This window comes from Humulus lupulus, chromosome 8, assembly GCF_963169125.1.
Source record: "Humulus lupulus chromosome 8, drHumLupu1.1, whole genome shotgun sequence".
Lineage (NCBI taxonomy): Eukaryota > Viridiplantae > Streptophyta > Magnoliopsida > Rosales > Cannabaceae > Humulus > Humulus lupulus.
In genome coordinates, this window is record NC_084800.1 from 27,427,842 (window position 1) to 27,499,930 (window position 72,089).

At 38.3% G+C, this 72,089-nt stretch overlaps 1 protein-coding gene and 1 long non-coding RNA gene across 2 annotated transcripts in view; one reads left to right on the plus strand and one right to left on the minus strand.

The window, feature by feature from the left end:
- Positions 1-8,841: 8,841 nt before the first annotated feature.
- Positions 8,842-54,114, plus strand: LOC133796514 (uncharacterized). Its single transcript, XR_009875469.1, has 3 exons — positions 8,842-9,372; positions 9,464-9,528; positions 53,630-54,114. It is a non-coding gene; the product is annotated as an uncharacterized LOC133796514 (long non-coding RNA).
- An 11,535-nt stretch (positions 54,115-65,649) lies between these two features.
- LOC133796516 (uncharacterized) overlaps positions 65,650-72,089 on the minus strand; it is a 6,520-nt gene continuing 80 nt past the window's right edge. Inside the window, exons 1-2 of the mRNA XM_062234067.1 lie at positions 72,036-72,089; positions 65,650-70,914 (exon numbers count right to left, since the gene is read on the minus strand). The exon at positions 72,036-72,089 is cut by the window's right edge and continues 80 nt beyond it. Of these exons, the coding sequence (XP_062090051.1) occupies positions 67,696-68,709 (1,014 nt within the window). The 5' untranslated portion in view covers positions 68,710-70,914; positions 72,036-72,089 and the 3' untranslated portion in view covers positions 65,650-67,695. The remainder of the gene's footprint in view (positions 70,915-72,035) is intronic.

Below are 72,089 nucleotides of genomic sequence, written 5' to 3' on the forward strand. Positions count from 1 at the left end.
CATCTTAACAATGTATATATATCTCTTCTATATAATAAGTATGTAGATAAATAATTAAACAAATTAAAATATAATATTTTTTTTAGATATTTTATAATGATAATTATTTAAAATAATAAAATCATACATTTTATAACTTAAATAAAATTTAATTAAACTTAAACTTACTTATTATAATAATATCATATTAAACATATAATATAATCTATTGTGAATTAGCAACTTGATTTTTTTTTAAAAACTAGCAAGAAACTTAAATTTAAAATCAACGTATAATATTTAATATTACGTTAAACATATAATATATATAATCTCTTGTTGTTACTCTCAAATTCAAAAACTGAACAAATATAAACTTAAACAAAAATAAATAAATTATTTAATTAAAATATGATATTTATTTGAAATTTATATGACATTAATATAAATTTAATAAAAATAATTAATAAATTCTATAAATAAAACTAAGCAAATGAGTATATATATATTTTTTTGGTGAATAAGAATCATTGTATTGCTCAAAAACAAATCATGTACACTTATAATTTCCTTCTACCCCTATGTCACTTACATTCCACATCTAACTTTACAATTTATGATACCATTCCTTATCCCTATTTTGTTTCCCTTTATACATTACAGTAAGTCTCAGTTTTAGCTCTCTCTTAATAACCTCCATTGTATGATTGACATGCCAAATCTTAGAGGACCACAATACATCATTTCTGACTCTCCAGATATGGTAAACTAGAGCTGATACAGCAGCTATGTAAAAACTTCTCCTGAGCTTGGTAAGATGTTTTGCTTTGGAAATCCAACGCAATAAGGTGTGATAATTTCCTGTTTGAGCTCTGCAACCAATCCACTCCTTCAACTTCACAAGACATAAGTTGCTGTAATCACATTGAAAAAATAGATGTGATATCTCTTCTGTATGATTTCCACACAACAAGCACATTTTGTCCACTACCTAACCGTGTTTATTGAGGTAGCCTCTGGTTTTCAGCTTCTGGTGTAACGTTAGCCAGAGTATGTATCTGTGTTTCGGTATATTGCATCTCTCCCAAACATATTTACTCCATTGGACCTTGGTTTGTTGATCATATAGTATTGCATGCCCCGATTGAATACCATATTTCACTGCCATGAAAGCTGCTTCATCCATTTTAGCTCTAAAAAGTTACTTAATTTCAACTATTTTCTTCCAGTACCAGCTGCAACTTTGCTGTACTGAGTAAGTCCACCAGTCCCTTGTTTGCAAATAAATGCTATGTATCCACTTAACCCATAGGTTGTCCTTTTTAGAGGCAATTGCCCATACATATTTCCCTAAGGCAGCTATATTCCATTCTAATATTTTCCTGAATCCTAACCCTCCTGCAGATTTTGGAGTACAAACAGTGGACCAAGCAACTGCCCCTGGACCGTGAGCTTCTGCAACTCCCTTCCACAAAAAAGCCCTGCAAATTACATCTATATCCTTCAATAGCTTCTTTGGCAACACCATTATTTGAGCCCAATAAGAGTGTATGGACAGTAAGACCGCATTGATCAAGGTTGCTCTGGCACTATATGATAAATTCCTGGAGCTCCATTGTTTAATCCTGGCCACCATTTTGTCTAGAATGATCCCACACTCAGCATTAGAAATCCTTTTAGAACAGATAGGAATGCCCAGGTACCTGAAGGGTAATGAAGATCTTGTGAATCCTGAAGCAGATACTACTCTCTCAATCTCAGACTCACACATGCCACTGCAATATATTGCAGACTTAGCCTCATTTGGAAAGAGTCCTGAAGTCTTGGAAAATAACTTGAGTCCCCTAAGCATCAAAAGGATAGAAATAAAGTCTCCATGGCTGAATAACAATATGTCATCAGCAAAACATAGATGATTCAACTTCAAATTAGCACACCGATCATGAAACTTATAACTAGGATAAGAGCCAACTTTAAGCATGATCCTAGATAAGTATTCCATACCAAGTACAAATAACAATGGGGACATAGGGTCTCCTTGCCTCAATCCTCGTTTAGCCTCAAAGTATCCATTTAATGAACCATTAATCATCAATGAAAACCTGGTAGTTCGAACACATACCATGATGAGCTGAATAAAATTCTGTGGAAATTGAAAACCAGTGAGCATTTCTTCAATAAAATCCCATTCTATGGTGTCATATGCTTTCCTCAAATCCAACTTGATCATGCAACTTGGCTTATAATTTTTCCTCCCATAATGCCGAACTAAATCTTGACATATCATGATATTGTAAGCTATATATCTACCATGAACAAATCCCCCTTGATTTTATGCAATTATTTCAGGTAGCACTTTCCGGATCCTTGAGCAAATCAATTTGGAGGCAGCTTTATATATGACATTACAACAGGAAATAGGTCTGAAATCACACACAGAATCTGGGAAAATATGCTTGGGAATGAGTGTAATGGTTGTGTTATTAATTTCTCTAAGTAGTTTACCTGAAGTAAGGAAGGATAGCACAACTGTAGTAACCTCCGAACCCACCAAATCCCAATTATCCTGGTAAAAGTAACTACTATATCCATCTGGGCCTGGGGCTTTCAAACCTGGAATTGCAAATATCACGTTCTTAACCTCCTGAGCTGAGAAATCTGTTGAAAGAGTCTGAATGAGAGCTGCATTTAGAACTGGTCCGAGCTTCATGATTGAACAACACACCTTCTTCCTGTGCACCATTACTGTCCCCAACAGGCCTTTATAATAATCCAAAAAGGCCCTTGTTATATCTGTAGGAGCGTCTACCCAAATCCCTGCCTCATTCCTGATGGACAATATTCTGTTCTGTATTCTCCTTGCCTTAAGGGAAGCATGACAGATGTGAGTGTTTTCATCACCATTAGCCATCCAAGAAGCTTTAGCTTTTTGAGCTAAGAAGCTCATGTAAGCTTTATGGTAATGCATATACTGTTCTCTAATCACTTGCTCCTGAGAAATCAACCTGTCATTTAAGGGATCTTTCTGCAATTGCTCCTGAAGCTCCTTCAATACAATTCCTGCCTTAAATTCTGTCTGTTGAATATCAGAAAAACCCTCTCTATTTATGGTCACTAGCACCTGTTTCAGCCTTTTTAGTTTTGATACTATTTGGAACATTGGTGTACCATTAACTAATAAGTTCCAACTGGTCTGGAGTTTATTTTCATAACAGGGTGCTTCTTTCCACATTCGAAAATATCGAAATGGCTCATTTTCCAAGTGCATTTCCAAAGTGACATGAACAAGAATTGGACTATGATCAAATATCCCTTCTGGCAAGAACACAGCCTCTGAGTAGGGAAATGATCAGTCCATTTTGAGTTAACTAAAGCTCTATCAATCTTGGAATAAACCTTCTCATCTGCTCTCTGCTTATTATTCCAAGTATAGAAGCAGCCAGAAAATTTCAAATCTTCCAAATGGCAAGCTGTCAAACAGTCTGAAAATTTGCTTGAGATCTTTATGGAGCTTTTTTTGCCAATTCTATCATGCAATGAAAGAATCTCATTGAAGTCTCCTACCACCATCCAAGGGACAGATATATTCACAGCCAATCCTTGTAAGTCATTCCATAGGATCTCCCTAGAGGCTGCACCATTATAACCATATACAAAGGTAATCAAGAATCTTCCTGTTCGATTAGGGACCTGTACTTGACAGTGAATTAATTGTGTAGTACATAACTTGATATCCAAAGAGAAGGCTCTCGGATTCCAAGCAATTATTATCCTACCCTTATTAATCCAAGGGTTATTATTAGTGAAACACCACCCAGAAAACAGATTCGTGTAAATAGACCCCATATTTTTATTCTTCACTTTTGTCTCGAGTAGACTAACCAAGCCAACCTTCTTTGATAGAATTAAATGTTTAATCTCCTTGTGCTTATGTTGACTGTTAATCCCTCGTACATTCCAAGTTAGGATTCTATCCATCTAGTACAGAGGATCCTCCCCCCTCTCTTACTGTATTCCTCCTCTGTAAAAGCTCCATCTCAGGGTCCCCCTCTAGCAGGCAAAATTTATTCTTCACACTCGTTTGGATGGCATTAGGTTCCTGTATCTTGATTCCCTTAGTAACTGATTGAAAACCATCTGCATCTACATTAACTTTGCTTACAATAGGTGATGAGACCTTCTGTTTAGGGACCCATTCTTGCTTAACAGTCTTACTCTTCCTGCAAACTTGAGCTTCGTGTCCTAGGCCAGAGCAATTCGTACATACAATGGGCTTCCATTCATATTCCACGAAGATGTCTACTTCTTGATCAAATTCATTCAAGAAACTGATTCAAGATGGAAAGTTCTGTGTCATGGTCACTTCGATGAGAATTCTGGGATAAGCTAAGCGATCTCTGTTTTTAGTAATGGAATCCACTTGAATTGGCTTCCCAATCTGTCCCACTATCTTGAACAGAGACCTATCACCCCAGTATTTAATATCCAATCCTCCCAAATGAACCCAAGTTGGAACTGAATCAATGTCTTCCTTAGAAAAATCATCAACCGGATTCTAGGCCTTCATTATGAGAGGTTTATTCCCAAAAAACAGATAGCCTCCATCCAAAATTCTATCTCTCACTTCCATGGATAAAAAGCGAATGATGAAAATACCTGATGAGAGAATCCCAACCTTATCAACTTATCCTTCCATAATCTCCTCACAAAGTCCTCCAGGATTCGGATTGGTGGATTTGCACCAAGCACATAGCAGACTAAAGAGGATTGCCAAAAATTCACCTCCTCAGCTATATCCTCTACATCAATTTTGACTCCAGAGGTCCTCTTCTGATCGATAACACCTTTCCCTGTAACAACCTTCTCTTTGGCTCCATTGGAAGTGACATTAGTATAGTTAGGCTGCAAAATCGGAGATGGAACAGCCTTACCCATATTGACGTCTTGCATAGCTTGCTTGGAAGCCGATGTCCAGTCTTCTACATTCGTACATATTCCAGTTCGAGGCGCTGGAGTAGATTCACGACAGGTTCGCTCTTCCCCTGCTCCTTGCTCGTCCTCTGACATCTCCAATTCCTGGATCCCAAGAATGGCATCCATAGATTGAGTTTTAATGACCCTATCAACAGAAGTTGGACCTGTTCTCTTGCCTTTGCTCTTCGATTTGCCCTTCCCCCCGACCTTAGATCCCTTTGCCATGGCGCCGATGCAGAAACACAGAGAGAAAAAAGCGCGGGAAATTTTTTCAAAAAAGAGCTAACTTTTCATATTCAATGCCTACTTTGGAGTTCATTATTGGGATGCAAATAAGTATATTGCACGTTGTTTGTATCTAGTATATATAAAAAATCAGAGTGTAAATAATCAATTCATGATAATTATATATTGTATTTGATTTGATTTCTAATAATTAATATTAAATAGAAATTTGGGGAAATTGTAGTAGAGATATAATATATAAGTTAAGTACTAGTGTAATTAATATTTTTAAAAGAATAATATATATATATATATATATAGATATAGATATAGACATAAATACATATAGTGTGATATAGTGTGATACGTACATAGCAGGGAAAAGGAAAGGATATATTAGCTAGGGAAAGCTTAATTGGAACGTGATGGCAGCTACACATATGTCGTGAATCCCATGTCTTCTTATCACTTTGATCACATGAAAACCCAAATAAAGACCATATCATCTATATAATATATATATATATTTATATTCTGAATAAAATATTGTCTTTATATAATATTGGGGGTATTAAAATATTTATTTTTATGTCCACCCTCATCAATATATCATTAATTTCAATAAATATTAAGTTAGCACAACTTTTTCAAATCAAAAGTTAGTCCTACAGAGTACAGATGAAGAATATATATACAATATATATATATATATTAATTCTTGATGATAATCAGTCTCATTACCTAGCACAAGTAATTACATTCATTATTAAATTAGTTTATTATAAATAATATCATACAAACGATACAATTAGAGTGTCACACGTTAAATAGATATAGGGAAAATTACATTCCCTATGGTAATTGAAAAAAAAAATTGATTTATACGGTAATGTAAATTAATTACTAAAATACGGTGATTACTATATCTTCCCTAGACTAAAATACCATCATAATAAGACTGAGGTCATGGTATACGCTCATTTGACAAAAAAATCTGCTGACACACATCCATTAGTCTAACTAATCCATTGACGTGGGTAAGAGGAACTATCTTCTCTCAGCGCAGGAGAGGTTGAGGTTTTCTCTAATATCAACTATTTTCTACTTTTTTATTTTATTGTCTTAGTATCGTACATAAAATTTCTAATTAAATATGTCATTTTTCACTTTTTTTTTTCACTCCATTAATATTACTTTTTATATTTAATTTGTTTACAGTCCTATTTTTATTTAAATTGATATAAATGATCTTTCAATTTTATTATATATATATTCATTAATTTTTGTAACATATATTAATAGTAGTAGAAGAGATAGTGATAAAAAATATTATATTGTTTTGAAAATCATAGCTAGTCAAATCTACACTCAATGTTAAACTAAAATCTTAATCTAGTCAAAATTTAAGCTTTGTTGTAAAAATATATTTTAAAGTTAAAAAAATAATTTTATAAATTTTTGTAACAATCATGTTAAATAAATTTATAAATATTTATGTAAATATTAGTTACAAAAATAAACTTTTTGATTGTGAAATTAGTTTTGCAAACTGTTGTTACAAAAATGTAAAACTTATATATAAAATTATTGTAATTCACTACTCTCTAACTGTATTTTTTATATAAATATATATATAATAAAGTGTTTTATAAGTAATGAATATCTTAAATTTATATTTTTAAGTTGTATAATATAAATTTGATGTGAACTGTAATTTTTTGGTACAATATTGTAAAATATGGAAAATTATAATATTTTTATGTAAATTTTGGTTACGATTTCTTAACTATAAATTATTTTCGTAAATGTTAGTTACAAAAATATATTTCCTAGTTATGAAACTAGATTTGTAAACTATTGTTTCAAAAATAAAAAATTAGTTACGATTTTGTTCGTAAGTTTTATGTACAAAATAATTCTAAAACTAATTTTTGTAAATATTATTTACAAACACGTAAAAGATATTTACAATTTTGTAACAGATATTTACAAGTTTGTAAACGTTGATCACAAACATTATATTTTACTGCTTTTATTTAAGATTTAAAAGTCACTCCGTATTTACACTTTTGCCACTCCGTGTTTTTAGCCAAAAATTCCGTATTTTTGTAATATACCGTATTTTTCATATTTTTTTTTAACTTTTAGTGCATTTTTGTAGATTTCCCATAGATATAAGGATATGAATCAATTTATAAGACCCAAGGCCGACCTATTAGCATTAGGGCCCAAAGAAAATTTTAGTATTTTTACAATATTTATATATAAAATGGTATTTTTGTAAAGTTTTGAGGCTTTTTTGTATATAAAAAATATCATTCTAAAAAAATAGAGCCTTTTTATTTGGGAGCCCTAGGCATATGCCTGACCCGCCTATGCCTAGGACTGGCCTGATAAGGTCATAAGTTATTTCACTAGTTAAAATTGAATCTCATGTATCTTATCAAACCCCCTACTATATTTTAAAAACAATTAAGTTAATCTTGTTAATTTTTTCCCATAAAATTCTTAGTTTTACAAAATGGGATTTTAGTTTTTTAAATAGAAAAATACCAATTTTGTTAATAAAAATATTTAGAATTTTGTTAAAACTTTAACAATAAAAATTTAGTTATTACTGTTTTATAAAAAATAATTAAGAAATTGATTGCCAAGTCTTTAAGTTTTAAAAACAATAACAATTAAGTCAATCTAGTTAAAAAAAATTTCCACAAAATTCTTAGTTTTACGCAATGAGATTTAAATTTTGTAAGGATGTATAATATATAGAAAAATACCAATTTTGTTAATAAAATATTTAGAATTTTGTTAAAACTAACAAAAAAAAAATTAGTTGTTACTTTTTTAAAAATTTTAATGAAGTTGATTGCCAATTTTTTTTTGAAGGGTTAAGATTACAAAAAAACAGCGAAAAACATGAATGATATGCTAAAGTTCCTAAAAAAATACAACCTTGTGAGTTTTTCTTTTGATATATAATAATTATATATATTGGAGATTTCGACTTCACAAGAATCATACGTTAATAGTTTGTAGGTTATTTATTTATTTTGTTTCTTTAAAATTATAGGAATCTATAGTTTGTAATTAATTGTGTCTAGTTAAGCTTTGAACTTAATCCTATGTAGGCTTTGGAAAAGGGAAATCAATAAATGATAAAATATTTTTCATTTAGTTATTAATTATGATAACCAATAAATAAATAAAAGTTATAATTAGTCAATTTATTAGGTTGCATGCCAAATTTATTTTAAGAGCATTTCATTTAGCTAGTGAAGTCTTGTAACACACGCAAGAAGTAGGCTAGTAAAGATCTTATATATAAACTAAGACTTTATTTAAGTATATTAGAAAATTATAAAGTTTGTTGTTTATATATATATAAAAAAAAAAAAAGTCTTAAAGAAAGTAAGTTGAGTTAAAATTTGGTTTTGGATAAGGAAAGCCAATTGTAGTGATTACTAATAGCAATATCTAGTCAAGCAGAATAAATAATGATAGCCTTAGCCAATCATATTTTGACATTTGGCAATGAAATTGAATTAATGATGTATATAGTGATCTATATATATGTGATATTTCATTATTAAGTAATATAAGGGCAAGGTGACTCCACGTAAGAAGAAATAAATAAATGTAGCTAGCTACCACATTATAATTACATGCATACATTTTATATGGTTAGGATATGAACTGAGCAACTGGGTGCATTGAATGTTTGATAAACATTCAAAACAAATCAATTTCACAATTGTAAAAAATATACTTCTACAAAAAAAATAATTTTTTTAATTTTTCTTTTAATTTCAAGATATGATTTCTGAATTTGATATTAAATACTTTAAAAAAACTGTAAAATAAAAAAAGAACTCTTACAAAAATAATAAATGTATATATTTATTTAAAAATTATAATCAATATAAATTTATCTAATGAAAGAAGTTTTGTTTTTTGTTCCACTGCATACATTTTGTCAAATTTTTTTAAATTCATTACCTAAAGTTTAATCTAATACTAGACAATAGACATGGAATTGAGGAATGTAAAACATCACGAGAATAGAAAAACCAAAAATACTTTTTTCTTGACAGTAATTGTCAAAAACCCAATTGTTTATAGGTCATCTTCACATATCTATATTTGCCATATTACAACACAATATTGGATCCCAAATAAAAGAAATCAAAGGAGACGGTACGATTAAATCAATTTAAATGACCCAAAGAAAAAGAAAATTTAGAAATTGTTGAATTGAATGTGAGTTTTTTCTTTCTGGGTTTTGCAGGGGAGCTCCAAGTCCGTCTCTTTTGTCTGGGGCTATAGGTAATCTCACCCATCTTCGATAATAAGGTAAGGAACCTACTATTTCTCACAACACATATGAGTCTTCTCTCTTTCGTGTTTTGTTTCATTTCTAATTTTAATTGGTTTATTTATAATTATTATTTTTGCTGTGAATTTCAAGTTTTGTGCAATAAAAGTGTTATCGTAATTTTCTGGGTTTACATTAATTCTACAATATTAATAATTTTTTTAACTTTTCTTTTTAATTTCAAAGATGTGATTTGTGAATTTTATATTTTAATACATATAAAAATTATATTTATCAAATACGATAAAAAAAATTATTGAATTTAATTTGAACAATGATTTGAATATATTTTAATGATTAAATCTATATTTTTGGGTTTTGAATTTGGATTTTATCGGCTGAAGAACATGTTTTAGAATTAGATTTTTTCTTCATAAAATTTAGTTGATTTATGTTATATTAATTAAAATATTTATTATTCCCAATTTTTTTTAATTTTAATTTTAATTATTTATTGTTTTTTAAGAATAATTTTGAATTTTTTAAACTTCAAATCATTTTCATTTATATTTAAATCATTAAAATAACATGTACCAATAAAATTGTGTCACGTGTGCACTTGTGTTAGACGTTAAGGTTGGGTACCAACAATTGCACCATTTTCTTGACGGAATGTGTTATTGAGGCAAAAAAAATGAGTATTAAAGTGTCACATTATATAATTTTTTTTATTGTTGTCGCCAATACCATTTTCTATAAATATGAACAAAAAAATAATGTCACAAAAATATGGATTGTTGACCAAAAATAAAGTTTAAAATATGAAATATTCATATATAAAAAAAATATCATTTTTCACCCTCACCCTCATGTCTTCCTTAAACTTTCTTTCTTCATTTTCTCTCACAACAATGACTGCTACTAAAATTGATTGTTCGAGTTCTATGCCCTTATACAACAATTTCTCTTATGTAATATTTTTTATTATCAATAAAGGTAAAACTTATTTTTGTTTTGTTTATCAATTGCATTGCTTACGTTTTTATTACAGAATTATTGGTTAATACAAACATAAATAAAACACGAATATATGTATGTATAGTTACACTTATAATAACTATAGGTCACAATAGATTATAATTGTAATCATATGTTCAAAAGAATTAGTCCTAAGATTAAATCAGTGCTAGGATTTTCACTGATTTAGTAATATACGATATGATATACTTACACAATGGTATGGTGTCTTGTCCAAGACATTGACTAAGTAGATAAGATCAGATGTAGTTTGTTACATCAGACTAGGACCGACACTGATTATAGATAGATAATCAAGTGTAACGCCTTGGTTACCCCAGAACAGTTACGGTGAACAGTGAACCGGAAATTTGACCCGCTACCCGAGTCCTTTGGTTAAAAACGTGATCTAAGTGTTAATATCAGGTTAAGGTGAAAAACCAGCAAAAAGGAAAGGGTACATTTCATTAAGTAAATAAACTGCTCATGAGCCTTTCAAAATGTTTACAAGTAGTTCGTAATACAAAAGAGTCGCTACAGTTCCAAAGTTACAATCCCCGCCGGCCTAAGCGGCAAAAATAGGGTAAACCCCTAGTCCCTCTGAGAACTCCTTGACCGTGGCGGTCAAGCGGCCCTGTATGTACACAACATCGCCCAAGCTCTCCTCTCAGGGCTGACCAAGTTTTTCCTTCCCTTTACCTGCACCACATAGCACCCATGAGCCAAGGCCCAGCAAGAAAACATAATAAAACATGATATAATATCAACAACGATCATATTAACCATTTAGGACTATCAGTCCAACAAATAGGTGACAATAGCCAAAAGTCACAATAATGAGCATCGCTCCCTCTAGCCGTGTGACGATAGGGTCACCAGGGCTTAACTGATAGGTGATTCTTTCATAAGCTTGATCAGGACAGGTGCATGGTGATTGGTCACCAACATAACCTTCCTCACGACTCTAGGGTCGAAACGATGGACAACGACCCTTAGCCACGTGACAAACGGTCACCGGGGTCATATACCTTGGCTATAGACATTTGGTCGTAGACCAGGCAAGCGCTTATAAGTTCATCGACCTTAGGGCCGTCCCGCATTAATGCCATAGAGCCATTCAATGCGTGATCATCAACTTTAGAGTCGGTCCCTGACTAGTCAGTGTCTTAAACGGGTAATCAGCATTCACTAGCATTTAATATGCAATCCACGTTCACATATATCAACCAACATGCTTCAGTATCAAACCATGCATGTCATATACCTGTACAGGGTGCAACTATATCCATACACTGTTTTCTTACCTCAAGTTCGAGCGAGAAGTATGATAAAGACGACCCTTGAGAACGATCGATCCTTTAGTTCCTTAGCGGTTACCTAATCACAACCAATTATAACCTCCATTAATGAGAATCCACAATAATAGGGTCTTAACCTAAGCACCACCCTCGAGACCTTGAAACATGCCCACACGGTGAGTAGATTCGATCCCGGGCCTTAAGGATTGAAACCCCAAGTCAAAAACCCTTAAAAACACTCAAAACGGGGTTTGGAAGGAATAGGGTAGCGCTACAGCGCTCAACCCCTAGCGCCACAGCGCTCTACTCAGAACCTCCCAAGCGCCAGAAAGCCTCCTGAGGAGCGCTATAGCGCCCTAGGGTGGGCGCTGTAGCGCTACCTCCAGGCCCAAACTCCCCTGAACCGACCTTCTTCAACTCCTTCGATTCTAACTCGATTTCCAAGCTTCCAAAGCCTATTCTTGATGCCAAATTAACCCAAAAACCATCCTAACACACCCCAAACATTACAAGCATGGGAACCCTAGCCAAAACTCCCAACAAAACCATGAATTCACCCTAGAAATCTCAGCTGCAAAAGAAAACCAAAACAGAGCGAACCAGAGAAAACCATGGTTAGAAACTTACCCAAAGCTTGGCCTAGGATGCTCTTCAATGGTGGAACACACTCTCAAACTCTCAAGGCTTGCTTCCCAAGCTCAAATCCTCAAAATTGGTTCAAAAACCACAAAGAACAGTGAGGAGAAGAAGGTACGGGAGAACTCTAAAGTATACTCTGTTTTTCCATCATTTTCTTCAGCCATTAAGAGTTATATCTATCCTAGGGGTGAAATGACCATTTTACCCCTAGGTCAATTAATACTTCCTAAAGGCTCCCAAGGGCATATTTGGTACTTCCCTCCTAACTCGTTAATCATAATTAACGCTCTCCGATTCCCGCTATTCTCAATAATCATAAACACCAATAATTCACATCCCGTTACCCTTTATCCCCCGGTAACGCTCTAAACATCAGAATCACCCCGAGACTCAACCCAAGTCCCGACACTTAATCCTGTTGTGACTAAACCGCTAATCAATATTCTACGATCGTCTCATGTCGAATATCTCGAACAAACCCACATCATAATGTGGTCTCAACATATATCACCGACATGCATACAATTAACATTATATTATAATATAATTCTCATAAACATGCATAAACACATTAAATGGCATAATTAAATAATTATGGCCCTCCCGGCCTACTAATCCAGCCATTAACCATAATAGGGAATCCGGGGCATTACATCAAGTATCGTTATTATCGAATCTAATCAGTATTACAAAGTTGATCATAGGTCAAGTTGATTTAAATTCTGAGTGATAATATTTCTATTAATTATACTATTTGAGTCTTTTGACTTGTTCGTTAAAAGCTTGTCCCTACGACATAACTTATTATTACATCTTGGAGAATTCAATAGTATAATTGAATAAGATTATTTATCCTAGATATGAAATCTATAAGCTTCTATGTAAAAAGTGAAAATATGATTTCCTTAATAGCTTAGTCCAAATGGCTAAATGATTGAGCACTCGTGTCTATGATTAAGTTCACAGATTTATCATTTATAAGGGACTTAGTGTGAGTTAAGGATAAAATACAAATGAGGGATAAACTAGTAAAATTCACTTGACTCATTAGTAAGTCATCGATAGAGGATTGACAAACAATATTGATTATAACAATGAATATTGTATTTACATTATGGAAAATTTGTTCTATGAATCAAGAGTTCAATTCCGAGTCTATAGTGGAGTCATTTGGAATTACTAAGTTGTGAGATGATTTAATTAATAAATAGACTCGTGGGAACTTATTGTAGCTTGTATTCACGGATTCATGGTCCCCACATTGTCTTTGATTAAATCAAGTCTAATAGTCTTAAACAATTTATTTAATTATCAATTATGAATTTCAAGTTGACTAACTCAATTTATTGATATTTTCTTGAATTAGGAATTTGGAGTAAAAGATAAATTTTTTAATATTACGGGTAGATTTATTGATATTAACAAATTGATGTTAATATTAATAAATAATATTAAATTAAGGTTGAAATTATAAATAGTTAGTTTGAATAATGATTTAATTATTTATTATAATTATAGAACAAATAAATTAAAGTTTGAATTCAAATTCAATAGATAATTTTTTTTAAATTAATTTAATTAAATAATTGATAATCAAAGTTAAATAACTGATAACTACGGTTAAGTGTATCAGTTAGTGCCCTAGGGTGTTGCCTATATATAGAGTGTTATAGCTAGGGTTAGGGTTAATAAAGTGAATGATTTAATTGGTAAGAAAATAAGAGAAATCAAAACCCTAGACACTCTAGCCCTTCTTGGCTGCCCATATCACCTCTATCTTCCCTCTTGTAATTCTATCTCATGTGTTGAGAGCAAGCCAACACTAGTTCATATGACAAAATGTTAGAGAACATAAAGGATAAAGTTCATTGTTCTGCAGTAGATCTCGTAAGTAATTTATTTATTCACTATATTCATAGTTGTTTCCTATTTTATGTTTTTTGAGTATTATAGAAGGCGAATTCTTCAATCCCTCACAGGACTCAGTCCTTCAGTGTGGGGTCCATTTTTTTGACAATTGTCCAAATTTTATAAGAGTAAGTCTTTTTTTCACATTTGCTTTTGACTTGCAATGACCGGTTGTGTGAACCGGTTGGAAAGTTGCTGGTGATGTGGGTATAAAAAGTAGGGGCAAAAAAGTAATTCCCTGCCCAAAAATATGTACAGTTGAGGACTTGATCGTAAACTTAATATGAATTTGAGAGATATTTACGATTTTGGTAACGTAAGCATTGTGCTTCCGCCAAGTGATTTATATGTTATGTTGAGTGAGACGCAACAATAACCACGTAAGTAAAACTGATATATATTTTGTAGTTGTTTTATAAGATTTTTTAAACTTTTTTCCCTGGAGAAGTTTCATTTATTCAATATTGGGATGAATGAATCACTAACTCAATTAGGTATGGAAAAATGTTATTTAGATGGTTGATTAATTAGGAGAGTCAGTACTTGCTTGCTTGCTTGATTGTTGGGGAATAAATGAAACATCTTGATGGACTGTAGGTCAGACTTAAGGAGAGTGTTCTGGATGTTGGATGCATTGTATCTCCTCTCCCATTTGTTCCGCTCGGTGGCCAGCCTGACGTTGTCATGCACAATTCAGTTAATGTGTTGCATTTGCTCAAGATGATTGTCATCAAACGACGGGAAGTTAACGATGTTATTCATTGGGAAAGGTGTGGAGTTCATTTTAGAGAGAAAAATAGGATAGACAAGTATACATGTAGGGTGGTGGAGATTGAATTGAGGTCAACACGATCCCTACACACATATATATACATATAGAAAACACAAGCATGGAGGAGTGGATCAAGTAAGTGTAAGGTGAGGTATTCCTATAAATGGTAGAGTTGTTAATGCACTGTCACTTATCAAAAATAGGGCTGCACATCAGTCAAAATTACATAAAGTATGCTATTATTAGAAACATAAGGAAGCAGTCACGTATTACGTGGGAAGAATTAGAATTTGCGTTTCAGCACGTCATGGTCACGTGAGTTGTGAGTGGTATTACGTGGGAGGACCTTTCGGAGCACAGTACCTGAGAAAAATAAGAATGGAGACGGAATTGACTTCCATTTTGACATTTTTTTTTCATGTATTTTAACTTCCAGTTTGACGGAATTGATATTATAATTTCTCTCAAACAAAAATTCAAATATGAGGTGGTCACCATTATATATGATCAGGCACTGAATACTCGAGTGCACCATTACAAAAAAAATGAAGCAAAACAAAATTTGTTGCCTAAATAGCTAATGCCCAAAACATATTGAGTAAATGTGTTATAAGAACTTACCCGAAGAACTCGACACAAAGATGCAGGGATTTATGCTTTACATCAGAAAAGTGGGCACTCGGTCCTTCAAACTCACGGCAAACAACATCGCATGTAGAATCAAACACCTCCAAACCACACCGGAAAAAATTACCAAGCTCAATCGAAATCCCCACTACTCCAAACAAAAAAATCTACCCCGAATTCGTCAGGGAGAAGAATGGACAAAATGGGAGGGAATTTTCCTTCCAAACAGTTATTGTTTGGGTTCGGAGGGACTTTTCCTTTTGAAAGGAGAAGAATGGCCTAAACGGGCGAAAACACGAATTAAAAAAAAAAGGTGACCGGTTACTAAGGGGTGACTAAGGGCATAACGGTACTTTGACACCCAATAAACTCAGCAACTAAATCTGACCATCCATTTTCTAAAACAATAAATCCAAAGGCTCAAAATCAACACAGGACTAAGACCTTCAAAACAAACCGAGGGATGGAATAATTCCCCATTATAGAAATCATGCATCTAGATTATAATATGTAGATCCCACACGGACGTAGTACCTTCGATCATCCCCGATATCTGGTTCTTCATTGTCGTTTTTTTTCTTCTTGGTTGTTTTTAGATCTATATGATTTTTTTTATCTGGTTTTGCTTTTTTAGAATTGATTTTTTTACTTTTTATTTTTCAAATTTGGCTAAGTAACTAGTTACCACCATGGTCGTTTATTTTCTTCTTCCATATTTGACCAAGTAACCAGTTACTATCAAAATTGTTATATTTTTTCCCAGATTTCGCTAAGTAACTAGTTACTATTAAGTTACAATCAAGATTGATTTTGACCATCTCCAATGGGAGATACAAATATTGTGATATATTTGGTACAAAAAGTTAACAAGTGATATATTAAAAGTCACTAAGTGATATATTTGGCACAACTTTTATAATTGTGCATTGGATCGTGCTACAATGCATAATTATAAATTTGATGCAAATATGAATATTTCATTAATGATTATTTAATATTTATTGAAAATATAAAAAAGTAACAAGTCTTAATTTACTTTTAATGTTATACTAAAAGTAATAATAAAATATTATAATTACATAAAAATAAATTTAAAAAGTAATTAATTAATGCTGCTCCAAATATACATCATGTTATATTCTATGCCAAATTTGACACAAGTTTTGGCACACCATTAGAGTAACTTTTTTGTAGAATGTACTATATTTTAACATTGCATCACCAATTTGATACTCTATTGAAAATGCTCTTAGGTTAAGTAACATGTTTTTAGTTTAAGTTTTCGATCTGATTGTTATAAGCATAACCAATTATTTTGATAGTGATTACTAGTTACTACCACATCACTAAAAAAATAAAAATTATTTTAATTGGTTACCACTTGATCAGTAAAAAGAATTGGTTACTGTCTTTTAAAAAATTACTTTTATAGTGGTAACCGGTTTTTTTTTTTTTTTTTTGTAATCGTAAATACATAGTTTTTTTTTCTAAACAGAGTTTATAAATTTGTAACAATACAGTTTTTTTGTAACAAAAGTTTATAAGTTTGTAATCATATGTTACAATTTTATAAACAACATTTACAAACTAAATAGAAAGTTGTAACAGATGATTACAAAACTGTTATTCGTATTTTTGTAATTTTTGTAAAATTTCGTATTTTTAATTTTTTTTTAAATTTACAGTGCTATTTGTAATTTTTTTTAAAAAAAATATATGGTGAAACAAAATAATATTACCAAAATATGGAAGAAAAAAAAACCCATAAACATATAAAAAAAATACCCATAAAAAATGTACAAAGTTAAAAATCCCATACTTATCAAACTTCTTTTTAAAAAATCCAAAATTTTTAATTTACAAAAGGAAAAGAAGTGCAAATACAATACAAGTATAAAATCCAACCATTTTATTTCTCAAAATAGAGCGATACAGGTTTAAAAGAAACGACCCAAAATGAAAAAATGACACAACTAATGAATAACTACATTTATTAAATAAAGCAACACCAACTATAGAACGACGACATATATTAGTGTTAATGATATAAAAGATAAAAAGCCCGTTTCATAAAAAAAGAAAAATGATAAAAAGCCACACCAAATGGAAAACTACATAAATAATAAAAACTGACACCAATCACATGGAGAAAATGACAAAATAATTAATGGCCTGATTGGCAGCGAATTCAAATTAATTTTATGATTTTTAAAACTAAAAAAGGGTAGGACCCACATGAATACGTGATTGGTTGCTTATTTTCAAATTCTCAATCCAAATACTGTGTAATGACCCACTACTCTAGCTTTTGGACCATTAACGAAACTATACATAAAACTTACATTTTTGTGAAAATACCATACTTTATTGGAAACTTGTAGAAATAGAGTTACTTTCATAAAATAAGTAGGATATGGGATCCCATCGTCTTAAAAACAAAACATAATTTAAAATAAAAAGACATTACATAAATAGTGCGGAAAATACATGTAAAAAGACATAAAATAAAACTACATCCTCGAATCGAATAACGCTCGACTCCTTGACTCCATTCACCATCGATACACATTCTCTAAGCGTCCACGAATCTTACCGCCTCTAAAGCTATTTTACTACACATAAAACAAAAAGGAATGAGCCTAATGCCCAGCAAGGAAAATCTAACACATAGTCATAAACATGAATTTCATAATAATCATAAAGACATATCATAACACTTATTATATACACTTATTATAATGGCCATTATTACTTGGGGTCCCATAGACTAAACAAGTCATATGCCCATGAGATTAGTGGGGTCCTACTAGCTAAGTAGGTCATATGCCCATAATCTTTTTGGGGTCTTGTTAGTCATATGGGTCATATCCCCAAGCCTACAAACATACACATTTCATAACATATTTATAACATATTTCATAACATATCACATAAGATAACACAAGCATAAAACATATAGATGTTGTGTAAATTCAATACGCAAGTGCACGTAATCTTAACAAGTAATAAAGAGTAAGTGAGATCGTTCCCATGAGGACTGTATACTAAATACCCAAACTTAATTCCTATTTCTATTTGGCTAACAATAATTGAGTCACAATAATTAACTAAAACTGTAAAACAAAAATCTAAAATTAACTTCAATAACTGAAAATAAATAACGTGACGGAAATTCAATGGATTAAAAACTAGGGCAATTAATTTCATCAACCATCCTCTTTAATTTTCCTTAACACAAATCTTACTATTCAATTCTTCTCTTGTGATAGCAGGTCAACAATAATAACTTATATTCGTACTAGGATATATAAGTCTCAATCTTATGCAAATTTTCTACATCTCTGTGATAAATAAACATAAGATAGGCATTAAGATTAACAACCCTAAAACTACACAGATCACACAGGTACTCTCGTCCTAATATGAAATTTATGTTTATTCAATTACAGCATATTCAATTCTCACTTTTCAGATTTCAAATCAAAATCATATATTTCATGTTAATGGTGATCAATCATTCACAAACATTAGAATCAAATTGAATAAATCACAAGATAAAATTGAAATCATAAAACTTGCATAAATTTAAAAAAAAGGTTCAGGAGAATCCATTAAAACCCTAGGCTAATAGTTTAGTTCATGATTAAATCCATAATAACCATAGAAGAAATTAAAAGCATCCAAAATACAGAAATTCAAAGTAGAAAAGAAGAAAACTGTGATGAATTCTTCAAATCTGCTCGCAATCCTCTATCATGTGCCTTCAGCCGTCTCCTTAGGTCAATTCCCTCTCAGTCGCACACTATGCTTCTTTAAAAACCCCTCTCAATTCTCCAGTGGAAAAGACCCAATTGCCCATCTAGAAGTGATTAAATTGGTGAAAAATCGCAACCCAGCGCTGTAGTGCTGTCATTGTAGCGCTATAGTCAGAAACTGAAATGGGGAAAATCTGGGCACCAGCGCTGTAGCGCTCTTATGGTAGCGCTGTAGCGCTAAAGTCAGAAACCACCTCCTGAAAACTGCGTCCAAGCGCTGTAGCGCTCATGTTGCAGCGCTGAAGTCAGAACCGAGCTTCTTCAAAGTTTCTTCCTAGCGCTATGGCGCTCCCTTAGTGGCGCTGTAGCACTACTTACAGAACCATCAAAATTCACAATTTTGTCCCAAATTTATTCCACTTTTGCTCATTTTCATTATTTGTATCACTTAACATTAATCACCCTGAAACAAGAACAAACGAGCATAATTCCGAAATAACATAATCCTAACTAATGAAAAATAGCCTAAAAACTAGGACCATAAACGAGCCTAAAACTCGTTTATCAATAGATTCTATCCTATTTTCCTTACCAAAGTTACCGGGATAAGAGGACAGCATTGGGACTTTTTGGAACACTCCTAAAACCATATATAACAGGGTGAGTCTAATGAAGAAAAGAGATGAAATGAAAGGAATGGAAAGACAAACCATTGAAAGTCACACTTACCAAAACTTATGTGCTCAAGAACTTAGATTCCCTAACCAAAATAAGAATGAGGTTAGAAGACTGAGTAGAGGACTAAGAGAAGGGAAACATAACATAAAACCAATGAACTAGAGTGTGTTGAATACCTTGAGGACTGGTAGATCAATCTAACCCTCGAACCGAAATACTATGAAATCTTACTTCCCAAAGTGTTTGATAAGCTTAAGATGATTAAGCTTATGATTTCCCCACCCAAGTGTTTAACTCTCACACTCTCCTAGCACTTGCAGCTTCTGAACTTAGAGTAAAAGGTGAATAATGGCTGGGTACTAGGTCCTATTTATAGAGTTTAGGAATGAAGAAATCTTGATTTTACTTGAATAAAAATAATAGCTTTTTAGGTGAAAATAATTTGAATAATCGTTCAGCAGAGGCTGAAGACTCGTTCAAAAGATGCTGGACTTATGAAGAAGTTGAATGGCTGAAAGGAAAAAAGAATTCAAAAGTGTTTGAATTATGCTGAAGGAGGCGATATATCGCCTGGGCCAGTATGCCCAAGGCGACCGTGCATCGTTTCGTGTTTTCCGTATCTACGTGCTGCGATATATCGCCCCCTATAGCTGCGATGTATCGGCACACGCTGAATATTTAAACACGAAATTACACATTTTTAGCTAAGTTTGAATGGAGTAAACAGCCTTGACTAAGCCCTCAACGTATTCAAAGCTGCTGACTGACCCTATTGCATTCAAACTTTACTCCTTATTAAATTAAATCCTCAAAATACTTAATCCTTAATCACCCATTCATAACATGTGCTTAAAATCCTATTGGTCCTCATCTAAACCTTATAGTATAACAAATATTATCCTTAATATCAGTCATATAATCAAACCTTAGGCTATACTTAATATTCTTAAACTATAGGTTAAACTTAGAAAATCTATAAGTACTACTATGAGTGTCCAAATAATTCCCGGTCTGAACCAAAAATCCACAGTTACAAAGATAATACTATACATACTATAATACTACTATCTAATTAGCTAAGTAAAGTTCTTGGACTCTACATACTGATTCTAATTTAAGCTACAAAATAGAAAATAATATTTTCATGTTTTCTCCTAATCCAAATCATTATATCCTAAAATCCTACAAATCTATCACTTTTTTATATTTTTAAATTCTCTACTAATCACATATTCAGCTTTTTAAAATTAAAAAACAGTTTACAGATTTCGAACGAATCACAATTTCAAAAACATGTTTTAAGACTATAAATCTAGATTTTCATTTTAGAAACATGCCTTTTGAAAATGCAGTTTCCAATCACGAACCAATAAAGTGTAGGATAAACTCATTGTAGGATCTTTATTTATTTTCATGCAATTTACATATTATCAAACAAACATGCAAATTCCTAGAACATGCTCCTATGAAATTGATACAAATACAGAGTAAAGTAAAAACTTACATTACGCAGCGGAACTGGAACAACTTCATCCTTCAATCTCTCTAACCCTTTGTTGGGGAAACAATTTGTCTTTCTATATCTGGAGGTTTAATCCGACGGTCGACGATGCTTTGTCACTATTCTGATGAAGAAGTTTGCCTTTGACTCGTCGGGGATACTTGCAAGAAAGACACTCCGATGCTTAAGTCAGTCAAAAATTCGATCCCTTTGCTTTTCTATGAATCTCATATTTATAGGACAAAATATGTAAAGTGGTTAGTTAGTTCAAGCGAATCCTGGATTGGTGGGGACAAAATAACTGAATTTCCCTCCAAAACATGCTGATCTTGAATTACGCGTTCAGAGGTCAGAGGCGCAGACCGCCTTTGACCCGTGGCTTCTGCCTTCGGAGCTTCTGCAGATCAAAACGATCCGTTTTGAATGTTCTGTAACTAAGGAAAGGATTTTGGGCCGAACATTTTGGGCCCAACAGATGCCCCCTGGCCCAAGCTTCGAACGGACGAGGCATGCTAAGCTGCTCGAATCTTGGGCCGACTCTTCAATGCCAAAAATTTCGCCCTAAGCCGTCATTCCTCACAGATCGAGACGATTCGTAGGTACACGATCATTTGATCTCCTGACAAGTTACACTTAATGTAAACACAATTACCAAGTGAAATACTTAATTCAAAATTTTACCTCTCATCTAAATAGTTCTATTTCAAAATAATTTTCATTCAAATTTTCAAACTTTATTCTAAACCTTTCAGAAACAAGCTATGAGGAAAAAACCCTAAAGATACCCATTCGTTTAATTCTACAACGATCATCCCAGTCTTCACAATCATGTCTTCTCGCTCATCCCCCGAACCTTTGGATCGTGAAGGATACAAGAATGCATATGAATGTATACGCAAATCGTTCGATATTCCTGAAAATGTCACGATGAGGATGCTTTCGGATGTTGAGCTTCGGGAATGGCGATTCAAGGATGTAGTCGAGCCCACCGAGATCGTCATGAGTCTGAGACATATCGAATGGCTCTGCTTCCCTCTCCCTGCTCTGCTGGTTCAAGTAATTTCAAACTCTAGGGCTCACATTTCTCAATTTCTCCCAAATGCTATTCAATCAATAGTCAGAGCTCAGATGATAGGGAGTCTCAGGAATGTCGACATTCAGTCAGACGACATTTACGCATGCTTTACCAAGTCGACAAACAAAGCGATAGAGGGAAAACCCTGGAAAACCTTCTACCTTTCTCCCAAAAAGGATCGGACAATTTTTACCGATTTTGACAGCTCCCATCGAAATTGGGATAAATACTTTTTTGCTGTTGGAGGGGCATGGTATCCTGAATTCCTGCCTCAAGAAATTTTTCCGTTAGCCAGGGTGTTCATAAAAGGCAATTTACATTTTCATTCTGTGCCTTATTGTTTTTAATGTGAGTTAACCACATCTGGATGATCGCCTCTTAATCTGACTTTGCGTATTATTGTTTTACTCTTTTGTATCAGATTTTTTTGGCCTCAGGTTAACATGAGTCCCGAATGGCAGAGCATGTTGACAGAGAAGGGGCTTCTGCACGAGTCTAAGGAGAATGCCATTAGTATCAGGGGTGTGCTGAACCCCTACTGTATGCAAATTATGACTTGACTTTGCTTTATGGATCGAGTTGATCCTGGTGCCATGCAGGTCAGATCGCAGAAGGGTGACATGACCCTTGGCAAAATTACAGCAACGTGTGCGAAGCAGCTGGGAGCTTTTTTGAAGAAGTCTCCTCCTGCTTCTTTAACTCTGTTACTGTCGAAGACCGAGTGTGAAAGAGCATGTTCTGAGACCTACGTCGATGTGCCAAACGCCAAGGGGTCCCAGAAAGTAAAAAGAAAGAGGGCTCTTGTCCCGCTTCTGCTGCAGAATCGTCACCTGATAAGTCTGCTCTGTCACGCAGATCTTCCTGTATTCAGGGGCGATCCTCCACGCCTTCTAGTGCTCTCAAAATTCAGCCTCTTCAATAGGTGCCTCTGCCTATGGACGCCTTAGGGAAAAGAAAGGAGCGCGAGGAATCCTCTGGTGAAGACTCGGACGATGGGAAGTGTATTTCGTCCAAGCTTCGGATCCCAAAGGGTTCTATTTCTGCTGCTCAGGGATCTCCCCTTGCAATCCCTAAGCTTACTCCGGGGAAGCTACCAGCAGGCCAGGCTCTGACGTTGTGCAAGAAGCCTCGAGGGTCTGCCCCCGTTGGATCCTTACCTGGAGCGTCTTCTACCTCACATGTAATTGGGCCTTCCTTGAAGGCAGGTTCAGAAGGAGCGGCTCATGCTGCAGTTGTATCTCCTACTCCAGCTTAATCATCAGAAGCGGCGACTGAAGATGGTGTACAAGGTGGCCTACCAGTCGAGGCAAAGTCTCCTGACGTCTGTATGAAGTCGTCAGAGGCGTTATCCTCTGCTCCTGCTTTGGCTGGGGGTTCTGATGCCAGTCGTAAGCATGGCTCAGAGGGGAGATGTAACGCCCTACTGCCTTAGAGCCGTTACCAAGTGAGTTTTACAAAAAAAAAAATTGTGCAATTAACTCGCTAACCGAGGTTTTTAAAACAAAAGTGTGACTAAGCAAAAGTTAAGGTTGTAATCTTTTTTAAAATACTTTACTTTATTGAAAACTTCAAGTATCTATTATTTGGGATCCCAAAATAAGGTTTGCAAAAATGTTTACAACTTAAAATAAGTTTACAGTTGATTGACTATCAAATTACAGGTTAATACATCCATTTAGAAAATGCCCCCAACCAAAGCAGTCGGGCAGGCCAAACATGTACGCGTCGCTTCATGCTCTCCATACTCATGGCTGGTTGACTTTATCTTTGCCCTTACCTGCAACACAGAGCACCCGTGAGCTGAAGCCCAGCAAGAAAACTCAAACAACACATATCATATGCATATTATATAATCAACCTATCAGATAATCCACAGATAACCAAGTAGTCCATTAGACTAAACAAACATTCCACGTGCTAAGTGTTACTTCCGGCCCCGCTGCCGTTCTCGGCTCCCTTGCCATTCTCGGCTCATTTGCCGTTCTCGGTACCTTTGCCGTTCTCGGTACCTTTGTCGTTCTCAGCACCTTTGCCGTTCTCTCTACTATAATCACATATAGTACAATTCAAATAACATTCAAACATATAACAATTCAATCAAAACTATACCATAACATGTAATACAATTTAGGGCCGTGCCCTGCATTAACACTATGGGTCCATGCCCTATCCTATGGGTGCTACAGTTTTCTTACCTGTATCCCGAGCTTCACAGTGCACCAAAGTCATGAGCACTGTAACGACCAAAATTTGCTAATAAGGCTTAAGGGCCTTGATTAGCGTGCCTGGAGGGCATAATGGGAAGTATGCGTGAATTTAATGATTAAGATGCATGATTATGATTTTAAGCATGTTATATGACTATTTGAGTATTTGAGATGCATGACTATGTGTATTATGATATGTGATAATTTCAGCCCGTTGAGGGCATAAGTGTGATATTTATGTGATGTGATTTGTACCACGTGGGTGTGGTAATATCAATGCGATGCACGTGCCGAGACGGTCCTAGAGAGCTAGATAACTCAGAAGTCACAACGGGGATTTTATACCCGGCTCGGGAGGAGTCTAGGGGTATTTTGGGGATTTTGTAAGTTAGCTCTTGTGAGATAATGGTAACTGGTAATTTGGTAACTTGTATATCTGCTAGTAACCATAGAGAGTAACAAGATTGGTTAAAGAAGTGGTAGAAATGTAAGGAGGTAGGAATGACAAGAAGGGCCTTGAGGTTTAGTTGGAATGGGAGTTAGATGGAAGGGTAAAATGGTCATTAGGCAAGGATTAGGATTACTTCAGCTGTAGGAAAAGGGAATACGTATTATACTTTGTGATATTTTGGTTTATGCTGAAATTGAAAGAAAGGGCTAGAAAGAAAAGGGAAATGAAGAAGGGGCTAAACTTGGGACCTAGGAGGAGACTCAAAGGGAGTTTGAGGCAATCAAAACCAGGTTTAAGCTAGGACTTCTCAAAGGTAAGAATTGTGCTCTGTTTAAGTTGAATTTAAGTTTGAATTTTCAGAGATTAAGTGAGAAAACTTAAAGGGAATATGGCTGGTTTTACTTTGAAACTCAATTAGGGTAATCAAGAGCAAAGAGGTTGGGAGCTGGGAATTGGGAGGAGTTCAAGCTGAGTTTGATTGAGGTAAGAATCTTTAGCATGTTTAATTTCGTAATTGGTGTGGCTTAAGACTTTTGAAGCATGATTTGTAGTTTTGGAAGACATGGTTAAAGTTTTAGGAATTTGAAACTCAAGATAGGATTTTGGGGTGTGTTTGTGTGATTGGGGTTGTTCGTGATGTTTATAGGTTGTTAAAGGGGTCATTTGGGGTTCTGAATTGATTTTGAGGCTTAGGTATAAGTTTGGGGTGATTTGGAGTGTTTTGGGTTCGGGAAAACGCAGGGGAAAAACCCAGAATTCTGGGCTCGCGAAGGAGCGCCGTGGCGCTGTTCTAGCGCGCCGCGGCGCTGTTCTAGCGCGCCGCGGCGCAAGGCTGTTTCAGGGAAGGGGCGAGCTCTCTGACTTGCTGGGCGCCGCGGCCCTATAGGGCAGCGCCGCGGCGCTAGGCCATTTTCAGAATGTGATATTTTGCAATTTTGAGCCTTTGCTCCGGGGATTCGGGGGATGTCTTCGGTGCATTGTTTTAGGGATTTGGAGCATTCCGAGAGTGTGGGATTGGTTCCGGGAAGTAGATTTGGATTGGTTAGTGATAAAGGATGTTTCGTTTGTGTTGTGACTAGGTCTTTGGTGAGGCTCGGGATAGAGGACCGTGCTCGCGGCTTTGGGGCATCGGAAGCTCGGGATACAGGTAAGAAAGCTGCACCTGAGTATGTGGTTAGGTTGGGACTAAGTGTTCCCTATGCTTGTATGCATTGTTTTGTGAATGTGATTAACCATGTGGTCACGATGGGACTAAGAGTTCCCAATATTTGTATATCATGTCATGAGATGGTGTTATTACACCATGAGACATGCGATTACCGGCCTAAGGGTGTCGGAATCATTATTTGCGCACTGGGGCGCGGCTCAGCCACTGGGAGCTGAGGCAGCTTATTTATCACTGAGCTCGGTTAAGCTGGCCGGAGTCAGTGAGTATTACACTGGGGGCGGCCCTATTGAGCCGAAGACAGTGTGTTAAATAGAGGGTGCGACTAAGGGCGCCAACCCTGAATGTTATTTGATGGATATGACAATCTATTAGTTATGAACGTGAATATTGTGCTATGAATATAGTTGATTGACTGTCTGGATGACAAATGTTATCATTACGTGGATAGGTGTTATGAACTGATGAATTTCTGATTATGCACTGTGGAATATTTGATTATTGATGTTAATCTTGCTATGTTATTATGCTTTCTTGCTGGGCCCTGGCTCACGGGTGCTACGTGGTGCAGGTAAAGGCAAGGGTAGGCTGAATCAACCATGAGTTGGAGAGCTCTGGGGGCGAGGTGTACATTGTCAGCTGCTCGGCCGCCACGGTCGACACATTGTACAGGACGGAAACCTAAAATGTATATTTTGCCATTAGAGTGGCTTGAACTATTTGTAACTTCTAGACTTTGTTGTAACAAAGACATCTTAACCCTGTTTTGAGTCTCCATGTATTAAACCGTCATTTTTAATGAAAATAGCCTGTTTGTGACCAAAATCTTTTTATTCTTACTCTGATAATGGTATAGAGTTTACACTTTGTCTGAATGACTTGATTAGCAAGTCTTGCACTATTTTAAACACACAGTGTAACGGTCTTGGTTATCCAGGGCGTTACAACTTGGTATCAGAGCCGTCTGGGTTTATGGGTTCCTGAAGATTAGCTGGACATGTACACTCGCCGCTAAAGACAAGCTCGACTCAAGGGTTTGTTGTGGAATACATGAAATTGTATGTTTAAGTGTTTGAATAAAATATGAGTGTATTAGTTGGTATGATTAATAGGGAGCATGAGATACTGATAGGGCCTGGCCCTTGACTGCTGTGTGATGATATTAAGGCATGCTGATTAGCATTGCCCTTGCATGTGGATGAGTGCATGGATGATGATGATATATGGATTGTGGGTTATTATATGTTTAAATTGAACGTATATGCTATACCTGTTTATTGGCATGGAGGGCATAATAGGTATGAATGCATTTGGTGATAAAGAAATTTGATAATTTATGTATAATATGGGTGCTTGATATGCTTTATGTGTGTTTGATTGTTATGATTATTTGGATCTGCCATTGAGATGGTTTTGGGTATAAATGTCAGGGCTAAGAAGTTTAGTCGGTGAAGACAGATTAATTTAGGGTGTATGTATTGAGAATGGTCAATCAGATTCAGTTTTGGTTTTGGTAAGGATAGAAGATGATAGTTGGGGTTGGAATCCTCCACCTGCCCTTGGGATTCACAGCGGATGGTTGCTGATGTATGAGTCAGGCTGTGAGGTCTGATGGAATGGGTTGGATGGATGAAAAAGGTAAGTTACTGAGAAGGAACAGACGAGAATTATTGTAAGGAAGTATTATCCTCTATTTTTGAGGAAGGTTTGGGTTTGTTTAGGAATCGATTAATGAATGGGTGTGGCTAATTCCGTTCTTGGTGATATGAAAAGGATAAATTGGGACAAAGTAGTCGTATTAAGCATTTGTGGTAAGAGGATGTCGAAAGTGGTAAGATAGCGGCGCTTCAGTCTGGGTTATGGTACAAATGGATGAAGCCGGAGATGATAGGTCATTTGTGAGTTAAAATCTGAGATGGTTGTCTGTGCTTGGGCAGTAGGGAAAGGGCCTCATTATCTAAGATGGAAGAAATATAGGTGATGATATCTTCGTTTGTGGAAATGTAGTCAGTATGGCTACTCAGTGATCGGAAGAATGAGAACCTTTGGTGGTTTTATGGCTCTTGGTTTGGACAGGAAGGGGGTTCAGTTTTACAAGTTGGCCATCAAGATGGGGAAGACTAGGATATTTTACTCATCTAAGGCCCAAGGTTAGTTTCTCAGAGGTGACCAGTGGATTGGATATCCTTTGCTTAGGTTGGGAAAAGAGCTGAAAGGATTTGGTGCTGTGCGTCTGTTAGGGAGGATTCAGATGAGTATTTGTTGAGGAAAGTTAGCATGTTATATAAGGGACAACCCTGGACAGTCATGAGTAACCCTTGATTGGACAACCCTAATCAGATGAGTGTCCCAACACTTGAGGTTCCGATAAACCATGCTGAGTGACCGACAAGCGAGTCACTAATTCAAGTGGAAGGGTGGATGTTGGGTAAGCCTCTAACCTTCAACAGGTTCTGGTAAACCATGCTGAGTGACTGACAAGCAAGTCACTAATTCAAATGGAAGGTTGGCTGTTGGGTAAGCCTCTAACCTTCAACAGGTTCTGGTAAACCATTCTGAGTGACCAACAAGCAAGTCACTGGGGCCTCAGTGCCCAAAGCCATGCATATGATGATCAAAATGATCATACAGAGCTCATAGCTCTGATCAGATGAGTGAATATCACTTTGAGGTCCTGATAAACCATACTGAGTGACTGACAACCAAGTCACTAGGGGCCCAGTGCCCATAGCCGTGTAACAACACCGTTACCTAGGCTTTCCTGCAATGGCTCTAAATGACTAGCCCTTGGCTAGATAAATGCTTGTTTATATTCATCGAACTTGAGGTCGGTCCTGCATTAATGCTCTTTGAGTCATTCAATGCAGAGGGTCGATTAGGTCCAATCGACATAGATTGCACTGAACACACTAGGGTTGTCATGACTAGTGAGTTAGCACAATGTAACCAGTGCCCAGTACCACTGCCGAACCTGACTAATGAGTCACAGCATCACAGGTTATACTAACACCTTTTCCAATTCTGGCTAATGAGTCAGCCCTGTGTGACCAGTGCCCAGTACCATTACCGAACCTGACTAATGAGCCACAGCTTCACAGTTGATACTAGCACCTTTGCCAAACCTGACTAATTAGTCAGTACCATGCACAAGTAAGCAATGCTATCAATGTGTATCATATGCCAATTATCCAAGAACAAGGCATTCAACATGCTTACTAAACAGTTGCTAGCATAATTATGATCATGCACAAACTCAGAGACTCAAGCTCTGACCAATCTCATATTCATCATTCATGGCATGCCCTAATCACATGTTTCTCGTGCATCACATGCATCACACTTAATCATCCAGCATGCCTCGACAATAATCATATGCAAATGGGCAAGATTGCCAATCATTCATTATGCTATCAATGTTTACATTTAAACATTCAACATGCATCAATCATAGCCATGCATGTCACATATGGGGTGCAGTTTTCTTACCTCAGATTCGAGCTAGAATGATTTAAAGAACGACCCTTGAGAACGATCAACTTTTAGTCCTTTAGCGGTCACCTAGTCATAACCAATTATAATCCATTAATAAAATAAATTAATAAATGGTTCACAATCTAAAACCACACTCCCGGGATCAATCCCCCACTCTCGGGAATCTTAATATACTCAAACGGGGCAAAGGAACCAAACCCCGAGCCTTAAGGATCATTCCGAGCCCTAAAATAGGTTTGCTGAAAAATGGACTAGCGATGCAGCCCTACCAAATGGCGCTGCAGCCCTATCAAGTGGCGATGCAACCCTAATAAATGGCGCTGCAGCCCTATTTCCAAGTCAGAGAGCCCAGCTTTGAGCCCTGCCTAGCGCTGCTGTGCCCTAAATGGCGCTGCTGCGCCAATTACAGACCAGAAACTTTCTGGTTCATCTTCTTTGCGATTTCTCTTGAAACCAAACCTCCAAACCAATCCCAAACATCATCAAAACATCAAACTCAACCCCCAAACATCATCTACATCACACCTTCATCAAAACCCAAGCAACCAAACTCAAGAACTTCCATTAATTCTTAACTAACACATCAAAATTATCAACTGAAAGCTTAATAGAAAAACAGGGTATAGCTTAAGTTCTTGGATGAAACCTTACCTCAAGTTGGATTTAGACCCCCTTCAATGATTGAACCAAAGTCCTAAGCCCCCACCTTTGATCTCTTAGCATGATACCTCAAGTTGGCTCTCAACAATTGAAAGGAAGATGGAGGGAAGAACATGTACGGGAGGGAGAGAAAGAGATGAGGTTGATGCTCTGTTTTACACTTTTCCACACCCTTCCAAACTAAATGAGCTGGTATAAATCCTTAAGGTCAAAAGACCATAATGCCCCTGGGCCAAATAAATCCCTCTAAAGGCTTCCGAGGGTAAAACTATCATTTCCAACCTATACCGTTAATTATAATTAACGCTCTCCAATTCCCACTAATCTCAAACGCCAATAAATCATACCCCATTACCCTTTAATTCCCAGTAATGTTCTAATCATCAAAATGACCCCGAGACTCACCCCGAGCCTCGAACTTAATCCCGTTATGACTAGACCGAAAACTTGCATTCCCATGATCGTCTCATGTCGAATGGCTCGAACCAATCCACATATAATGTGGTAAAATTATAATTCACCCATATGCATAAAATCACACAATCACGCCCCCAACGGCCAAATTACCAAAATGCCCTTGCATTTAAAATATGAGCCCATATACATGTATTCACCATCATATAATAATATAATTCACATAAACATGCATATAATCATTAAATACCTTAATAAATCAATTATGGCCCTCCCGGCCTCCTAATCAAGGTCCTAAACCTTATTAGGAAATTTGGGGCATTACAACTATCCCCTCCTTACAGAAATTTCGTCCTCGAAATTTATCTGAACCGTTCGGAATATCAATTCCGCACAATTGATTCCAGTTCCCAGGTCGTTCTCTCGACCTCACTGTTTTTGCAACATACCCTAAATCAAGGTATACTTTGTTCCTCAGAATCCCATAACTCAACTCATGAGTTCTTTCAACCCATGTCCACTGCATGGAAATACATAACACAATGTACAACCATCAGAAACAAAACTATGGTCCAACAAAAGATAATCTGACTTGTCCTATCCAGAACTCAAACTGCCATACCAATCTAGGCTCAACTTGCCTTTACTTATCACCCCTTACCATGGTGATTCTTTAGAAAAACACAACTTCCTATCTGGAACTTCATATTCCTGCTTTTCAATTTAGTAACACTTTTCCATTTACTCTGAGAAGTGAGCATCCAAGCTCTAACCTCTAATAAAATCAATGGTCCCTTGAACCATCTCATGATCCAAACATAGCATCTCACCCATTTCACTCCAATGAAATGGTGACGAACACGTTCTGCCCTACCTAATCTCACAAGGTACCTTTTCAACTCTGGACAATTCTCCCTCCGATTACTATCAGCCTGAGAGCAATTAACTGTACTGAATCCCATCTGTATATTCATCGCCTTCCCTTCACCCTTCCATACCCTGGAAGTAACAATAAAGTCTTCATCTAATAAGATAGAACTTTAATTCTCAGGCCGAATGCAAGGAACAAAACGTAGAGTTGGGCATCGAAGCAGAGGAAAAGTGGTTAAGATCACGAGGCAGATGTCTTTCCAATGCACCCATACCGTGTGATATGTGTGAAGGCTTGTTTGGGTTGTCTTGTATCCTGACAGAGGCACCCATTGTGTAGGATATGGGTGCGACTGCGGGAAAAGTTCCTCCCAGCCTTGGATTGCCAAACCAGTTAATGTATACTGGTGACAAATCCGAAGTGTGACAGCTGATGGTTCTACTGTGGTAGTCAGGGCAGAGTAAACTGCAGGAGGTGCTCCTCTTATTCGAGTAAGAAGGCAGGGTATGTAGTACACCCTTGTTGGACGGCCAGATCGGCATAGTCAGGGCAGATTAGACTGCGAAATGGCTGGCCGTAGCTCCCTGTAAGCTTAGTCAAGTTAGATTAGAATGCGGCACAATATCGATTGAAATCGCAGAGGCAGCAGGATTGTGTACGCAGATTGTGTGTAGTGGCCTTACTGTCTCGATCCTTTGAGGTTCTGCCTTGTGCCAATGTGTGGGGTGAGATGCTGCACCTCACCGTGCATTATTTTCCATTTGTTGGAAAGCTTATTCTTTGTTCTAGGTGTGGGAAACATTTGTATTGAGACCACAGGCATATGGTGTTGTTATGGGAAACTGATAAGTACAAGCACTCAGATAGTTACTTATTTATAGTCAGAGTGGTAGGTGGTTTTTGAGTGCACGTGAATAATGTTGTTTTTAATAAGGGTAGGTGGGGATATATTTAATAAGACCTTTCGAGTGAAGTGTCAGTTGTCACATGTATTGCATAGTGTGATGTCATAGTGAGGAATCTTCATGGAAAATAATGTCAAGAAATTGAATGTACAAAAGAAATTTAAAATAATGTGAAAAAAGGGAAAGTTGTTGTATTACTTTTGAATTGAATAGTACAACTATTAACAATAATATTGTTTCAAAGACATTGAATTCCAAGTACGGGGTACGTTCTTCCCACTACGTACATTCTTAAGGGTGTAAGACCCTCTGCCTAATACTTCTAAGATTTCAAAAGGCCCTTCCCAATTTGGTTCTAGCTTCTTTTTGTTGCCGGTGACCTTGTGCAGAACCCAATCACCTTTCTGAAATGTGTTCGAGTGGACTCTTTTGTTATAGTAGCGTTCTGCAGCCTTTTGATAATTTTCTCATCGTAATTGTGCTAGCATACGTACTTCTTCCAGAAGGTCTAGGTTGTGCATTAGTTGAATGTTGTTTGTGGTTTGATCAGAGGCGATCTCTGTTCGAAGTATGGGCATGCCCACCTCTGTCGGGATGATGGCTTCTGTTCCATATACCATGGCGTAGGAAGATTCACCCGTAGAGGACCTTTTTGTTGTCCTATATGCCCATAACACCTTCGGTAGTTCCTCTGCCCATGCTCCTTTTTTATCTTCCAGGTTCTTCTTAATGTTGGCAAAAATGACATTATTGGAAGCTTCTGCTTGACCATTGCCTTGCGGGTAAGTGACAGAGGCAAAACTCAACTTGATTTTGTATGTGTCACATAATTCTTGTACTTTCGCATTTTGGAACGGGGTTCCATTGTCAACGACTATCTCCCACGGTATCCCAAATTGACAGATGATGTGCTTCCATATGAAGGTCACAGTGTCTGTTTTGCTGACAGTGACGTATGCTTCTGCCACAACCCACTTAGTGAAGTAATCAGTGGCTACCAGAGCATACCGTCTTCCTCCAGCAGCCTTAGGTAGTTCACCTACCACGTCCATAACCCATTTTGCGAAAGGCCAAGGTGCAACGACTGAGTGTAAAGTTTGAGCAGGTTGATGGATGGTGGGTGCAAATCGTTGGTACTTGTCACATTTTTTGGCATAGTCACGTGCTTCTATCATCATGTACGGCCAGTAATACCCCGCTGTAAGTGCCTTATGTGCCAGACTCCGACCCCCTGTGTGATTCTTGCATGCCCCCTCGTGTATCTCTCCCAGTAGTTTTTTAGCTTCTGATGGACGCAAACACCGTAGGTAGGGGCCATCGAAGGACTTGCGGTATAGCGTTCCATGGATTATGGAATAACGTTGTGCTTGAAGGCGCAGAAGCTTTCGTCTTTTGGATGAGGGGGGAGTTCAGAGGTGGATAAGTATCGAATGATTGGGTCCATCCTGCACTCAGGTTCTAATGAGGTTGAGTAGACTTCCATATCTTTGTTTGATCGACTTATAGATATAGAGGATTGGCGTGTGCAACCTCCTGCAGAGGCTAATTTGGCAAGGGCATCGGCCTTCTGATTTTGTTCCCTCAGTACTTGTACGAGTTCGAACTGGTGAAAATGTGATCGCAAGTCAGTTACCTTCTGTAGTAGGCTAGCCAGATGGGGTGCTTTGGTATAGAAATTCCCAGCCACCTGTTCTATCATAAGCTGTGAATCTCCTCTGACATTCAGGCGTTGGATGCCCATGTCTCGTGCTAGTTCTAAACCATAGATCAGAGCGTCATATTCTGCTTCATTATTCGTCGTGGACTGTTCTAAACGAATGGCCTCCTTGATTTTGAGGCTTGAGGGAGTTTCTAATACGATGCCAATACCAACTCCTTGGGAATTGGATGCCCCATCAGTATGCATCGTCCACACCCATTGATCTTCTGATTCTAACAATTCCGGCAGGGTGTCTGGGGTGAATGATTGAATTTCGACCAGGAAGTCAGCAAGTACTTGTCCTTTTTTTGCTTTTCGTGGCGAGAATTGGATATCATATGTTCCTAGCTCAATTTCCCATTTAGATAATCTTCCAGAGAGATCGGGTTTACTCAATACTTGCTTTAGTGGATAGTCCGTATATACAATGATGGTGTGGCTTTCAAAGTATTGTCGTAACTTCTTTTTCGCTATGATGAGTGCGAGTGCCAATTTTTCCATCATACTGTAATGAGTTTCAGTGTCCAGAAGCATCTTGTTGCAATAAAACACTGGCCTCTGACGATTGGCCTCTTCTCGGAAGAGAACGGAACTCACAGCGAAGTGTGAGACAGCCAGATACAAGAATAGATCTTCATTAGCTATGGGGGAGCTCAATATAGGAGGGGAGCTCAAATAAGCTTTCAATTATTCCAATGCTTTACTTTGTTCTGGTCCCCAGGTGGTGTGGGTGGATTTCTTTATGCATTGCAAGAAGGGTTGGCAATGGTCGGACATGCGCAATATGAATCGACTTAATGCTACGACTTTGCCCGTCAGAGCCTGTATGTCTCGGATGGTTCGGGGTTCTTTGACTTCTGAGAGGGACGCAATCTGTGTTGGGTTGGCCTCGATGCCCCTCTGACTAACGACGTATCCTAAGAACTGTCTAGAGGACACCCCAAAGGCGCATTTAGAGGGGTTCAATTTCATTTTATAAGTGTCGAGAATGTCGAAGCACTCGGTTAAATCGTCTATATGCGAAGAGCTTTGTTAGACTTGATGACCATGTCATCGATATAGACCTCCATGTTTCTCCCAAGCAATGAGGAAAATAGCTTGTGCATCAGCCTCTGGTACGGTGCGCCTGCATTCGTTAGACTTAAGGGCATAACTTTGTAGCAATATAATCCACTTTGTAGCAATATAATCCACCTTCTGTTATGAAAGCTGTGTGAATCCGATCTTCTGATTTCATTGGGATCTGATTGTACCCAGAGTAGGCATCGAGGAAGCTCATTCTCTCATACCCTGCCGTGGCGTCTATCATCTGATCGATTTTCGGTAGAGGGTAGCTATCCTTGGGACATGCTTTGTTTAAATTTGTGTAGTCTACGCATACTCTCTTTTTTCCGTTCTTCTTTAGGACTACGACCGGGTTGGCAAGCCAACTGGGATATAGGCATTCTTCGATTGCCCCTGTGCTCAGGAGCCTTTGCACCTCCTCTTGTATGACTTGATTTACTTTGGGAGCGAACCTCCTCTGCTTCTGCTTGGCGGGTGGGAAGCTGTTTGAAATATTAATGCTGTGACTAATGATGGAGGGGTCTATTCCAGGTATGTCGTATGGAGACCAGGCGAAAGTTCCCATTCTAGCTTTGAGAAATTGGACTAGGGTCTGGCTTTCATTTTCAGAGAGCTTGGTACTTACCAGCACTATCTTAGATGGGTCAGCGTTGTCTATACATATTTGTTCTAGGGTATCGAGTGTAACTGGGGGTTTTTCTTAGTCTTCTTCTAGATCGATCCCTTTGAGGCATGCTGGTAGGTCCTGCTGTAATTACTATTTGTCAGGAAAGTCGTTATGGGAGGAAGTGCCAGAACTATTTATTTGTTTCAAGGTAAGGAAGCACTTTTTGGCCTGCTTCTGACATCCCTTGATGTCGACGGTGTAGCGCCCGTTGGGTGATAGACATCGCATCACCTGATGCAAAGTTGAGATTACCCCCTACATCCTGTGGATCCAATTTCTCCCCATGATGGCGTTGTAGCTTATGGTGGAATCTATAAGGAGGAAATCTACTGGCAGGGTGCGCTCCGCGGCCACCACGGGCAATCGTACGACGCCTTTCAGATATACTCTCTGGCTGTTGAATCCCAAAATGGGTGTGGTGGAAGGCCGGATCTGATTTTCCTCTAGCCCCATTTTCTGGAAGGCTTCCCAGAAGAGGATATCAACCCCACTGCCCCCGTCGACTAGAACTCTTCCTAGCTGGCAATGGTCGACCTGTAGTGAAATGACGAGTGGGTCGTCATGGGGTAGGTGCATTCCTTTCAGGTCATCATCGGTAAAGGCAATTGTAGAGGCTGGATAACTTCTGTCCTCTAAAGTGACAAGATTGACCGTGTAGCCTAATGATTTGTATCGCCTCACCCGTTCCTCCATCCTCTTATGGATTTTGGTGACATGTTCTTGGTTCTCAGTGCGTTCCACGATCCCATGTATCATAGGGACTTTCTTAAGAGGTTCTTGAGGGCTAGCAGAGGCTGTGTGCACGGGTTCTGAAGCAGGATTATGCCGCAAGGTGCCAGGTCTGCCTGCCTCCTTAATGTACTGGGTAAGCCTCCCACTTCTCATGAGGGCTTGGATCTGATTGTTCAGGTTATGGCATTCAGTGATCGTATGACCGTGGTCTTTATGGAAGAGGCAATACCTGCTTTTATCCCTCCTGTCAGGAGGGGTGGTAATCTTATATGTCTCACGCCAGATAGGTCTTTCTTTATTTTCTTCATAAATAACTTATTGCGGGACGGTGTATTCGAAGGAAGGGTATCGTGGTGACTGTCAGTCCTGTCTTGGCATCTTCCCTTCCTTTGCGTGATCTGTCTGGTTTCTTTTCCTCTTGTCATCTCTAGCAGGAGGCGGAGGGTTATTTGTTGGTGGAGTGGAGATGAGCGCAGACTTCTTCTGTGCACGCTCTCGAAATTCCAAGACCCTGAAGACGCCCTCGGCTCGGGTCTGCACCTCTGCCATGTCATAGGGTGGTCTCATGAGATTTTCATGTAAAAGAGACCCCACCTGCAAGATTTTGACGAAGAGACTGGCTGCGGTAATTGGATTGACGTCGTGGATTTGATGCACGAGGTCAATGAAACGCTGTAAATACGCCTTCGGATGTTCATTTTCCCCTTGCTCAATCCGATAGAGGTCAGCCATTGTTCTTGGTGCCTCACGGTTCGCACTATATTGTTGTAGAAAGGTCCGTCGGAGGTCACTAAAACTGTTGAGGGATCTGGGCTTTAACTGTCTGAACCACAACAAAGCTGGCCCGGAGAAAGTCGTTGAAAAGACCTTGCATTGAATGGCTTCGTTGTTAGCTTCTAACGCCATTTTCTGCTGAAATTGGAATAGATGTTTTAGCGGATCTCCCTTTCCATTAAACACAGGCAGGGAAGGGATGATGAAGTCCTGGGGCTTAGGATCTGTAACGCCCTGGTTACCCCAGAACAGTTACGGTGAACGGTGAATCGAAAATTTGACCCTCTACCCGAGTCCTTTGGTTAAAAACGTGATCTAAGTGTTATTATCAGGTTCAGGTGAAAACCAGTAAAAATGAAAGGGTACATTTTATTAAGTAAACAAACTGCTCATGAGCCTTTCAAAATGAATAAAAGTAGTTCGTAATACAAAAGAGTCGCTACAGTTCCAAAATTTACAAACTCCGCCGGCCGAAGCGGCAAAAATAAGGTAAACCCCTAGTCCCTCTGAGAACTCCTTGACCGTGGCGGTCAAGCGGCCCTGTATGTACATCACATCGCCCAAGCTCCCCACTCAAGGCTGGCCAAGCTTTTCCTTTCCTCTACCTGCACCACATAGCACTCATGAGCCAAGGCCCAACAAGAAAACATAATAAAACATGATATAATATCAACAATGATCATAATAACCATTCAGGTCTATCAATCCAACAAATAGGTGACAATAGCCAAAAGTCACAATAATGAGCATCGCTCCCTCTAGCCGTGTGACGATAGGGTCACCAGGGCTTAACTGATAGGTGACTCTTTCATAAGCTTGCTCAGGACAGGTGCATGGTGATTGGTCACCAACATAACCTTCCTCATGACCCTAGGGTCGAAACTATGGACAACGTCCCTTAGCCACGTGACAAACAGTCACCGGGGTCATATACCTTGGCTATAGTCATCTGGTCGTAGACTAGGCAAGTGCTTATAAGTTCTTCGACCTTAGGGCCGGTCCCGCATTAATGCCATAGAGCCATTCAATGCGTGATCATCGACTTTAGAGTCGGTCCCTGACTAGTCAGTGTCTTTAACAGGTAATCAACATTCATTACCATTTAATATGCAATCCACGTTCACATATATCTACCAACATGCCTCAATATCAAACCATGCATGCCATATACCTGTACAGGGTGCAACTGTATCCATACACTGTTTTCTTACCTCAAGTTCGAGCGAGAAGTACGATAAAGACGACCCCTGAGAACGATCGATCTTTTAGTTCCTTAGCGGTTACCTAATCACAGCCAATTATAACCTCCATTAATGAGAATCCACAATAATAGGATCTTAACCTAAGCACCACTCTCGGGACCTCGAAACATGTCCACACGGTGAGTAGATTCGGGCCTGGGCCTTAATGATTGAAACCCCAAGTAAAAAACCCTTAAAAACACTCAAAACAGGGTTTGGAAGGAACAGGGTAGCGCTATAGCACTCAACCCCTAGCGCCACAGCGCTCTACACAGAACCTCCCAAGAGCCAAAAACCTCCTGAGGAGCGCTATATCGCCCTAGGGTGGGCGCTGTAGCGCTACCTCCAGGCCCAAACACCCCTGAACCGACCTTCTTCATCTCCTTCGATTCTAACTCGATTTCCAAGCTTCCAAAGCCTATTCTTGATGCCAAATAAACCCAAAAACCATCCCAACACACCCCAAACACCACAAGCATAGGAACCCTAGCCAAAACTCCCAACAAAACCATGAATTCACCCTAGTAAACTCAGCTGCAAAACAACACCAAAACAGAGCAAACCAGAGAAAACCATGGTTAGAAACTTACCCAAAGCTCGACTTATGATGGTCTTCAATGGTGGAACACACTCCTAAACTCCCAAGGCTTGCTTCCCAAGCTTGAATCCTCAAAATTGGTTCAAAAACCACAAAGAACAGTGAGGAGAAGAAGGTACGGGAGAACTCTAAAGTATACTCTGTTTTTCCATCTTTTTCTTCAGCCATCAAGGGTTATATCTATCCTAGGGGTGAAATGTCCATTTACCCCTAGGTCAATTAATACTTTCTAAAGGCTCCCAAGGGCATTTTTGGTACTTCCCTCCTATCTCGTTAATCATAATTAACGCTTTCCAATTCCTGCTATTCTCAATGATCACAAACACCAACATTCACATCCCGTTACCCTTTATCTCCCGGTAACGCTCCAATCATTAAAGACACCCCAAGACTCAACCCAAGTCCCGACACCTAAACCTGTTGTGACTAAACCGCTAATCAATATTCTACGATCGTCTCATGTCGAATATCTCGAACCAACCCACATCATAATGTGGTCTCAACATAAATCATCGACATGCATACAGTTAACATTATATTATAATATAATTCTGATAAACATGCATAAACACATTTAATGGCGTAATTAAACAATTATGGCCCTCCCGGCCTACTAATCCAGCCATTAACCATAACAGGGAATCCGGGGCATTACAACTATCCCCTCCTTACAGAAATTTTGTCCTCGAAATTTACCTGAACAACTCGGGATACTGACTCCGCATATCAGACTCCAGCCCCCAGGTCGCCTCCTCGACCTTGTTGTTCCTCCACAACACCTTAACCAAAGGTATCGTCTTGTTTCTGAGGACTTTATCCTTCTGATCAAGTATCTGAACAGGCTGCTCCTCAAAGGAGAGATCTGGCTCAAGCTCCAGATCCTCATAACTCAAAACATGACTCTCATCAGATACATACCTCCGAAGGGCGGAAACATGAAATACATTATGCACGCCCGACAACGTCGGAGGCAAAGTTAGCCTGTAAGCCACTTGACCAATCCTCTCCAGGATCTCAAATGGACCTACAAACCTGGGACTCAGCTTGCCTTTCTTCCCAAACCTTCTCACCCCTTTCCATGGCGAGACTCTAAGGAAGACATAGTCTCCTACCTGGAACTCCATGTTCCTACGTTTGGGATCTGCATAGCTCTTCTGTCTACTCTGAGAAGTAAGCATTCGAGCTCTAATCTTGTCAATAGCCTCACTGGTCCTCTGAACTGCCTCAGGACCTAAGTATCTCCTTTCACCTGTCTCATCCCAGTGAATGGGTGATCTACAGTTCCTACCATATAGCATCTCATAAGGTGCAACTCAGATGGTAGACTGATAACTGTTATTATAGGAGAACTCTATCAAAGGCAGATACTTACTCTACGATCCACCAAAGTCCAGCACACATGCTCGCATCATGTCCTCCAATATCCGGATCGTCCTCTCAGATTGCCCATCTGTCTGAGGATGATAGGCTGTACTGAACTTCAGTTGTGTACCCATGGCTGTTTGTAAACTCTTCCAAAACTTAGAAGTGAATGTAGGGTCCCGATCTGACACGATCGACCTAGGAGCTCCATGGAGGCGCACGATCTCTCTCACATAGAGATCTGCATACTGGTCAACAGTATAAGTAGTCCTCACTGGTAGAAAGTGAGCTGACTTGGTATAGCGATCCACTATCACCCAAATGGAATCATGCTGGCCAACAGTCCTGGGCAAGCCCACCACAAAGTCCATTGTGATGTCTTCCCACTTCCACTCCGGAATATCCAGAGGCTGCAGTAGCCCTGCCGGCCTCTGATGCTCAGCCTTGACCTGCTGACAAGTCAAGCACTTAGCTACATACTCTACTACATCTCTCTTCATCCCTGGCCACCAGTACAACGATCTCACATCCTGATACATCTTCGTGGTGCCTGGATGCAGAGAGTAAGGTGTAGTATGAGATTCATCCAGAATCTCCCGCCTCAACGCAGTGTCTAACGGAACACATATCCGCCCCTTGTATCTCAATAACCCCAAATCAGACACTGTATAGTCTCTGGATGCTCCAGCCAAGACATCCTCTCTAATCTTGATCAGCTGTAGATCACTCAACTGACCCTCTTTAATTCTCTCTATCAGCGTAGACTGTAGCGTAATATTGGCCAACTGGCCCACCAGCAACTCTATACCAGCTCTGGTCATGTCGTCAGCTAACTCCTTGGCTATCAGCCTAATACTATGAATCTGTCCTGGACCCTTCCGGCTTAAAGCATCAGCTACCACGTTGGCTTTCCCTGGGTGATACAGAATCTCATAATCGTAATCTTTCACTAATTCCAGACAACGCCTTTGCCTCATGTTCAAGTCTTTCTGGGTAAAGAAATACTTCAGGCTCTTGTGGTCTGTATATCCTGTCAATCTGGTCGCTCACGTCCGCTGGAGGGACGACCTGTGCGACTGGACCCGACACTCCGTTGCCTTTTGGCGGCATGGCTCCAAGGTTAGAGAGTATCTTGGTTGCAAAAATAAGGTTCTTGATTTCTTAATTCGACGATGTGGCTAAGGCCGAAATGTTTGTCAGTTTCCCACAGACGGTGCCAATTGTTGGGGCAACAATTTGTCTTTCTATATCTAGAGGTTTAATCCGACGGTCGACGATGCTTTGTCACTATTCCGATGAAGAAGTTTGCCTTTGACTCGTCGGGGATACCTGCAAGAAAGACACTCCGATGTTTAAGTCAGTCAAAAATTCGATCCCTTTGCTTTTCTATGAATCTCATATTTATAGGACAAAATATGTAAAGTGGTTAGTTAGTTCAAGCGAATCTTGGATTGGTGGGGACAAAATAACCGAATTTCCCTCCAAAACATGCTGATCTTGAATTACGTGTTCAGAGGTCAGAGGCGCAGACCGCCTCTGACCCGTGGCTTCTGCCTTCGGAGCTTCTACAAATCAAAACGATCTGTTTTGAATGTTCGGTAAATGAGGAAAGGATTTTGGGCCGAACATTTTGGGCCCAACACCCTTGATTCCTTTCTGTAGCAGAGTATTATCAAGAGATTGAACAAGATCAGCAACACAATCTTCCTCACCAAGCCTTTGATCAACCTAGAACTAGTGTGGGCTGGTTCTCAACACATGACATGAGATAGAGATCAGATAGAGATCTTGAAGAGAAGAAGAAGAGAGAGTGGACAAGAAAGGTTAGACTGTCTAGGTTTTCACTTACCAATCAACTGAAACTCACTTCCTTATGAAAACCCTAGATATCATATTCCTTATATAGGCAACTTAATGGGATTTATTTAAATTTAAATTAATTAAAAATGATAAACAAAAATAAAAGCCTTGGGCTGCCATATTTGGACTTGTGCCCAATCTCTTTATTTTGAATTTAAATCCCAACTGGACCTAAATTCAAAACCTTTTATTTTTTATTTTTTTAAGTAATTAATTAAATCCTTATTCAAATTAACTAATTATAATTTGAAACTTGATTTAATATTATTTATTTATTTATATTGATACCAATTTATCAATATTAATAAATTTACCCAAAAATTCTCTTTTATTCTCTAAATCTCATATCTTTGTAAATTTTCCAAAATTAACCTAGTCAACTTTAAAAATCCTAATTGATAATTAAATCAATTAATTGAGACATTCTAGATGATTTGCTCAAATGTGATGCGGGGACCATGGATCCATGAAATCAAGTTCCAACAAGTTACCATGAATTTATTTATGAATAATTTCACTACCTTATTAATTCCTCGTGACTCTACAATAGACTCGGAATTGAACTCTTGAATTCATAGAACATATTTTCAAAACCATAAATATGTTATCTATTGTTATAACCATTACAATCAGTCAATCCTCTATCGATGACTTACTAACGATCTGGGTGCAAATTACCGTTTTACCCCTCATCAGTATTTTATCCTTGACTCCCACTAAGTTCCTTATAAATGATATTTCCGTGAACTTAATCACAGAAATGAGATCTCGATCATTTAACCTTTTGAATAAAGCAATTAAGGAAATCATCTTTTCACTTCTCATACAGAAGTTATAGATTTCGTATCTATGAATAATACTCCCACTCAATTACACTAATAAATCTCCAAGATGTAAGTATGGGCTAGACCGTAGGGTAAGCTGGTAACGAACAAGTCAAAAGATTTAAATAATATAATTAGCAGAATATTATCACTCAGAATTAAGATCGACTTAATATATGGTCAACGTTGTGACATTGATTAGATTTGATAACAACGATACTTATTTATCAATCAATAATCAATATCGGTCCTAGTCCGATGTAACTAAATACATCCGATCTTATCTACTTGGTCGAAGCCTTGGACAAGAAATCACACCCTGAATGTGTAAGTAGATTATATCGTAGATTGCCTAATCAGTGAAAATCCAATGCACTGATCTAATCTTAGGACTCGTTGTAATGCCCCGAATTCTCCGATGAGTTTAACGGCATGAATAGTAGGCCGGGAGGGCCATACTTGCTTAATTATGTTATTAATTGATAAATGCATGTATATGTTGATTATATTATGATATGATGTGAAATGCATGCATGTGAGTCCATATCTCTTGTTACAGGGGTGTGATGATAATTTGGCCCGTTGAGGGTAATTTGTGTATTTTGGTGCATAACTTGATTTGTGAATGAGATTCCATTATTATGGAGATATATTCGAGCTATTTGTCATGAGCCGGTTATTTTTAGTGCATTAGCGGTTTTACCATAACGGGGTCAATTTTGGGGTAATAGAAATGTTCATTTGATGATAAATTGGGAATATTTGAGATCAGGGTGAAATTCTGGAGGTTTTGACTATAATGTCCCCGGGGGTGTTTTCGGGACCCCGAGCATTAGGTTTTATTTGAGGTTACTTAAGGTTGAAGTAGCTTATTAGATAGAACATACGATAAGAAAACCTTCCGTTCTCCCTTTTCAAAGTCCGTTTTACCGTTTAAGCCTTTTTGACGAAATCTTGAGTTCTAGGAGTCGGAATCGAGTGAGGATCGAGGCATAGCGATCCTAGGGAGGATTAGAAGCTTCTTAATTGAAGGATTCGATGGAAAACAACCCAATTGAAGGTAATCGAAGTTTAAGTTTTGAGTTTTTCCGAGTTTCTAAGCTCTGAATTGATTTTGTGAATTGTTGAGTTTTCGGTTCGTTCGAGCCTTGGGTTTTGAGGGTTTTGATGTATGGGGAAGCTTGGGAACTTTGCTTTGATGATTGGGGAATGTTTAGGGATGATTTTGGAGGCTTTGAAGTGTTAGAAACGCGGTTGGGAATGGCCCAGGGTGGAGCGCCGCGGCCCTTCTTTGAAGAAGCAGGTAGGGAGCTTGTGCTCGCTGGGTTCCGCGGCCCTTAATGAAGGGCGCTGCGGCCCTAGCCTCTGGGAACCCTGGGGGCCGCGGCCCAAGGTGCTAGGGCCGCAGCCCTTGCCCTGTTTTCGCCCCGTTTGCTCATTTTGATCCCGGGAACCTAGTTTTAGGCCTCGGGAGTGTCCTTGCTACTTGGATTAGTTTGGATTGATCTCTTGGAGGTTAGATAATGGTTTGAGACCCTTGATTATCTTGATTATTGATGGTATCCCATATGTGTTGTGATTAGGTAACCGCTAAAGGACTAAAAGCTAAACCGTTCTCAAAGGTCGTTCTCTTGTTCATTCTAGCTCGAATCAAAGGTAAGAAAACTGCACCCCAAGTGTGACATGCATGGATATTTGTAAGGCATGTTGATTGTGTAATATGGACATGGATTGAACATAGAATGCTTAGCATATGTTGTTCACTTGAGCGTAGCACTGACTAACTAGTCAGGTTTGGCAAAGGTGCCAGTATCAACTGTGAAGCTGTGACTGATTAGTCAGGTTCAGCAGTGGTACTGGGCACTGGTCACGTTGCACTGACTTGTCAGTTAGAATTGGCAAAGGTGTTAGTGTCAGCTGTGAAGCTGTGACTTATTAGTCAAGTTCGGCGGTGATACTGGACACTGGTCACTTAGCGCTGACTTATTAGTCAAGGATGGACTTAGCGTGGTTCACGCAAGCCAACAGAGATTAGATCTAATCGACTTCTAGCATTGAATGACTCAAGGAGAATTAATGCCTGACCGACCCTGAGGGTCGATGAATAAACAGAGCCTGGAGGCAAGTGGCTTACCTAGCAGCCACTCTCCCGCTAGAAAAGAGAGCCTGGAGGCTAGTGGCTTACCTAGCAGCCACTCTCCCACTAGATTCATGTGTTGTTCATTCGCTTGTTGAAAGCTTTATGTTCAGTATGATTATAATGATAATCATTTGATAATGTTTATGAGAAGTGTTATGTTTTCTTGCTGGGCTTTGGCTCATGGGTGCTATGTGATGCAGGTAAAGGGAAAGAAAAGCTCACCTAGCCTTGAGTGGAGAGCTGATGTGGTGGTGTGTACATATGCGGCCGCTTGACCACCATGGTCAAGGTGTTCTCAGAGGAACTAGGGGGTTTACCCTACTTTTGCCGCTTAGGTCGGCGGGATTGTAAATTTACAACTGTAATGACCATTTTGTACTGAGAACCACTTGTAAATGTTTTGTTTAGCTCTGCAGAGCAGTTTGTAGTAAAATCTCCATTTCCTTTTTATTGGTTTTATACCTTAACCCGTTAATTACACTTAGAGCACGTTTTTGACCAAAGGACTCAGGCAACGAGTCAAATTTCCGGTCCACCGTTCACCGTAACTGTTCTGGGGTAGCCAGGGCGTTACACTCGTTCTTTTGAACATATAATTACAACTATAATCCACTGTGACCTAGTCACTATAATTGTAACTATCCATGTGTTTGGGATTTTATAAATGTTTGTATTATTTCAATAATCATGTAATAAAACAAGCAAGCAACACAATTGTCAAACTAAATGATTTCTACTACTTTTATTGATAATATGAAATCGTGCTACATCTCCGACATGGTTTTATAAGGGCATAAAACCCAACATAAAGAATCGATACAAAAGTGTGAAACAACATTAATTAAAGGAAACGACACAAAATAAAAGGACAAAGTAAGAAACGACACAAGTGAGGGTATTAAATGGGGCTTAAAGAGAAATTTCATTTTTTTATGCTTAATAGTCTCTACTATTACCAAAAAAATACCACAATTATTCACTCTTTTATTATGATACTAAACATTCTCTTTCTACCAAAAATATCCCTCTCATTACATCAAGAAGACCAAAACCCACAGTGAGTGCCAAATTTCTTGCTGAATCGTTGTTAGTCATCTTCATTGTCTCTGTAAAGATCCCAATATCAAAGACAACATCCATTTCGATGGATTTTGGAGGAGAAAAACCATGGGTAATAAAATTGTTCATTTTTTTTGTGTTGGGTATTGTTCGTTTACTTTTTTTTTTTTCTATTTCGAACATATCTGAGGCTATATTAGTGTTTTTTTGTTTGTTAGAGAGATTTCGCGATTTGTGTGTTTTCTAGGTGTTCTGCATTTTCTGCAATAATTTTGCTCGATAACAGCTCGATAGGGACTCAATATTATGTAGAAGACGATTAAGTTATGAGCTCGATGCTGCTCGATAGTGGCTCGATGATAGCTCAATAGGTATAGCATTTATTTCTTGACGGTGCTCGATAGGAGTTTGATTAGACCCTTGACTATTTAGTTTAGTTGTTTATCGATATGTGCTCGATAGGGGCTTGATAATAGGAAGATGGTATGGGTTCTGTTAAGATCTCAATTATTGCTCGATTGTGGATCGATAGGGTTTCTTAATGGAGCTCGATTAGTGCTCGATAGTGGCTCGATGAAATGTTTGTTTAAAGTTATGTTCGATTTAAAAACTTGTTACTCGATGTAGGTTCGATTGAGGCTCGATATATGTTCGATTACAACTCGATAGATTTATTTTTGAAGACTGAAAAAAAAAATTACAACTTTTTTAACAATTTCTTGGTTTTTTTTCATCATAGGTTCCATTGTTTACGTTTTTGTATCTTACAATGATGTATGGGAAATAGAAGGGAGGAAGTGGATTTTCAAGGATTCTCAATGCACGGTGATACCGATGGAGAATGACGTAACATACTTGTAACTTCTTGACATATTGCACAAGGAACTTCGTGTTGATAAATAAATGTATGAGTTGAAATTGGGGGTTCCTTACACATGTGACAACCAACCATTTACACCAGTTCATGTTGAAAGTGATCTTGGTGTCCATGCATTCTTAGGAGTAACAGCGAAAGAAAATATTGCCTTGTGTGTCACTCCTGCGAAGATGTGGAATGCGGCGTATGCATTTCAGAAGTCAAAATTTCACAAGTTCTTTGACAATGTAAACCAAATGGATCCTGCCATAGGTCAATATCTTGAGGGTATTGACTTTGCTAAGTGGACTCATGCTTACTTTCCTAAGAATCGATACAATATAATGACAAGCAACTACGTCGAAAGCTTCAACAACAAAACCAAAGACGCAAGAACCTTCCCAGCCACTACTTTTGTGGAATTCATTCGTTTCACACTTTAGTCATGGTTTGTTGGGCGTCATGATGAGGTAGAGAAGTGCACATCCAAATTATCACCACTAATGGAGAAAGATTTGGTAGGTATTGTAGCTGATGCAAGGTTCTTGAAAGTCCACGCTCTTTGAAAGTTAAAATTTCATCTGGTCGGCCCAAATGGTGATGGTGAAATGAATTTGATGACCAAATCATGCTCCTATGGCATGTTTCAGATTACAGGGATACCTTGTGTTCATGCAGAGGCTGCAGCCATCGACCGCGGTACACACATTTACTCATTATGTTCCTCATTCTGCACCATTGAGATATGGAGGGAGTCGTATAAAGAAACAATTTACCCAACTGGCAACGAGGATGAGTGGACAATTCCCGAGGACATAAAGAATGTGCAAGTTGGGGCACTCGTTGAGAAACAACCAGTTGGTCGGCCGAAGAAGAAAAAGGTAGGAAGAACGAAGACAAAACGTTATCCATCAACCAGAGAAGTGTTGCGCAAAGAGTGTGAGTGTAGTATGTGTGGTGGTCTTGGCCATAATAAGACTTCATGCAAAGCTAGACAATAAACTAATTGTATCAATTTGGACGCGTTTTTATTATAAACTTTGCTTGGTTTTGTTGGGAAAACTTATTGTAATGCCCCAAAATTCCTAATAAGGTTTAGGACCTTGATTATGAGGCTGGGAGGACCATAATTGATTTATTATGTTATTAAATGATTGTATGCATGTTTATGTGAATTATATTATTATATAATGGTAAATGCGTGCATATGGGTTCATTTTTAATTATAAGGGCATTTTGGTAATTTGGCCCGTTGAGGGCGTGATTGTGTATTTTCATGCATGTGGGTGAATTACAAATAATACCACATTATATGTGGATTTGTTCGAGCCATTCGGCATGAGACGATCATGGAATGCAAGTTTTCAGTCTAGTCATAACGGGGTTAGTTTCGAGGCTCGGGGTAATTTGGTGATTAGAACGTTGCTGGGAATTAAAGGGTAATGAGATATGAATTATTAGCATTTGGAAATTTTGAGAATAAGGTTTAGGACCTCCAAAAATTGGAGGGTGTTAATTATAATTAATGAGATAGGCAGGAAAGGACGATTGTACCATTGGAAGTCTTTAGAGGGATTTAATTGACCTAAGGGCAATATGGTCAATTGGCAAAGGATATATATAAAACAAAAAGGTTGTAGAAAATGTAAGAAAAAGATAGCATCATCATCCTCATCTCTCTCTCCCGTACCTATTATTCTCTCCTTCTTCCTTTCAACTTTTGAGAGCCAATTTGAAGAAACAAGCTAGGAAATCAAGGATTTGAGTTTATAAACTTAGTTCATCCATTGAAGAGGACACAAACCCAGCTTGAGGTAAGATTTCATCCATGAATTTAAGCTATACTCTGTTTTTCTAGTGAGTTTTTCAGTTGAGAATTTGAGGTGTTAGTTGTGAGAATTCATGGAAGTTTTTGAGTTTGGTTGCTTAGGTTTTGATGAGGGTGTGTTGTAGATGAAGTTTACAGGTTGAATTGGATATTTGGGTGATGTTTGGGATTGGTTTGGAGGCTTGGTTTCAGGGGAAATCGCAAGGAGGGAAACCATAACATTTTCTGGTCTGAAGCTAGCGCCCCAGCGCTAGGCAGGGCAGGGACTTGGCCTTCTCTGTTTTAGGGTAGCACCTCAGCGCTAGTGCACTTTCCAGCAAGCCTATTTTAGGGCTTGGGGATGGGTTCCTTTACCCCATTTGGGTAGATTGGGAGTCCCGAGAGTGCGGGATTGGTCCCGGGAGTGAGGTTTTAGATTATAAACCTTTTTATGATTTATTTTATTGATGGGATTCCATATTTGGCTATGACTAGGTGACCACTGAAGGATCAAAGGATTGATCATTCTCAAGGGTCGTTCTTATACTTATTCTTGCTCGAACCCGAGGTAAGAAAACTTCACCCCATGTGTGACATGCATGGTTATTCTTGATGCATGTTGGATGTTTAAATGTGAAGCATGTGATGCATGAGAAACATGTGATTAAGGCATGCCATGAATATTGAATATGAGATTGATCAGAGCTTGAGTGTAACGCCCTGGTTACCCCAGAACAGTTATGGTGAACAGTGAACCGAAAATTTGACCCGCTACCCGAGTCCTTTGGTTAAAAACGTGATCTAAGTGTTATTAGCAGGCTAAGGTGAAAAACCAATAAAAAGGAAAGGATATATTTCATTAAGTATATAAACTGCTCATGAGCCATTCAAAACGTTTACAAGTTGTTTATAGTACAAAATGGTCACTACTGTTTCAAATTTACAATCCCCGCCGACCTAAGCGGAAAAAATAGGGTAAACCCCCTAGTCCCTCTGAGAACTCCCTGACCGTGGTGGTCAAGCGGCCAAATATGTACACAACACCACCTAAGCTCTCCACTCAAGGTTGGGTGAGCTTCTCTTTCCCTTTACCTGCACCACATAGCACCAATGAGCCAAGGTCCAGCAAGAAAACACAATAAAGCATGATATAATATCAACAATGACCATAATAATCATTCAGGACTATCAGTCCAAAACAGATAGGTGACAGTAGCAAAAGTCACAAAAGTTGGTACAACTCCCTTTAGCCATGTGACGATAGGGTCACCAGGGCTTAACTGATAAGTTATCCTTTCATAAGTTTGATCAGGATAGGTGTATGGTGAATAGTCACCAACATAACCTTCCTCATGACCATAGAGTCATAACCTTGAAACATCGTTCCCTAGCCATGTGACAACAGTCACCGGGGCCTTATGCCCTGGCTCTGAGTACTAGTCTTAGACTAGCCAAGCGCTTATAAGTTCATCGACTTTAGGGTCGGTCCAACATTAATGCCATAAAGCCATTCAATGCTGATATCGATTAGATCTAATCTTTATTCGACCTTGCGTTTAGAATGCTTATGCCGTTTCTGACCTTTAGGTCAGTGTCCCTGACTATTCAGTGCCATAAACAAGTAATCAACATTCACTAGCATTTAATATGCAATGCATGTCCACATTTATCAACCAACGTGCCTCAATAACAAATCAAGCATGTCATATACATATGCAGGGTGCAACTGTATTCATACACTGTTTTCTTACCTTTGGTTCGAGTGAAAATTAATATAAGAACGACCCTTGAGAATGATCAATCTTTTAATTCCCTGGCGGTTACCTGGTCATAACCAAAATATAGGATTCATCAATGAAAATGATAAGCAAAGGTTCCCAAACCAAAACTTAGCCTCCGAGATATCGAATCCCACTAAACCGGGTAGTAGGATCAATCCCGAGGCCTAAGGCTTGAATCTCCAAGCTAAAAACATATTTCTGGCCAAAAATACCCTAATGGGCCGCGGCTCACCAGAGCCATGCCGCGGCTCACCCCTCTGACAGAGCCATTTCCCACACAAAAACGTACGTAGGCCGCGGCCCTTTACCAAAACCAGCAAGCAGCAGCTTGCTTCCCCTGCGTTTTCCCTCGGAACCAAACCTTCAAACCAGTTCCAAACCTCCTCCAAACACTCAATCCAACCCCTAAACATCATCTATATCAAACCCTCATCAAAACCCAAGTTAAACATCAATCAAAACCTCCATAGATCTAAACTATCCTCAACAAAACCATAGGCTGAAAAACCAAAAGAAAATAGAGTAAACCAGAAAGTTAATGGCTGAAACTCACCTCAAACTTGGAATTAAATCCCCTTCAATGGATGAACCAACTCTATGAACTCAGCCCCTTGATTTCCTAGCTTGAATCCTCACTTTGAGCTCAAAAACTCCAAAGGTGAAATGAGAGGAAATGATGTACGGGAAGGAGAAGTAAAGCTCTGTTTTTGTTCTGTTTTTTCAACGGCCATCTAAAGGTTCATATACATCCAAACCAAATGACCTAAATGCCCCTAGGTCACTTAAGGTTTCTAAAGCCATCCCACGGGTAAAATTGGTACTTTCCACCTATCTCGTTAATCATAATTAACGCTTCCCAATTCCTGCTAATCTCAATAATCTTAAACAACAATAATTCATATCCCGTTATCCTATAATTCCCGGTAACGCTCTAATCATTAAAAACACCCTGAGACTCACCCCGAGCCCCGAGCTTAAGCCTGTTATGACCAAATCGATAAATTATACTTAAAGATCGTCTCATGCCGAATAACTCAAACCAATCCACATTATAATGTGGCCTCACAATATATCATTGACATGCAAACAAATATACAATTATGCCCTCAACAGCCAAATTACCAAAACACCCCTGTAAACAAATGTGGACCCACATGCATGCATTTAACATCACATTATAATATAATTCTCATAAACATGCATAAATTCATTTAATGACTTAATTAAACAGTTATGGCCCTCCCGGCCTGCTAATCCAGCCATTAAACCATATTAGGGATTCCGGGGCATTACATTGAGTCTCTGTGTTTGTGCATGATTCCAATTATGCTAGCAATTGTTAAGTAAGCATGATGAATGCCCTGTATTTGGATATTTGACATAGGATATATGTTTGGTAGCATTGCTTACTTGTGCATGTCCCTGACTATTCAAGTTTTGCATTGGACGCGTGTTGTTGACCTAAGAGCCAGAAATGGCATAAGCATCATGAACGCAGAGCCGATAAAAGATTAGATCTAATCGACATCTGCATTGGATGACTCAACATGAGCATTAATGTCGGACCGACCTCAAGTTCGGTGAAAACTAAAAGAGCTTGTCTAGCCAACGGATAGTCTTTTAGAGCCAGGGCCAGCGAGCCCAGTGACTGTTTAGTCACATGGCTATGGGTGCCGAGCCCCGTGTGACTTACCCATCAGTCATTCATCTGTTTAAGCTAGTGACTTACCCATCAGTTACTCAGTATGGTTTACCAGAACCTCTCATCTAATTAGAGCCATTGCTAGAAGGCCTAGGTGACGGTTTCGTCACACGGCTGTGGGTGCTGAACCCCATAGTGACTTGTTCGTCGGTCACTCATTATGGTTTAACAGAACCTCAAAGTGATATTCACTCATCTATTTAGGGCTATAAGCTCTGTATGATCATGATGATCATCATTGGCATGGCTGTGGGTGCTGAGCTCCGTGGTGACTTAATTGTCAGTCACTCAGTATGGTTTACCAGAACCTTAAGTGTTAAATCACTCATCTGATTAGGATTGACTTGATAGTCATCCAATTAGGAGGGCAGGATTTCTTATCCTAGATTCCCCAACATTATCTGAATTTATTTGCATGCTTGAATAAAGCTATGTTTGCTAGGCATGCCAAATATGATTTGATATCATGATATGATTGTTCATGAGCATATTAAGTTTTCTTGCTGGGCTTCGGCTCACGGGTGCTATGTGGTGCAGGTAAAGGTAAAAGAAAGTTGGACTATCCTTGAGTTGGAGAGCTTAGGCGACGATGTGTACATATGCGGTTGCTCGACCGCCAAGGTCGAGGGTTGAAAGAGGAACTAGGGTTAAACCCTGTTTTGTCGCATAGATCGGCTGGTTGTAAATATTTTTCTTGTAATAGACCTTTAAATTATATTTTTTGGATCCCAATGTATACAGTAAACGTTCTAATGAAACGTTATATCTTAACCAAGATTTTTAATCCCTAAACTGCTAATCATACTTAGTTACACGATTTTGGCCAAATGACTTGATTAGTGAGTTGAGCACTATTTATAAGGCACACCGTAACGGTCCCTGGAGTTTAGGGCGTTACACTTATATAGGATCTTGTTTATTTTCATGTAAATCATACATTAAATAAATTAATATAAGAAAAGCTAGAACATGTTTCTATAATTGAATTTAAAACAGAGATAATGATAAGAAAACTTATATTATACGTAGTGGAATAAATAAGTACTTCATTCAGTTTTTATAACCCTTGTATCACTTCTGTTGCAGAGTATTACCAAGAAACTGAACCGATCTTCAATTTTCTTCACAGTCTTCCAAAGTATCCTTAGAATCACCTAGACCAGAGTGAGGAATTCTCAACACATGAGATAGATACAAAGAGAAGAAGAGAAGAGAATATTGAGGCTCAGAAAATGAATTTTGTTGTAGAGAGAGTCTAAAACCCTAAAGCATCAAAACTAGATCTTCTGATCTTCTGTTCTACTCAAGATATTCTGATCATCTAAAAACCTCTTTTTTTTCAACTCTCACTTACCATTCATTTTATAGGTTCAATTAGGTCGCTTATTTTAATTAAAAAAATCAATAAAATAATAGATAATATCAGCCATTAGGTCGAAATTATCACGGGCTTTAGGCTCGTGAAATTTCCCATTTAATTATAATCCCCTGGACTTATAATCAATGCCCCTATTATTTTCTATTGATTGATAAATTAAATAATTATTTAAATCCTTTATCAAATTAATTATATATAATTTGAACTTTGATTTAAACTTATTTATTAATTTAGGCACCAATTTGTCTTAATTAATAAATGTGCCTTAAAACCTTTTTTCTTCTCTAAATTGCACAACTCTGTGAAACTATCCAAAATTTACTTGGTCAACTTTTATATTTCTAATTGATAATTATATCAATTAATTGAGACTATCTAGATGATTTATCCAAGGTACAATGAGGACCATGGGCCTATGAAATCAAGCTCCAATAAGTTATCATAAATTTAACAAATAAATTTACTAATTTATTAATTCCTCGTGACTCCACTAAAGACTCGAAATTACTCTCTTGAATTCATAGAACGCTTTATAAGCAATATAGATACATTATTATTATCCATTTTTACAATCATAATTATCATTCAATCCTCTATAGATGGTCTACAATGAGATGGGACTAAAATACTGTTTTACCCCTCATTGTATTTTATCCTTAAAACACTTAGTTCCTCGTAAATGATATTTCGATAAACTAGTATTAATTACTGAAATGAGATCTCTATCATTTATCACCTTGAACCAAACTAAAAGGAAACCATCGTTTTTCTTCTTCATCAGAAGCTATAAATGTTCATATTTATGATTAACACTCCCACTCAATTAGAATACCGAGTTCCCAAGATGTAAGTATGGGCTAGTCCGTAGGGTAAGCTAGTAACGAACAAGTCAAAGAACTTTAATAATACAATCAGTTAGAATACTAACCACTCTGAATTAAGATTAAATTGACCTATGGTCAACGATATGATATGACTAGAATAGATGATAGTGGTATGTTTACTTATCCTATCTACTGTCAATATCGGTCTAGTTCGATGTAAAAAATACATCAAATCTTATCTACTTTGCTAATGTTCTGGAAAGAATATAACATTACAATGTGTAAGTAGATCATATCGTAAATTGGCAACTCGATAAAGCTCGATAATACATTTACAGGAGTTATATAGTTCTATAGTTATCACAAAGAAGCCCAAAACACAAACAGAACATGTAAATAACCTGTATATATATACAATCATCATAAAAAATGAAGAGCATATCATAATTGCTCTTATAAAATATGTCCAATAAAAAAACAAAATATACAATTATCTGATGGTGTGGAAGCCAGTCAAGGTCGCACATTCTGATATCACAAGTTTGTCGTCCATTTGTTCCTGAACAACTCTATATTTTCATCGCAAATGGTGTTAGGAAAATATTGTTTTGCCTCAATGGAAATGATTATAATATTACAACTCTATGCAATAATATTACAAGTAAATATAGATTGATTAAATAAGGTTACAACTCTATTACTGAAAATACAAATAAACTAAAGAAAGGAAGAAGATGATGATGAAGAAGAGAATAGTGAGAATACAACTCTAAGCAAAAGATTACAAGTAAAATAAAGTGTTTAGACCAAATGAAAAGATTACAACTCTTAAACAAAATATACAAGTAAATAGAACAAGAGAATAAGAAGAAAAGCAATAGAATAAAAAGAAGAACAGAAACACAATCAAACTCTCACTTACACAACATAAGTGAAGAGGGTTGGGGATCACCAACTTGAACAAGGTTTAAAATCTTTGTCCAAAAGCTTATTTCCCCCTAACTCAAGCACTAAGGGATCTCTCTCAGATATTGGAAAAGCTTTCTGGAATTATCAAGCCTCAAGGTGTTTCTAGCCAAGTGCTCTAGTGGATAGAAAAGTTGCGTCTTACAAGTGAGCTATATGCTCCTATTTATAGAGTTTAGAGACACCCTTTGAATTTCAAATTCCACCAACTCTCATGGCTGTTACCAATGTTTAATTGGATTAATATGGAATTAAAAAAGAGATTTGGGAGTTATTTGGGTTTTTTGAGCCGTTCAACAAATATTGAAAAAACTGAAAATTTGGTCAATTTTGGCATTTGGCCGCGGCCAGAGACATTAGTGGCCGCGACCACTGGTCTCTGACCCACAGGCCACGGCCACTGAATGTTGGTGGCCGCGGCCACTGACCAAATTCATCACAAAAATTGTGCTGTTTTTCCAAACGGTTCCAAACCCTCCCAAATGATTTTGTAACTCCCAAAACACATTATTGGGGTTAAAATCATATCTCTAACAGCCATATCACATATGGCTTTTATGAAATTCATCTCAATATTGTGTAACAACAATTTACACAATAAAGGATAATATTTGGAAGTTACAAATTTGTAACATCAAATATGTTACATTATTTGGATATATCTCATATATTTAAATATTGTAACTCTCTATTATATGTTACAATATGTGACACACTTTGTCACATTTATTTAATCTAAAACATTATATTATAATATAATATAATTTTACATTATATTATAAAATAATATAACAAATGGTGTCCAATGGAAGGTCGGAAATGAGATGCTCAATATGCTTGATATCATATTGATAACTCTAGGAATTAGAATTATTTTAATGCTTTTGAACTTATATTTTTATCAAGAAAATAGTGGTTTAGGGTGTTTTGTAGTATTTTTATTATGGTTTTGTCAAATATTAATTATAATTAGATAATATTAACTATTAGATTAATGCTTGAAAAATATATCTTAAAATGTTGAAATTTGTCTTGACAGATGGTTGGTAGAGTTGTGGACATTTTGAGAAGGATTTGAAGTTTGAAGTGGAATCGGGATTTTGGGATGCCGCAACATCGTAGCAGCATCACGTTCTTCCATATATCTACTTGGAAGGCCCACGTGGGAAATTAAATAGCTGACTTATCCAACTAAGCTTTTGGATTTGTTTGATTTGGGTTGAGCAATAATTAAAGTGGTATTGAGCCCTTAATTGATTTTGGTCCATTGACTTTGCAAGAAAAAGAAAAGAATTTGAAGGAGGCCAACATGGGTATTGAAGGAGGCCCATTATAATAAAGACATATATGTAACGCCCTGGATAACCAAGATCGTTACACTGTGTATTTTAAAATAGTGCAAGACTTGTTAATCAAGTCGTTTGAACAATAATGTGATCCTAAGGTCAACTATCAAGTTAGGTTAAAAGATTTTGGTCATAAACGGTTAATTTTCATCAAAACAGATGTTTGATACATGGGATCCCAAAACAGGGTATAAGTGGTAATTTACAATCCCCAAAAGTTAATACAACCAAAAGCCACTCTAATGGAAAAATACAAGTTTTAGGAATTTGCCCTTGTACTTTCCCTCGACCATGGCTGGCGAGCAGCTGACTATGTACACTTCGCCCCCAGAGCTCTCCAACTCATGGTTGGTCCAACTTCCCTTTGCCTTTACATGCACCACGTAGTACCCGTGAGCCAAGACCCAACAAGAAAACCATAAACAACAAGCACATATAACAAAAAGAGGGTATTGATTATTTCGATACCAATGCGCCTGATGCAAGAACAACTTCTATAAGAATTTTGTTCGCTTTAGCTTCTATACACAACTTGTATGTTCATCAAATGGATGTCAAAACGACATTCCTTAATGGTGACCTCAATGAAGAGGTCTATATGGAACAACCCGAAGGGTTTGTCCTACCAAAATATGAACATAAAGTTTGTAGACTTGTAAAATCCTTATATGGATTGAAACAAGCTCCTAAGCAATGGCATGATAAATTTGATCAAGCCATCATGTCTAATGGGTTTAGACATAACAATGGAGATAAGTGTTTGTATTCCAAAACTTGTAAGGGATATGTGATCATTGTTTGCTTATATGTGGACGACATGCTTATTCTAAGTAATAGCATGAAAGGGATAGAAGAAACGAAGAGGTTTCTGTGAATGCCAAAAATTGACCAGAGCCATAGTCTACAGTTTCCCTCAATTAGCCTCGGGCAAGCAAAGCAGCCCAATATCTTGCCCGACATGAGACCCATGTCTCACAGGAGCCCTTAGCGAAAGTGCCCAGAAGGACCTAAGGGGCCTCGCTATGCGAGGCTGCCCTTCCCCCACGGCCTCGGCCCCATGGCCTCACGCTCATGGCCTCGGCCCCGTGGCTCCGCGCACATGGCCTCGGCCCCATGGCCTTGCGCCCATGGCCCCGTGCCCATGGCCTCGCACCCCATGGCCTCACGCCCATGGTCTCGGCCCCATGGCCTTGCGCCCATGCCCTCGGCCCCATGGCCTCACGCCCATGCCCTCGGCCCCATGGCCTCGCGCCCATGGCATCGGCCCCATGGCCTCGCCCCCATGGTCTCGGCGCCATGGCCTCGCACCCATGGCATCGGCCCCATGGCCTCGTACCCATGGCCTCGACCCCATGGTCTCGGCCCCATGGCCTCATGCCCAGGGCCTCGCGCCCATGGCCTTGCACCCATGGCCTCGGCCCCATGGGCTTGCGCCCATGGCCTCATGCTCCATGGCATCACGCCCATGGCCTCGGCCCCATGGTCCCGCTCCCACGGCTTCGGAGGTGAGAATACTTGCAAGTGGCAAGGTACACGCATGAATATGGAATGTACCTACAAACCTAAAGAAGTTAGAGTATGGATATGGTACCCCTACCAGACAAGTAGTGGGAATGCCAGGAGTGGGAATACAAGATAGGAGTTATGGGCCATACGTCTACGGCCAGGAATCAGAGTCGACACCACTACTACCTGCTCCACTACGTCTGCCACCACTCCTCTGGCATGAGTACGTACAAGTAGTGGAGACATCTGCCGGACGCCTGCCCCTGTACTGGATGCACGACCACAACCTCTGAAACCACAATCCTGACAACGTACTTATGTACGACTTGGTCTCTTGGACCACCATGTACCCAAGGCCATTAGAGCCAACTATAAAAAGAACTCTAACTCCACCTGAAGGGGGGTTGGAAAATTCATTCTATGCAAAGGCTATTAAGCAATATACATTTTTCACTCCATTGTTCATCTTTGTTTATCCTTTCATAAGTTAATTCTAAGTTCTAATCTAAACATCGCCGCATTTACCTTTGAGTTTTCCGACCTAATTTCGTTGACAAGATTTCACCGTCAACAGTTTCTATCATCAACCTTCAAGATGAAAGATCTTGGAGAAGTTGATACCATACTCGGTATCAAAGTAAAGAAACATAGTGGGGGTTTTGCGCTAGGGCAAGCCCACTACGTTGAGAAAGTATTGAACAAATTTAACCATCTCAAGGTTAAAGATGCCAATACTCCATTCGATCATAGTGTAAAACTAGAGAAGAATGAAGGAAGAGCGGTGGCTCAATTGGAGTACGCTAGTGCTATAGGGAGTCTTATGTACGCTGCCCAGTGTACTAGACCTGATATAGCATTTGCGGTAAGTAAACTTAGTAGGTTTACAAGTAATCCAAGTGTGGATCACTGGAAGGCAATTGGAAGAGTCCTAGGTTATCTCAAGAAAACCAAAGGACTAAGCCTTCACTACTCCAAATTTCCTTCGATATTAGAAGGATATACAGATGCAAGTTGGATATCCAATCTTGGGGACAACTTGTCCACAACTGGTTGGGTCTTTACACTTGGTGGAGGTGCAATTTCTTGGGGTTCCAAGAAACAAACCTGTATATCTCATTCCACTATGGAAGCAGAGTTCATAGCTCTAGCTGCTACCGGCAAAGAGGTCGAATGGTTAAGGGATCTATTGATAGAGATTCCCCTAATCAAAGATAATGTATCTTCTATATCGATACATTGTGATAGCCAAGCGACATTGGCTAGAGCATACAGCGGAGTGTATAATGGGAAGTCTAGACACATTAGTCTAAGACATGGATATGTAAGAGAAATGATTCAAAGAGGAGTCATCTCAATATCCTATGTGAGAACAAGTGAAAATCTGACAGATCCTTTCACTAAGCCACTAACGAGGGATTTAGTGGCTGCATCATCTCGAGGGATGGGACTTAAACTCCCTAAAGAGATTCACGATTGATAGTAACCTATCTTAACAGTAGTTATTCAACTAGTGTTAGGTTCAATAGGTAATAACAAGTCAATCAAGTGAATATTAGTTGTACTCAAAACAAGTCCCATATGAGATATTGAGTACTTGTGTGTTACCAAGTGGAGGGTTAAAACCGAAAGGTTTTTTAATAGAATTCAGTCTTGTAAAGACAAGTACTTTAGGTAACAAAATACTGTAAGAATTCTACCTATATGGACCTAGGGGTGGTGCCGCCTCTCATGAGAATTGGGAGTATTCTCAAGAACGTCCATGAATGGAAAGTGCACATGGACATTAACGGTTCAAAGCGAGACATGGAGGTCTCAAGTGAACATCGCAAAGGTGTGTGTGTTATCACCGATTTGTCATCATGAAAAGATGGTTCAATGCCTAGTGCAACTTAATTTTCGACAAATTTTGTGATAATTACACTATAGTAAAGTTCAAGTTGAAAAACACTTTACTTTATGCACTAATGCAATGACTCCTATAAGAGAGAGTTCTTATTTAATCAAGTGGGGGATATGTTATATTTCAAAATATAATGATTGATTAAATAATTGTTAAAATAGATAACTATTTAATCTTGTGGGGGAATGTTATATTATTTTATAATATAATGTAAAATTATATTATATTATAATATAATGTTTTAGATTAAATAAATGTGACAAAGTGTGTCACATATTGTAACATATAATAGAGAGTAACAATATTTAGATATATGAGATATATCCAAATAATGTAACATATTTGGTATTACAAATTTGTAACTTCCAAATATTACCCTTTATTGTGTAAGATTGTTGTTACACAATATTGAGATGAATTTCATAAAGCCATATGAGATATGGCTGTTAGAGATATGATTTGAACCCCAATAATGTGTTTTGGGAGTTACAAAATCATTTGCGAGGGTTTGGAACCGTTTGGAAAAACAGCACAATCTTTTGTGCTGAAATTGGTCAGTGGCCGCGGCCTGTGGGTCAGAGACCAGTGGCCGCAACCACAGGCCAAAAACTGACCAAATTTTCAGTTTTTTCAATATTTGTTGAACGGCTCAAAAAACTCAAATAACTCCCAATTCTCCTTTTTAATTCCATATTAATCCAATTAAACATTGGTAACAACCATGGGGGTTGGTGGAATTTGAAATTCAAAGGGTGTCTCTAAACTCTATAAATAGGAGCCTATAGCTCACTTGTAAGACACAACTTTTCTATCCACTAGAGCACTTGGCTAGAAACACCTTGAGGCAGAAAGCTTTTCCAATATCTGAGAGAGATCCCTTAGTGCTTGAGTTAGGGGGAAATAAGCTTTTGGACAAAGGTTTTAAACCTTGTTCAAGTTGGTGATCCCCAATCCTCTTCACTTAGGTTGTGTAAGTGAGAGTTTGTTTGTGTTCCTGTTCTTCCTTTTATTCTATTATTTTTCTTCTTATTTTATTGTTCTATTTACTTGTATATTTTGTTTAAGAGTTGTAATCTTTCATTTGTTCTAAACACTTTATTTTACTTGTAATCTTTTGCTTAGAGTTGTATTCTTAATATTATCTTCTTCATCATCATCTTCTCCCTTTCTTTGGTTTATTTGTATTTTCAGTTATAGAGTTGTAACCTTATTTAATCAATCTATATTTACTTGTAATATTATTGCATAGAGTTGTAATATTATAATCATTTCCATTGAGGCAAAATAATATTTTCCTAACACAAGATGCATATTCTTTTCGGTAGCCCATCACTTGAGAACTCCAAAGTTAAGCGTGCTTGACCTGGGGTAATCTAGGGATGGGTGACCTCCTGGGAATTTTCCTAGGAAGCATGTGAGTGAGGAAAAAGCATGCTGAAAAGACTCGTGTTGGTTTGTAGGGCCAGTCGTCATTCCAGAAAGCAGCCATAGTGACGTGGGGCGTCATAAATGGTATCAGAGCCTTGACCCAACCGGAAGTGTGGCCGACGGGGACGTCGGGCCCGTAAAGGAAGGTGATTATGACAGTCAGAATCCCGTGATCCGTAAAGGGAAAGACCGGGTAAGCTGTGCAATCCCACACCGCCTGGGGAAGGTCAAGTGTGATGATTCTAAGACTGTGTGGGTATGGGACTACACAGTTGAAGAGGGCTTAAATGGATTGATGGGTATTACCTGTATCAACAAGATGCATCTTCTTTTCGGTAGCCCATCACTTGAGAACTCCAAAGTTAAGTGTGCTTGACCTGGGGTAATCTAGGGATGGGTGACCTCCTGGGAAGTTTTCCTAGGAAGCATGTGAGTGAGGACAAAGCATGCTGAAAAGACTTGTGTTGGTTTGTAGGGCCAATCGCCATTCCAGAAAGCAGCCATAGTGACGTGGGGCGTCACAACTAAGGAACTAAAAGATCGATCGTTCTCAGGGGTCGTCCTTATTATACTTCTCACTCGAACCTGAAGTAAGAAAACTTCACCCTGTGTATATGTGACATGCATAATTGTACTGAGGCATGTTGGTTGATAAATGTGTACATGGATTGCATATTAAATGCTAGTGAATGTTGATTACTTGTACATGGCACTGACTAGTCAGGGACACTGACCTAAGAGTCAGAAATGGCATAGCGTCATGAACGCCGAGCCAAATGAAGATTAGATTTAATCGATATCAGCGTTGGATGGCTCTAAGGCATTAACGTTGGACCGACCCTAAGGTCGATGAACTTATAAGCGCTTGGCTAGTCTGAGACTAGTTATTCAGAGCCAGGGCATATGGCCCTGGTGACTGTTTGTCACATGGCTAGGAAACGTTGTTCCAGGGTTATGACTCTATGGTCATGAGGAGGGTTATGTTGGTGACTATTCACCATACACTTATCCTATTTAAACTTATGAAAGGTTCACTTATCAGTTAAGCCCGAGTGACCCTATCATCACATGGCTATAGGGGGCTGTACCCGCTTTTGCGACTGTCACCTATTTGTTTGGACTGTTGGTCCTGGATGCTTATTACGATCCTTATTGATATTATATCATGCTGTATTATGTTTTCTTGCTGGGCCTTGGCTCATGGGTGCTATGTGGTGCAGGTAAAGGGAAAGAAAAGCTCACCTAACCTTGAGTGGAGAGCTTAGGTGGTGATGTGTACATGTGCGGCCGCTTGACCACCACGGCCAAGGCGTTCTCAGAGGAACTAGGGGGTTTACCCTATTTTTGCCGCTTAGGTCGGCGAGATTGTAAATTTGAAGCAGTAATGACCCTTTGTACTGAGAACAACTTGTAAACGTTTTGATTAGCTCTGCATAGCAGTTTGTAATGGAAATATCCATTCCCTTTTTATTAATTTTCCATCTTAACCTGTTAATTACACTTAGAGCATGTTTTTGACCAAAGGACTCGGGTTGTGGGTCAAATTTTCGGTCCACCGTTCACCGTAACTGTTCTGGGGTAACCAGGGCGTTACACTCACCAATCCTCTCCAGGATCTCAAATGGACCTACAAATCTAGGGCTCAACTTGCCCTTCTTCCCAAACCTTCTCACCCCTTTCCATGGCGAGACTCTAAGGAAGACATAGTCTCCTACCTAGAACCCCACGTTCATGTGTTTGGGATCTGCATAACTCTTCTGTCTACTTTGAGAAGCAAGCATTCATGCTCTAATCTTCCCAATGGCCTCACTGGTCCTCTGAACTTCCTCAGGACCCAAATATCTCATTTCTCCTGTCTCATCCCAATGAATGGGAGATTTGCATTTCCTACCATACAGCATCTCATAAGGTGCCACACCAATGGTAGACTAATAACTATTGTTGTAGGAAAACTCTATCAAAGGTAGATACTTACTCCAGGACCCACCAAAGTCCAGCACACATGCTCGCAGCATGTCTTCTAATATTTGGATTGTCCTCTCAGATTATCCATCTGTCTGAGGATGATAAGCAGTACTAAACTTCAACTATGTTCCCATGGCCTTCTGTAAACTTCCCCAGAACTTGGAAGTGAAAGTGGGGTCCTGATTTGACACGATCGACCTCAGAGCTCCATGGAGGCTCACGATCTCTCTCACATAGAGATCTGTGTACTGGTCAACTGTATATGTAGTCCTCACTAGTAAGAAGTGAGCTGACTTGGTGTAGCGATCCACAATAACCCATACTAAATCATGTTGACCCACAGTCCTGGGTAATCCCACCACAAAATCCATCATGATGTCTTCCCATTTCCACTCTGGAATGTCTAGAGGTTGTAATAACCCTGCCGGCCTCTGATGCTCAGCCTTGACCTGTTGACATGTCAAGCACTTAGCCACATACTCCACTACATCCCTCTTCATCCCAAGCCACCAATACAATGATCTCACATCCTTATACATCTTCGTGGTGCTTGGATGCAAAGAATAAGGAGTTGTAACGCCCTGGTTACTCCAAGACCATTACTGTGAGCTTTGAACCGTGCTTAACTCGCTAATCGAGTTCTTTGGTTATAAACGTGCATCTAGGTGTTATTAATAGGTTAAGGTGGAAAACCAATCAAAAGGAAATGATATATTTTATTTAAAACATAAAACTGTTCATGGGCCCATAAAAGCGTTTACAAGTTATTTACAATACAAAACAGTCATTACAGTGTAAAATTTACAACCCGCCGACCTAAGCGGCAAAAATAGGGTTAACCCCCTAGTTCCTCTAAGAATCTCCTTGGCTGTGGTGGTCAAGCGACCGCATATGCACACATCACCACCTAAGCCCTTCACTCAAGGCTGGGTGAGCTTCTCTTTTCCTTTACCTGCACCACATAGTACCCATGAGCCAAAGCCCAGCAAGAAAACTCATTACTGCATGTATATAATATCAAATGATGATCATGATAATCATCCAGAGCTTATAGCCCCAAACAAATGAGTAACAGATGTGTAAGTTACTAATGTGGGTTCTGCACCCTTCACAAATGAGTGACTGCATCACTAGTATGAGTGACCATGGAGTCACTAGTGTGGGTTTCGTACCTTTAACCATGTGACGATGCAGTCACCTGGGCCTTCTGGCCCTGACTTTTAGTGACTAGTCATGGAACTAGACAAGCGCTTTTAGTTTTCATCGAACTTGGGGTCGGTCTGGCATTAATGCTCATAGTGAGTCATTCAATGCTGATGTCGATTAGATCTAATCTTTTTGGCTCTGCGTTCATGACGCTTATGCCGCTCTTGACTCATAGGTCAATAACATACTATTAGTGCTCAGTACTACTGTCGAACTTGACTAGTAAGTCACAGCTTCACAGTCACCATTGCCGATTCTGAATAATAAGTCAGTGCCATTCACAAGTAAGCAAGATTTGCTACGCATTTAACATGCCTCAATAATAACCATGCGTGTCACATATGGGGTGCAGTTTTCTTACCTCTAGTTCGAGCGAGAAATAATAAAAGAACGACCATTGAGAACGATCGACCTTTTGATTCCTTAGCGGTTACCTAGTCATAACCAATATTCATATCCCGTTACCCTAAAATTCCCGGCAACGTTCTAATCACCAAATTACCCCGAGACTCACCCCGAGCCCCGAACTTAATCCCGTTATGACCAAACCACTAACTTGTACTCAAAGATCGCCTCATGCCAAATGGCTCGAACAAATCCACATTATAATGTGGCCTCAACAATAATTCACCAACATGCATACAAATATACAATTACGACCTCAACGGGCCAAATTACCAAAATGCCTCTGTCATGAAATGTGGACCCACATGCATGCATTTAACATCATATTATAATATAATTCACATAAACATGCACATAATCATTTAATGGCATAATAAATCAATTATGGCCATCCCGACCTACTAATCCAACCATTAAACCTCATTAGGGATTTTGGGGCATTACAGAAGTAGTATGAGATTCATCCAGAATCTCCCGCCTCATAGCAGTGTCTAACGGAACACATATCCAACCCTTGTATCTCAACAAGCCCACCTCAGACACTATATAATCTCTGGACACTCCAGCTAAAACATCCTCTCTAATCTTGGTCAGATGTGGATCACCCAACTGACCTTCCTTGATTCTCTCCAACAGCATAGACTGTAGCGTAATGTTGGCCAATTGGCCTATCGGTAATTCTATACCAGCTCTGGTCATATCCTATGCTAATTCTCTAGATATCAGCCTCGCACTGAAAAATTTGTCCCGGACCCTTCCGGCTTAAAGCATTAGCTACCACGTTGGCCGTTCCTGGATGATACAAGATCTCACAATCATAATCTTTTACTAACTCCAGCCAACACCTTGTCTCATGTTCCAGTCTTTCTGTGTGAAGAAGTACTTCAGGCTCTTGTGGTCAGTATAAATCTCACACTTCTCTCCATAAAGGTAATGCCTCCATATCTTTAATGCAAAGACCACAGCTGCCAATTCTAAATCATGAGTGGAATATCTCTGCTCATACTCCTTCAGTTGACGTGAGGCATAGGCAATCGCCTTCCCTGACTGCATCAGAACACAACCCAAACCCTGATGTGAGGCATCACATTATATCACAAACTTCTCTTGATCTGTAGGAAGACTCAAAACTGGAGCTGTAATCAACCTCTGCTTCAGTTCCTGGAAGTTGTTCTCACACCTGTCTGACCACACAAACCTTTGATTCTTATGTGTCAGCTCAGTCAATGAAGTAGCGTTCTTAGAGAACCCTTCCATGAAACATCTATAATAACTGCTAATCCAAGGAAACTTCTAACTTTTGAAGCATTCATTGGCCTTGGCCAATCTCTGACCGCCTCAATCTTGGCTGGATCCACTTTAATCCCCTCCTTACTGAAAATGTGCCCAAGGAAAGATACCTATGATAACTAGAACTCAAACTTCTTGAACTTTGCAAACATTCTGTGTTCCCTCAGTCTCTGTAGAATCAATCTCAAATGTTGTTCATGCTCTGACTCTGATTGAGAATAAACCAAATTATCATCGATGAAGACGATCACAAACTGGTCCAAATAATCCTTGAACACTGTGTTCATCAAATCCATAAAAGAAGTTTGGGCATTAGTCAATCCAAAAGACATGACTAAGAATTCATAATGCCTATATCTAGTGCAAAAAACAGTCTTCGGTATATCTCCCTACTTGACCCTCAGCTGATGATAACCAGATCGAAGGTCTATCTTTGAGAATACCCTTTTACCTTGCAATTGATCAAACAGATCATCTATCCTTGGCAGAGGATACTTGTTCTTAATTGTTAACTTATTCAGTACTCTGTAATCAATACACATCCTCAGAGAACCATCTTTCTTCTTCACAAACAGAGCTGGTGCACCCCAAGGTGAGAAACTAGGTCTGATAAAACCCAAATCTAACAACTCTTGTAGTTGTACTTTCAATTCTTTTAATTCTGCTGGGGCTATTCTATAAGGTGCTCTAGACACTGGCTCCGTCCCTGGTGCCAGTTCTATCACAAATTCAATATCTCTGTGTGGTGGCAACCCTGGTAAATATTCTGGAAACACATCCAGAAACTCACACACTAATCTGGTCTCCTCTGGTCCCACTGGCATGGCCCGAGTGGTATCCACCACACTGGCTAAGAATCCTATGCAACCTCCTTGCAATAGATCTCTAGCCCTCAAAATAGATATCATAGGTATACGGGGTCCATGCATAGTGCCAAAAAATCCAAAAGGATCTTCACCTTCAGGCTCAAAGGTTACCATCTTCCTTCTGCAATCTATAGTTGTCCCATGCTTCACTAACCAATCCATACCCAGAATCATGTCAAAGTCAGTCATAACTAACTCTATAAAATCAACTGACAACTCACTGCCCTCCACTATCACTGGTAAAGATCTGACCCATCTCCTGGATACTACTAACTTCCCAGTGGGTAATAAGGTCCCAAACCCCACAACATAATAATCACATGGTCTACACTGTCTATTAATAATTCTACTAGCAACAAAAGAATGTGTAGCACCAGAATCAATCAAAACAATATAAGGGGTTCCACCACTCAAAAGTTGACCTATAAATATTGAGGGTGAAGCCTCAGCTTTTGCTTGAGTCAATGCGAACACTTGAGCTGGGGCCGAGCTGTCCGCCTTCCTGGGTTCTTCCTTTCTTGCTTTGAGATGTCCCATTGCCCCACATAAAAATCAAGCCTTTGCTATACACTCCCTCAAATGGCGTCTTTTGCACCTAGGGCACTCTGGATAAGTCCTTCAGGCTTCCCTGCCACCCTGGCGGCCCATTGTAATACCACATGGTCGCTTGTCAGGGCCTGGAGCTGGGAAGGTATCAGGAGCCTTCCTCTTCTGATCACTGGGGCCTCCGCCCCTACCTAAACCCATAAATGGAGGACTTGTCCTCCTCAACTCTCTTCTGGCTGCATTGTCTCACTAGATTTTGTTCTCTGCGCTCTCAGCTGTGAGCGCCTTCTCCACCACCTGTGCATAAGTAGTAACTCCAGCTACATTAGTGATACGAACATCCCGGGCTAATCTAGGCTATAGCCCCTGGAGAAACCTCTCCCTTCTGGTCCCATCAGTGGGCACCGGCTCCATGGCAAACTTTGCCAATTTATCAAACTTCAGAGCATATTCAGTCACTGACTGACTCCCTTGAAGTAATCTGATAAACTCTTCAGCCTTTTGCAGCCCTGATTGCATCATTGTAATATTTTTCACTGAACAAAGTTTGAAACTCTTCCCAACTCAGGGCATTGATGTTTCTGGTCTTGGATATACTTCCCACCAAATTCGGGCATCATCCTGAAACATATTGATGGACCCAAAACATGTATGTTTTAAAAATTTATAACTCGCAAGCGCACGAATCGTATATGAAATATAGTGTTCGTGTAAGCACGAGATCAAACCCAAATGAGTTGTCTAAAATAAAAAAGAAAACTATTTTAAATCAAAATTAATAAATTCTAACCTAGCTCCAAAGATTGATGAGAATTTGTGACAAGAAAATCAAATAAGAGATAATAATAAAGAAATTTAAGACAATAAATAAAAATAAATTAATAGTATAAATCAAGATGGTGAAAGAAGATTATTAAGGTATTAGAATCCACAAAATATAAGTTCAATAATATTTATAAGTACATTGATTTCCAAATTTCATTAATAGTAGAAATTAATCAACTATCACTTATTCAAATTAGATATTCTATTTAAGCACAAATTATTATAGAATTGTAGGATTTATCTTCACTTTTAAAATTAAAATTTCAAAGTATTTAATGTAAATCAATCTAATGAAATAATAAATAAATCAATAAATATTATTTATAAAGCAAACATAATATTTTTGTTCTAAGCATTTGATGTGCACAATTTAATAGCACACCTTAATCAAAGAATATTATGATTTTGCACTAATGAAGAACAAATTATAAATATGTTCTAACAATAAAAAATACAAGATATTTAAGATGAAAGAAAATATTTGAAGAAGAAAATCCATAAACTTTATTGCACAAAATGAGAAATCAACATACAACATAAATACTATATAGTTACATATTGTTTCATCATCACCTTAGTGATCTTAAAAAGATTAGAAACTCATAACTAGAATAGAAATTACAAATTAAAAAAATTACAAACATAAATAGGATAATTTGGAGGAGGAACCCCCAAATTTTTTCTCTAAAAGCTCAGAAAAAATGACTAAAAAGAAGAAAAGATGAAGATAATGGAGTGGTCTTGAAAGTGTAGAAATTTTGTAGTGTCCTCCTCTAAAATAAGCATACCCAAATGGTCTTGAAAATTCTATATTTATAGCCAAAATGAGAGTATTAAAATAATTAATTTAAATTAATTAAATTGATTAAATTAATAATAATATGAAAAATATAGGTAAGTTTTAGGATGTAAAGATGATTTTGGGGTAAAATTTGTGGAAAAGTTTGGGTAAAAATATGACATTTTTAGACATTAGGGACAAGGGACAATGGGACAAATTGGGCTCAAGGAGAAGGGGAAGGTGGCTGGTGCAAGTGGCTGTTGGACTCAGGCCTGGGGTGGTTCGTAGGCCCACGTGGCTGGTTGAGCATGGCTGAAGGGCTGCTGGTAGAGGTGGGCGGAAAGCAGCAAGCCCAAGTGCTGGGAGGCAGGCCCGTGTGGCTGGGCTGGTGGCTGGCTGGCTGGCAGCTCCAGGCGTGTGGCTCTGGGCGGCTCCAGGCGGCTCCAAGAGGCTTATAGGCCATGGGACAAGAGGTGGGCTGGTTTTGGGCCTTTGGACAAAAACACCAAATCTCTTACTTTTCCTTGAAGAATACCACTTTTTCCTTCATTTTTCTTGCTTTCAAGAGCTAAAAAAATACCACATAATTTCTACAAAATAAATATAAATTAAGTCATGATAATATATTTTCAATTATAAAATAAACCATATTAATTCTTTGAAAACATTAATTACAACTTAATTTAATTTAACATTAAAGATCAACAAAAGTGCTTTTTTTTACTTCTAACTAAACTCAATAATTCAAATAATTAAACTACAACAAAATAACTATAAAAACACACAAAAATATATAAAATCAAAATAAACCCAATAAATTCAAAATTACTTAAAAACTTAATAAATCAATTAAAAACTCAAGAATTAAGCAACAATTATTATATAAAATATGGTAAAATAACTCTATTTTGTAGAGTTATCACGTATACGTGGCACAAGCCACCCTCTCATTACTAGACACCCTCATAAAGTCAAGGATGGTGGTAATCATGCTCATCCATTGCTCTGCCTTAGCTGGATCTGCACTACCCTAAAAAACTGGAGGTTGCTGTTTTTTGAACCTTTCATAAAGAGGTTCCCATTTTCTTCTAGCCTCTGGCAACTGCTCAACTATTGGCACCGCTACGGGTGGTGCCTCAGGTAAATAGAATCAGGCAAAAATTAAAAAAATTATATGAAAACTTAAGTAAACATTGTCATTGAGCTCTATCGAGCTACAACATAACCCTATCAAGCTTATCGATAAAATCATGATCTGTCTACATAAAGAACCATCGAGTATGCATCGAGCTACAATCGAGCCTATCGAGCAACATCATCCCTAAACCCATCGAGACTATCGAACCACTGTCGAGCCTATCGAGAAAAGCATAATCTGTCTCCATAAAGAACCATCAAGCATGCATCGAGCTACAATCGAGCCTATCGAGCAACATTATCCCTAAAACTATAGAGATTGTCGAGCTCCTATCGAGCCTATCAAGCCCGTTTTATCTAAAACCACAGACCCATCGAGCAATTTATACTTATCCTATCGAGCTCATATCGAGCTTCTATCTAAGCATTCATACTACCCTATCGAGCTACTATCGAACCTATCGAGCCACTGGTTCAAACTCAGAAAAAACCCACAAAATTAACGAATCCATTCCACATATTACAGATTCAACTTGCATTTCACTTAAAAATGGATTTGAGTTAGAGATCTAACCTTTGCTTGTCGCTGTGGGAGGAAAAATGTGTCGTGGGTCTCGGGTTCGAAGGG